The following is a 72,089-nucleotide window of genomic DNA, read 5'->3' on the forward strand; positions in this document are numbered from 1 at the left end:
GCGGCGCCGCACACAAGCCGGCACGCGATCCACCAAAGGATCCGCATCAAAAAGACGGCCCAGCCAGATCTATATACGGGCCAAGAAAGCAAGCTCTAGTAAGCAATGCAACATAACAAATATCCGAACATCACGGCACACCCAAATACAGGGGTGCCGCACACCCCCTATGTTTCACTGATGAGGTGCTGGACCATGAATTTCCAGTGGGATTCAAGCCCGTAAACATAGAGGCGTACGACGGAACAACAGACCCTGGGGTCTGGATCGAGGATTATATCCTCCACATACACATGGCCAGAGGAGATGACCTCCATGCCATAAAATACTTACCCCTCAAGCTTAAAGGGCCAGCCCGGCATTGGCTCAAAAGCCTTCCCGAAAACACCATTGGAAGTTGGGAAGAGCTTGAGGATGCTTTCCGGGCAAATTTTCAAGGGACCTATGTCCGCCCTCCGGATGCAGACGATCTCAGTCACATAACTCAACAGCCCGGAGAGTCAGCCCGGAAATTCTGGAACATATTTCTTACTAAAAAGAATCAGATAGTCGACTGTCCGGACGCCGAAGCCCTAGTAGCTTTTAAGCACAACGTTCGAGACGAATGGCTCGCCAGACACCTCGGCCAAGAAAAGCCAAGAACAATGGCCGTATTAACAAGCCTCATGACCCGCTTTTGCGCAGGAGAGGACAGCTGGTTGGCAAGATGTAGCACCAGCGACCCAAGTACATCCGAAGTTAGGGATGGAAACAGAAAACCTAGACGCAGCAAGGACCATCGCCGGAATAAGGGAAACAGCCCAAAGAGCACGACGGTCAACGCCGGATTCAAAAGCTCGCGGCAGAATCAGAGAAAGCCGCCCCTCAAGGATAACAGGGACGAGCTATCCAACTTAAACAAAATCTTGGACAAGATATGTCAAATACACAGTACTCCCGGGAAGCCTGCGAACCATACCCACAGATATTGTTGGGTTTTCAAGCAAGCCGGCAAACTCAACGCCGAACACAAGGGTCTCGACACACCAAGTGAGGACGACGACGAACCCCACAAGCAGAGCACCAGGAAACAAAAGGATTTCCCACAAGAAGTCAAAATAGTACACTTACTTCACGTGACGAACAGAACAGCGCCACCAGAGATACGCGCCATACGGCCTATCCCAAAGGAGTCTCGCCAATGGTTGTTAAAACCGATCACCTTCGACCATCAGGATTACTCTAGAAGTATCCGGAACGCAGGCTGGACTGCCTTGGTATTAGATCCAATAATCGACGGACTCCATTTTACAAATGTCCTGATGAACGGCGCCAGTGGTCTAAACATGTTATACCAGGACACAATCCGCAACATGGGGATAGACCCAACAAAAATTCGCCATAGCAAAATCTCCTTTCAAGGTGTAACGTCAGGCTCGGATGCCCGTTGCATGGGTTCTCTCTGGCTAGAAGTTATGTTCGGCTCCCCCGATAACTTCCGTCGCGAACAGCTAACTTTCCACATTGCCCCATTCTCAAGTAGCTATCAAGCACTGTTGGGACGCGAAGCTTTCGCCCGCTTTAACGCAATACCGCATTATGCATCTCTTACGCTTAAGATGCCCGGTCCATGAGGCATCATCTCATTAAAGGGAAAACATTGAGTGTTCCTCCCACGCGGAAAACAGTGCGGCTGCCTTGACAGCCCCACAATAAAGCGGCTTCACCAACTAAAGCATCTAAACAGGTCGTCAAGACCACGGACACGGCTAGACAAGTCCGGCATAAACATACAATTGATCAAGGCTTAATAGCTGTATACCCCTGTACTAGGGGCTCCGCGCATATAAAACAAGAGACAATAAAGCTCAATTTTACCCATTTCGATTTATACTTTGTTTATTTAGTATAACTCATGTTTGGCACGATCTTTCTTTAACTAAGTTCCTCTCTTTTACAGATGAACACCATGCTACGCCCGTCCAGGATACGGCACAACGGAGACACAGGCGCAGACATGCAGCAGGGACCCGTTCCAAGGATTCTTTTCAGATTAAGACCCTGCGTAAACCTTTTTTATTGTCTCTTGTTGATACACATCCCCTGGTTTCTTGGTATAACCAAGGAGGAGGCTGGCGTTTTGGCATGTGGCCACGTCAGAGTTTTGCGCGTACCTGGACACTAAGGGCTTATTACTAAGGGCGTTATCCTGCCCGCCCTCATAAAGACCGAATACCTTAGGGAGTGTTCGGCGTCGCAAGTTTGGCCTTATATGCATCCGCTCCGAATCATGTCTTTGGTCAAATGTTGGGTTTGACCGGCTCCTGTGTTTTGCTGCCTTACGTTCCGTTCTATCGGCTAAGGCGGCACCAGGAGAACTACTGCGATTGTTCCTCGGTTCGGCCAGGCGAGCACCTCAGTAGAGAAAGCCGAAAACTGACTGTCATGATATAGCGTGAGACTAGTCAACCACTCGATGACTTACCAGAATCTTTAGGATTCCTCCGCATTAATGAAGGGCCGTTTCCCGGCAAGGCACATACGCGCCCCGTGTTCGGGCGAGCGCAGGCGCCACTAGGGGCTATATAAGTAGCATCACTGTCAAACTCCTATGGCTAAGTGAAAGTGATAAAGCATCATAGTCCGATTGCCTGGTTCGCTGCGCTATCACCTCCTTTGTAGGACCAAGACGTTGGATCAAGTGTGAAAATGCGCCTTCTGCGAACACCCCCACATTATGTGCGTGGGGGCTGAAGCCGACGACTGCCATCTTTCAGATTATATATACGTATATGTTAAACAGCCGCACAAGAGGTATTATAACACTTGCAGGCACAAGTATAAAAAGCTTCTACAATTTATCAAAATATTGTTCTACAGTAATATATGCTTTTCGAATATAGTATCCTTCAAGCACTGCGTCTCTATTAAATGAGCGCCTTGCAGAACTTCCTGAAAATAGTGCTCGGCAGGTATTCGGCTTCCATCCGAGTCTGGGGATGCAACAGCGGTGGCTTCCATTTCCGCCCAGTATGTCTTGACACGGGCAAGAGCCATCCGCGCACCCTCTATGCACGCTGACCTCTTCATCGCATCGATATGCGGCGCCGCACCAAGGAACTGCTGCACCAAGTTGAAATAACTTTTCGGCTCTGGCCTCTCTGGCCATAGATGACTCATGACATACTTCATGGCGAGTCCGGACAACCTATTTAGCTCGGCCCATTCGGCCAAACGATCAGCTAATGACAGTGGACGCTCTGGATTGTGGAACTGCGACCAGAAGAGCCTTTCCACTTCGCAATCTTATTGATCTCGGAAGTGTTCAGCCGCATCCGCGGCACTCGCTGCTAAATCCAGATAGGTGTCCGCCGTACTCCACATCTGGTCCAAAGGAGCATGTTTAGGATCACAGAACTTCCTTCGCAGCATAAAGGGCTTTCCAGCCGCGATCTCTCCGGCTTGACGCAGCTCCTCCTTCATAGCTCTCATCGCAGAGCGAGCATCCTTGGCATCGGCAACGGCCTTCTTCAGGTTCGTCTGGTCCTCCCGATCTTCTTTTTCAAGAAGCTTGCAACGGTCAGCAGCGTTCTTCAGCCTCACGGCCATCTCGGCCATTTCCTTCTTGCTTCGGCAGTGAGCAGCCTATTCGGCTTTCAGCCCTTCAATTGCCATTCCGGCAGCCGCATCACTTTTCCTGGCTTGCTCCTTGGCTCGGGCAAGTTCCGCCCGAAGATTCGCCATGGCAGCAGCACCATCTGCATCAAGCGCACACATTGTAAGATACTGGCATAAAGCTCCTCTTACCAGGTGCCGCCGAAGGAATTACATACCTTGTGCCTCGTCAAGCCGCTTGTTGACAAGCGCGATGTCGGCATCTGCCACGTCAAGTTGCCGCTTTAGCTCGGCAAATCCATCAGTCCGGCTGGCCACCGGACACTTCGCCACCTACGTATGAAGGCGGCATATTAGACCTGGGATTATGATCCTCTGCGCACGGTCACTTTTGACAACACACAGAGTCTCAGGGACTACTATCTACGCAGCGCGCATCTTATTTATGCGCAACTGTCCAAAAAGGGTACATTATTTCGCGTACCTCAAAACCTGTCAGTAAACTCCTGACGGCCTCGTGCAATCTGCTCTCCGCGGATGAAATCCTCTCAATCACCGTACCCATCAATGCACGGTGCTCCTCTGAGATAGATGCTCGCCCTAGCAGATCCTTCAGCTCCTTCGACCGTGCACCAGACGGTGCCGGACTCGTCCGATGGCCCTTTTCGAAGGCTAGACGCGGAGGGCTTTGGGGGCCCATATGACTACCTTCCGGCCCTGCCGGATTCGGAGAAACCCTCCGCGACGATACCTCAGGGTCGCCAGCCTCGCAAGGTGGTTCAGCAGGCGTTCCGCTCTCCATCATTTCCGGAAGAAGATCCCCCGAAGACGAGCTCTGCTGAGAAGGGCTAAGGTCCGAGCTACAAGGTAAATTTTCGATTACTTTTCTCAGATATAAAGCAAGGATTTCTCTCATCTCTTAAAAAGAAAAACTCCTCTCTACTTACGGCTCGGTGGAGGGCTGATCCCCTTGAGGGCATAATTCAGCCGAAGCATCCCCCAGCATAGGACCCTCTGGCGAAGATTTCTTCCCCTGCTTTGAGGCCATGGTCTCCGGGTCTTCAGAGGCGGTCCTCTTCTTCCCCTGAGGAGAGGAATTTTCGATTCCTCCCTTCCAAACAGCCGCCTGCGAGGAGGCCGTAGCTTCCTTGTCCCCTCCCTCGCTTTCCTCCGAAGGCACAACCTCCAACATCCTGACTAGCACGGGACCCAGCGTGGTCTCAGGGAGGGGGGCCGGACACCTGATTAGCTTTGCTTTCGCTATCCACACCTGTTTAAAGGACGACTCTTTTAAGGGCAATTTTATGATAAATATGAGGATTGTGAGTCCGGACACGGGGCTACTTACTTGAGTATCCGGGTGGTTGCAGCTCAGACCTGCGTCCTTGGTCAAGTCCGGACACATTGCTTGTGATCCGAAGAACAATTTGTACATCTCCACGGGCGTCGCGCCCATAAAATGTTGGAGAGCTCGTGGTCCCTCCGGATTGAACTCCCACAGGTGGAGGGGGCGACGTTTGCAGGGCAGAGCTCGGCGAATCAGCATAACCTATGTCGCCGCGACCAGACTGATATCTCTTTCTAGGAGATCTCGAATGTGGCCCTGCAACAAGGGCACGTCCTTGGACGGCCCCCAGTCCAGTCCTTTATTAACCCATGACGCTAGCTGTGGTGGGGGACCCGGGCGAAAGGCAGGTGGCGCCACCCACTTGGGGGCCCTGGGAGCGGTAATATAAAACCACTCTCATTGCCATAAGCTGGACTCCTCTTGAAAAGAGCCCTCGGGCCATGGAGCACCAGCATTCTTGCTTATAAAAGCACCTCCGCACTCCGCGTGCCGTCCCTCGATCATCTTCGGCTCTACTTTGAAGGTCTTGAGCCATAGTCCGAAGTGAGGAGTGATACGGAGGAAGGCTTCACAAACGACGATGAATGAGGAAATATGGAGGATGGACTCCGGGGATAAGTCATGAAATTCCAGCCCATAATAATACATGAGCCCCCTCACGAAGGGATCCGTCAGGAAGCCTAGCCCCCGAAGGAAGTGAGACATGAACACCACACTCTCACCAGGCTTGGGAGTGGGAATGACCTGCCCTTGAGCAGGCAGCCTATGCCAGATTTCGCCGGTCAAGAACCTGGCCTCTCTTAACTTCAGCATGTCCTCCTCCATGACGGAAGAGGGCATCCATCAGCCTCGAAGGTCGGAACCGGACATTCTCGAAGGTCCGAAGCGCCTGAAATCTGGAGCCTTGGGTGTTGGAACTCGAGGCGAAGGGCGAACTCGTTTGAGATTGAAAGAAAGGAGTAAGGCCTTGGTCTCTTTATAAGAGGTTGAATACCAAGGGCCCTCCCCGTGGCCGTTTGGGACTCGCCTTTAATCGAGAAAACATACCAACGAGTACGACTGGGTTACCCACGGCCGTATTGATGAGAATCCCGAAATAAGGGGACACGATCTCTGCTTTAACAAGACGTGCCAAGGAAACCGCCTCGCTAAACGCGCTAAGGTGGGACAGTAAAACGATTCTAATAAAGACTTGGCCATAGTGTGATGTCACGCTACGGAATACGTCAGCAGATTAGATTTGTGTAAATATTATTCTCTCTATGGCAATATGTGGAAACTTATTTTGCAGAGCCGGACACTACCCTTGTGTTCAAAATCTTCTATGAAGTACTTGGAGGAGGAACCCGCCTTGCAATGCCGAAGACAATTTGCGCGCCGGACTCGTCGTCATTGAAGCCTGGTTCAGGGGCTACTGAGGGAGTCCTGGATTAGGGGGTGTCCGGATAGCCGGACTATACCTTCGGCCGGACTCCTGGACTATGAAGATACAAGATTGACGACTTTGTCCCGTGTCCGGAAGGGACTTTCCTTGGCGTGGAAGGCAAGCTTGGCGATACGGCTCCTACCATTGTAACCGACTCTGTGTAACCCTAGCCCTCTCCGGTGTCTATATAAACTGGAGGGTTTTAGTCCGTAGGACGAACAACAATCATACCATAGGCTAGCTTCTAGGGTTTAGCCTCTCTGATCTCTTGGTAGATCTACTCTTGTACTACCCATATCATCAGTATTAATCAAGCATGACGTAGGGTTTTACCTCCATCAAGAGGGCCCGAACCTGGGTAAAACATCATGTCCCCTGCCTCCTTTTACCATCTGGCCTAGACGCACAGTTCAGGACCCCCTACCCGAGATCCGCCGGTTTTGACACCGACACTAACCATAGCATGAAACATATGGGTCCAAATCAGCCCCTTACGAAGCAACACATAAACTAGGGTTTAAGCTTCTGTCACTCTAGCAACCCATCATCTACTTATTACTTCCCAATGCCTCCCTCTAGGCCCAAATAATGGTGAAGTGTCATGTAGTCGACGTTCACATGACACCACTAGAGGGATGACATCATACATCTCATCAAAATATTGAATGAATACCAAATTCACATGACTACTTATAGCAAGACTTCTCCCATGTCCTCAGGAACAAACACAACTACTCACAAAGCATATTCATGTTCATAATCAGAGGGGTATTAATATGCATAATGGATCCGAACATATGATCTTCCCCTAAGTAAACCAACTAGCATCAACTACAAGGAGCAATCAACACTACTAGCAACCCACAGGTACCAATTTGAGGTTTGGATACAAAGATTGGATACAAGAGATGAACTAGGGTTTGAGATGAGATGGTGCTGGTGAAGATGTTGATGGAGATTGACCCCCTCCCGATGAGAGGATTGTTGGTGATGACGATGGTGATGATTTCCCCCTCCCGGAGGGAAGTTTCTCTGGCAGAACAGCTCCGCCGGAGCCCTAGATTGGTTCCGCCAAGGTTCCGCCTCGTGGCGGCGGAGTTTCGTCCCGTAAGCTTGCTTAAGATTTTTTTTCCTCGACGAAAGACTCCATATAGCCAAAGATGGGCATCAGAGGGCAACCAGGGGGCCCACAAGGCAGGAGGGGCGCGCCCCCCACCCTCGTGGACGGTGGGTGGCCCCCCTCGGGTAGTTTCTTCGTCCAATATTTTTTTATATATTCTGAAAATAATTCCCGTGGAGTTTCAGGACTTTTGGAGGTGTGCAGAATAGGTCTCTAATATTTGCTCCTTTTCCAGCCCAGAATTCCAACTGCCGGCATTCCTGCTTCATGTAAACCTTGTAAAATAAGAGAGAAAAAGAATAAGTATTGTGACATAATGTGTAATAACAACCCATAATGCAATAAATATCGATATAAAAGCATGATGCAAAATGGACGTATCAACTTGCAACTAGGATAAAAAGGGTCATAACCAGTTGCATGACAAGAGGGTGCACTTTCAAGTAGGACAAAAAATGGATCAGACTTAGTTGTGTATTGAGGGGTGGGCATGCAACTAAGACACAAAAGGTGGCCCAGTTGCATATCGGAGGTGGAGTTGCAACCAGGACGGAAAAGATCACTAGATGAAAATCATATAAATCTTACAATCTCTAGATCAAAATAGGGAAAAAGGAATAAAGGTGGATTCGAGGTAACTCATTGCATAATCACCGACTATCATCTTCTTCATTGCGAGGACAAAGATCGAAAGCCCCAATCAACTCCCTCCTTCCTGCCCACGTCGGCTCTACTACAAGCTTCCAATGCAAAGGAGAATGGAAGATAGATAGTGATCAATGGAATCGAGGAGGCAACGACCAGCTCGTATCTTCAACTTATACAACACAGGCAAAAAATAAACATGCCCCTGAGATCGTTACACAAAAACGGCCCAACAAGGGACACCCATGAATGGGCTGACAAGTGGACACGAGACGTACGACGAGACATGGGATGCGTGTGGCAAAAAACTCATGATCAAGATTTTCAAAACATTTAATGCAGATGGGTGAACGGTTAGAAGCTTAGTTGAGATGTTATTAAATTTGTTTAAAACAACTTCATCAATTAAAAAAAGAATAAAAAAAGGAAAAGGAGGCCTATAGCCTTCTCCGGCAAGATGAAGCAGCCCATGAAAAGGAAAACTGTCAGACTTGTTGCTGAAAGTGCGTTATATCGACTAGAGGGGGGTGAATAGGCGATTTTTATGAAAGTCTTCAGAACATAGAAGTTTTGAAGACAAACGATAAAAATAAACCTATTACCATGCAGCGGAAGGTAGACTACACTAGGCAAACCATAGTCAAGTATTCAATGAAGTGAAAGCACAAAGACTAATAGCAGCTAGGTAGTAAGGATCAGGTAGGAAGATATTGTGAAGCCAAACAGAACACGCAATCACTCAGTGAAGACAAATGATAGTGCAAACATACAATGACTTCACAAGGAGTAACAGTAAGTAAAGGGAAGTGAAGATGAAACCAGTGACTCGTTGAAGACAATGATTTGTTGGACCAGTTCCAGTTGCTGTGACAACTGTACGTCTGGTTGGAGCGGCTAGGTATTTAAACCTTAGGACACACAGTCCCGGACACCCAGTCCTGAACACGCAGCTCAGGACACCCAGTCCTCACCGTATTCTCCTTGAGCTAAGGTCACATAGACCTCGCCCAATCACTCTGGTAAGTCTTCAAGGTAGACTCCCAAACCTTCACAGACTTCGTTCACCGGCAATCCACAATGTCTCTTGGATGCTCAGAACGCGACGCCTAACCGGCTGGAGGATGCACAGTCCTCAAGTGTAATAAGTCTTCAGATCACACAGACAAGAAGACTTAAGTGATGCCCAATTCTCTCTGGCTCTGGTGGTTAGGGCTTTATCCTCGCAAGGAATTCTCTCTCAAAGGCTTCGAGGTGGGTTGCTCTCAAATGACAAAAGCCGTACTCTCAATCTGAGCAGCCAACCATTTATGGTTGTAGGGGGTGGGCTATTTATAGCCACTTGGCAACCCGACCTGATTTGTCCGAAATGACCCTGGGTCACTAAGGAACTGACACGTGTTCCAATGGTCAGATTTCAAACTCACACGGAAACTTTACTTGGGTTACAAGCAAAGCTAACTTGTCGACTCTGGACAAGATTCGCTCTCATAGTCTTCACTCGAAGACATAGGTTTTTGGTTTAGGCATCACTTCAGTCATTCTGACTGGTTCTCTTGGACCCCACTTAACAGTACGGTGGTTCCTATGACTCAACACAAAAGAAAAACAACTACGAAAGATCTAAGTCTTCAAGCTCCATAGGCTTCATATAGTGTCTTCTCTTGTCATAGTCTTCAATGTGAATATCTTCATATACCACTTTTGACTTCAATGTCTTCATACATTTTTAGGGGTCATCTCTGGTAGTAAAACCGAATCAATGAGGGACTTCTACCTGTGTTATCCTGCAATTCTCACAAACACATTAGTCCCTCAACTAGGTTTGTCGTCAATACTCCAAAACCAACTAGGGGTGGCACTAGATGCACTTACAATCTCCCCCTTTTTGGTGATTGATGACAAACTAGTTGAAGTTTTCAACGGGGAATATAATCTGTGAAATTGTAAAGGATAAGGAATTGTCTTCATAAGTTGCAAGGGATCCCCCTGAAGATGTGCATATAAGTTAATTTGCTTTTTGGAATGCAAATGCACATGGAAGGTTGTACTTGTGGAGATCCACTTCAACTTATGATGACAATCCACTATGCATGTGAAAGTATATGAAGATAATGACATGCATAATGGAAAATGGACGTCTGCAGAATGAGATAAGTGCGGAGTTTTTCATCGCACATGCGGAATTTATCTTCGCAAAACAAGGTGGCAAATAAGTAGCAGACGAGCATCTAGTTTAGGTGTTACAACTCATAAGAACCAAATGTAGCAAAAACGAGAGTTGTAAGCATGAAGCAAAATATAAAGCACCCGCCCATATGGACCCGCTTGAAGACTATCAATCTCATATGCTTCTCCCCCTTTTGTCAGTAATGACCAAAAAGGTTTGAAGACATAGAGCCTCTACTCGTTCCCATGAGGAGTAGGTGAAGTAGCAGGGTTGTTGGTGTTGTTTGGCGGTGCAGAAGAGCTTGGAGGTGCTGAAGGAGGTGGCGGTGAAGTAGCATCATCTTCTTCCTCAATAATTCTGGCAGTCACTGTGGCAGCAGAGGAAGAGAACTCAGAGTCTTCAAGGGATGGAGTTCCTAGCAGCACAGCCCTTCGAGGAGGTGTGGAGTCAAAGTTGAATCTCTCAGTGAAGCCATCCTCTTGAAGATCAGCTTCAGAACACATCATCGTGAGCCCTTTCCATGTGCGGCGACAGGTTTCATGGGCAACGAAAGCATTCTTGGTGGCAAGATTGCGAACGCGATTAACTTCCACCAAGAGGCTTTTCATCCGACGCTTCAGCCAGTCATGATGCCTATCCTGTTTCTGATGTAGAGCCACAAGAAGCTCTTGGTCATTGAGAACACGAGTGCGCTTCTTGGGTCTTGGAGTAGTGGCACTGTCAGTGGCTTTAGTGGAAGCAGGGTGTGGTGCACGTGTAGTGCCAGCCAAAGGATACACTCGAGAAACTGCTTCAACGCCTTCAACATTCTGAGTAAAACTCTGATGTTCTGCATTCTGAAGACTTATAAGTTGCTTGGCGGGCTCAGAATATATGGCTTCAGTAGACATGTCCATGTCAGGAAAGAAGATCCGATGGTTGCGGGCTGAGGGCTGATACGAGATGGCGGAGTGTAGCTTGATCAGCCGCATGACCCAAGGGGCGTAGAACTTCAAACCAAACAGATCAATGCCTGATGCAGCAAGTTGGCGTATGAAGAAGTCCTGTGCATTGAAGCATTTTCCATGAAGTATATAGAAGACCAAAGTCTTCATTGCACCCTGAAGCTTGGCATTTGGAGAGTGCCCTTTGATAGGCCAGAGAGTTCGCCTGATGATGTGATAGATGGTTCTTGGCAGATAGTCAAGGTCTTCAAAGATGAACTCTGTGGGATAAGCAGCATCTTGGGGCAATGGCTTCATCATGCTGAGCATCTGACTCATATCAGGTTCTGGCCGCTGAAAGATGCTCTCAATAGCTTCAGTATGCAGCCGACAGCCTTCCTCGAAGAGATCGCCAGGAGTGGGCAAGCCAGTGAGCTCAATGATGTCAAATGCATTGGCTTCGTGATGAATGTTGCCAGTCATCCACTCCAGGACCCAAGTCTTCGGATCTCTGTTGTACCCTCAGATGTGAAGTGTGGCATAGAATTGAAGCAGCAGCTCTTCATTCCAATGCTCTTCGTCAGTAATGAACAGCAGCAGTCCAACTTCCTTGAAGCAATCTAAAGCTTCTTCCAGACAGGGCAGACCAGCTATAGCTTCAACGTCAAGGCGCTTGTGTGGGAAGATGCGACCTTGGTTGTAAAGAATGCAAGAGTAATAGCTTCGCTGAGGATAGCTCCACATCCGATCAGATGATATCCTTTCCCTTGAGTAGGGGTTCCTGGAGCTATTGAAGAACGTGTTGTCTACCCTGAAGCCATTGATGTTGAAGGAGCCAGGTGCTGATGTAGGACCTGGAAACCTTGGCAGTCTTGGGATTGGCTTCTGGACCTGATGCCTGTGCTCAACATGATAGTCGAATTGAGGACCGGCAGCAGACTCAGGAACAGAAGTGGCGGGATCAGTGGCTTTGCTGTCTTCTGATGCCTTTGTTGGGGAGGGCTCCACATTAGCTTCATTGGTGATTGTGGCAGCGTCACGATTTTCATCCTCCACTTGACTAGCTGGAGGGTCGGTCACAAGCACATTCTCCTGGAGAACTGCTTCTTGGTGGGACAGGGGAGTGGGATCTTGTGGGACTCCTTCTTCTGCGGCTGATGCAGCCGGAATGTCTTCAGCAGAGACTTGAGGCCTTGGACCTTTGTGAAGCCTACGGAACGCAGACGACGCCTGTGGAGTTGGATTGGGCTGGGCCTCATAGTCTTCTTCCTCTTGTGGGCGATCCGCCCATGAAGCATCCTGTGCAATTGGCGTCAGTGGATGACCAATGCTGATGAGTTCGCTGTTTTCAAACTGAGGAAGGACTGCACCATCTACTACATTGTCATGATGACCAATGTCTTCAGCAGCGATGGGATCAGCTGCTGGAATGTCTTCAGCTTCATGAGCCTCTGTGGAAGCAGGCTCATGAATTGTCAGTTGTCGTTCAGCTTCAAGATAGACCATAGAAATGGGTTCAACTATCAAGGGCTCTGTGGAAGCAGCCCGAGATTTCTTGGTCTTCCTCTTCTTCTTGGAGGGGGCAGTAGGAGAGGCTTCAGAGTGTTTCCTCTTCCTGGCTTCAGCCTCAGCAGTCCTTGTCTTCTTGAGCTCTGAAGCTGTTGACCGGCTTTTTGGCTTCGAGCCAGTCAGTCTAGTTGGGAAGACAATCAGAACTGCTTCTTGCCTTGGTGCATCAGGTTCAGCCGTAGCAGGCTTCTTCTTCTTCTTTGCGGCCATCCTGGGGTCGATGCCAGAACGCCCAAGTGCCTTGCGCTTCTCAGCCTCATTATAGGCTTGCACACATCTATCAGCCAGAGTCTTCATGCGCTCACGCAAACCCTGAGCTTCTGCACGCTTCTTCACAAAGGCTTCCTTGAGCTCGTGCATCATTGTCTTGAAGTTCTTCACTTCTTGCAGGCTGAGCTTGGCCATATGCTTATTGAACTGAGCCTTTTCATAGTCAATCTTCTGCTTCAGTTCAACAATGCGCTGGGCAATAGCAAGTTCTGAAGCAATTGCGCCTTGGAAGGCGACACTGAGGCTAATGGGTAGCTGCAGATCTTCAAAGCTGATGTTTGGCGTGTCAAACCACTCGTCAATGAAGTTGTGGATGATGGTGACATCAAAGAGAGGCAGATCATTGAAGATTTCTGCTTCTTCTTTGCTCTTGATGAGTGGCTCAAGAGCGTCATCTGCAAGATCTTCATCACTTCACAGATCAATGTCGTCATTGCGCAGAATGGCAACAGCTGTTAGCTCTTGTCCAGTGTGAGGCAGAGGCATCTTGGCCTTCTGGGGCTTGGAGACGCGTGATAAGTCTTCAGACTGCACACTGTCTTCAGGAGGTGCAGTTGCTAGTGCCTTCGCCCTTGAGATTTTTGGTGAAGGGGCAGGTTTTGAAGCTTTAGGCTTCTTCAGCTTCTTTGTCTTCAGAGCTGCAGGAGCTTCTTCTGATTCAATGTCAGTTGCAGGCTCATTCACTGTAGTCCCTTGAACTAAGATGTAGGTGATGAGGCCTTCAAGGTTGGCGAAAGGACCGATGACATTGGGTTCAGCATCTCGTGTGCCATCTGCCCTTGGTGCTGAGGGACCAGGGTTGAAGTCTAACCCAAAAGTCTTCTTGTTCTGCTTCGCTGAGTTCTGAGCAAACTGGAAGTTGCGCTTGAACAGATTGTCGTCACGACACCATAGCAGTGACGACGAGTGTGCATCAGCAGGCTGTGGTCCACGGACCATGCATGTATAGAAGCCTTGAGCAATGGCTTCATCTCTGGACCTGGGTAGAAGATTCTTGAATAGGATGTCTCCCCACGATCTCTTGATGGCGTTTTTCTCAGCATACTCCTGGGTCACAAATCTATATTTGAACCATTGTTCCGCCCAATATCTTCGAATCCATTGGATTCGGGTCTTGCGCTGACTGTAATCCTCTTCAGGATCTGTCTTGTACATTTCTGAGAGTTCATCTGGCAGATCTCTGGAGGTCTCACCACGACGCTTTCTGCCACCCTTCCTTGCTGCTTTCTCTGAAGCCATAAACTTTAACTTGAAAGGCTTCAAGACGTTCAAAGGCTTCAAAGGGTTCCGCTTGCTGGGCCAACAGGAACTGGCTTCGGGAGAATTTATGTGATGCTGTAAGAATTCTGCAAATGAATGCAGACTATGAGAACCAAAGGATTCTCCCACGGACATGTACCTATGACAGCATTAAGGTGCGAGGGAAGGGGAATAGGTCATATGCATTCTCAGAAGATTTTGAAGATAAATCAGTTTAGAAGACATTGACCTCATCGTGCGTAGACATTCACTCATAGATAAGAAGTTGGTTCCAGATTTGTACGAATCCACAGATCAGTACAAGTGAGGAATCTAACTACTTTGTGAAGCACAAGTGAATATACTAGGCATGTTATGAGATGCAGTATGAGAGAGATCTAGCTTGTGTGAACAGAAACTGCTTGTGGTAGAAAGTGACAAATCCATAGGATCAATGGTGCTATAAAAAGAGGAAGTTTTATTTACCACACTAAGAACTGCTAGACGGAGTGTAAGATGAGGCCGAGCAGTTCGATCTTCCGCTCCCTAACTTGGCGACGCAAGAAACCTACGGTGACGGCAGAGAGGACGATGTCCACGGTCGGCGTGAAGACGACATCAGAGAGGTTGCGGAAGCGAAGTGCTTCGTCGCCGGCGTCGTCGAGGGCTAGCAGTGGCACTAGGGTTCGTGCGAGGGTGGAAGAAGAGATAATGACCGTTGTGAGTGTGTATTTATAGGTACAGGGGCGGCACTGTGCTATTACACAGGTGCCCCTGGCGATTCGCATTTGAGGAACACGTGGCCATTATGCGGAATTTTGGGGTTTGTTCGACGTCCCACGCACGCCTGGATTGTCGGGTGGTCGTTCCTACTTCTCCGGATTTCATGTGGAGGAATGAGCATTGAAAACGGACTTAATGGTTGTCTCTGTATCTTCTGCTGACAAGGACGCAGAGAAGACATTCGACAGTTTCAATAGAATGCATATGACTTGGAGAGATAGAGTTTGAGATAGAAAGCATAGAGAGGTTAGGGTCCGATCACATTCACTTAGTTCAAAAGATTCAACACGAAGACATAGCTATAAGTGAATGCTGTAGAGGACAGAACACTAGTATATATATATATATATAAATAATCAACATAGTGAAGATAATCATGAAAATATGTTGAGATCGAAGCCAAACCAAATGTGAAGACATTGCAAGGTAACGCCATGAGTGAAACACTTCAAAATAGAACGTTTGGTGGTGGCGTTACCCACCGTATAGGAAGTATTAGACCCAGACATGGTGCACAATTATCGTGGCGCTCCGAAGTCAAATTCCACATTAATGTATTCACACTTAGAATGTATGTCTTCATTGATTGAATATATACTTTACTTCATGTGTTGCACATCTAAGTCATCAATATGCATAAGGGTTAGGATGTGTGCCTGATCACAGGACATTTGAGGATTCCAGGATATTTAGCTCACACCGTAACTTGCAAAACCTTTTCTCATCCAAGGGCTTGGTGAAGATATCTGCCAATTGCTCTTCAGTGTTGACGTGTATGATATCAATGTCTTCCTTCACAACATGATCTCTGAGAAAGTGATGACGAATTTCAATGTGCTTTGTCTTTGAGTGCTGAACTGGGTTGTTGGCAATCTTGATGGCGCTTTCGTTGTCGTAGTAAAGTGGCACTTGATTCAGATGAATGCCATAGTCCTTGAGTGTTTGCTTCATCCACAGAAGCTGAGCGCAGCAAGATCCAGCAGCAATGTATTCAGATTCAGTAGTGGAGAGAGATACACAGTTCTGCTTCTTCGAAGACCAACATACAAGTGATCGTCCCAAAAAGTGACATGTGCCTGATGTAGACTTGCGATCGACTTTGTCACCAGCATAATCAGCATCCGAAAATCCAACCAGATCAAACTCTGAGCCCTTTGGATACCATAATCCTAGAGTTGGGGTGTGAGCCAAATATCGAAGAATTCACTTCACAGCTAAGTGATGCGACTCCTTTAGTGCCGCTTGAAATCGAGCACACATGCAAACACTAAGCATAATATCTGGCCTAGATGCACATAGATAAAGTAAAGAACCAATCATGGAGCGGTATACCTTTTGATTGAACTCTTTACCATTGTCGTCAGGACCCAGATGATGTTTGGCTGGCATTGATGTTGTGAAGCCTTTGCAGTCTTGCATACCGAACTTCTTCAGGCAATCTTTGAGATACTTCTCTTGAGATATGAAGATTCCATTGCGTTGTTGTCGTATTTGAAGACCGAGGAAGAACTTTAGCTCTCCCATCATAGACATCTGATATTGATCTTGCATCATATATCCAAACTCTTCACTGTACTTCTGATTGGTGCAGCCGAAGATAATGTCATCCACATATATTTGGCACACAAACAGTTCACCATCATATGTCTTCATGAAAAAGAGTGGGGTCTAGGGAACCAGGTATGAAGCCTTTGCTCTTCAGGAAGTATTTGAGTGTGTCATACGAGGCCCAAGGGGCTTGTTTGAGGCCATACAGTGCCTTGTTGAGCTTGTATACCATGTCAGGATGTTTTGGATCTTCAAAGCTAGGCGGTTGTGCAACATACACTTCTTCTTCAATCTTGCCATTGCGAAAGGCACTCTTCACATCCATTTGATATAGAAGTATGTTATGATGATTTGCATAGGCCAGCAGTATGCGTATGGCTTCAAGTCTAGCCACAGAAGCAAATGTTGAGTATATCCTTCACGGGAGTATATCCTTGAGCAACGAGACGAGCTTTGTTTCTGACAACTTGACCATGCTCATCTTGCTTGTTGCGGTATATCCATTTGGTGCCTATTATATTGTGCTTCCGTGGATCAGGACGCTTAACCAGTTCCCATACATTATTCAGCTCAAACTGTTGAAGCTCTTCTTGCATAGCTTGAATCCATTCAGGTTCCATGAAGGCTTCTTCAACTTTCTTGGGTTCTGTTATTGAGACGAATGCGAAGTGCCCACAGAAATTTGCTAGCTGAGTTGCCCTTGAACGAGTGAGTGGACCAGGTGCATTGATGCTATCAATTATTCTTTCAATCTGCACTTCATTGGCAACACGAGGATGTACAGGGCGAAGACTTTGCTCTTCCTGTTCATTGTCGTTGTTAGAAGTAATGTCTTCAGGCTGAGCAGTGTCTTCATGTTGATCAGGTGCTGAGATGATAAGTTCTTCTTCAGGATGAGCTTTAGAAGGTATAATTTCTCCAGTTCCCATTAGCTTGATTGATTCACTGGATGGAACTTCATCTAGCACATTTGGCAGTTGCTCTCTTTGTGAACCGTTGGTCTCATCGAACCGTACATTCACTGTTTCAACCACTTTGTAATGAAAGAGATTGAAGACTCTGTAGGAGTGCGAATCCTTTCCATATCCAAGCATAAAACCCTCATGTGCTTTTGGTGCAAACTTTGAGGTGTGATGTGGGTCCTTGATCCAGCACCTTGCGCCAAATACTCTGAAGTAACTGACATTTGGCTTCTTTCCAGTAAGGAGCTCATAAGATGTCTTGTTCAATATCTTGTGAAGATAAACACGATTGATTGTATGGAATGCAGTATCAATGGCTTCGGGCCAGAATTTTCTTGGGGTCTTGTATTCATCTAGCATCATTCTGGCCATCTCAATTAGTGGTCTGTTCTTGCGTTCGACGATGCCATTCTGCTGTGGCGTGTACGGGGCTGAGAATTCATGTGTGATGCCCAAGGTATCAAGATATGTATCAAAGGCCAGTGTTCTTGAATTCAGTGCCATTGTCACTTCTGATGTGCTTTATCTTGGCGCCATAATTGTTCATAGCTCGATTGGCAAAGCGTCTGAAGACATCCTGCACTTCAGTCTTGTAAAGGATTATGTGTACCCAAGTATATCTAGAATAATCATCAACAATGACGAAGCCATAGAGGCAAGCAGTAGTAGTAAGAGTTGAGTAATGAGTGGGACCGAAAAGATCCATGTGAAGCAGTTCAAAGGGTCGAGTAGTGGTCATGATTGTCTTTGAGGGATGTTTGGCCCTTGTCATCTTCCCTGCTTCACAGGCACCGCATAAGTGGTCTTTCTTGAACTTGACGCCCTCGATGCCTATGACATGCTTCTTCTTCGCAAGGGTGTGGAGGTTCCTCATGCTAGCATGCCCAAGCCTCCGATGCCAGAGCCAACATTCTCAAGCCTTTGCTAGAAGACATACTGCAAGCTGTGGTCCTGCTGAGAAATCTACCACGTACAAATCATCTTTTCGATACCCTTCAAACACTAGAGACTTGTCAGATTCCATTAGTAGAAGGCAACGATATTTTCCAAATATTACGATCATGTTCAAATCGCAAAGCATTGAGACAGACATTAAGTTGAAGCCAAGGGATTCAACAAGCATGACTTTATCTAGACCCAATACCTTAATTTTACCAGTGTCAGCAAATGTGATGTGGCTCTTATCGGATGGACGTAAGGTTGAGTCCATAAGAAGACTTCTTTTGCCAGTCATGTGATTTGTACTCCCACTGTCAATAATCCATTCTGAAGACGCTGATGTCGTACCCTACAGTGCAGTTAGGGGGATAGGCTTCACCAAGAGCATTGTGAAGCAAAAACATTTGACGAACCAGTGGGTTATGAAAGCTTAGATCCAGGTTAGGACTAATAGGGAGAGTAGCAAGCGATTCAGGAACGAAGTACATAGTAAGACCATTCGGGCATTTGATCTTGCGCCCTACAAGATGTTTAAGGTCCCCAGCAATAGCGTCAGACGATTTTGGTTTTCTGCTGGAGACCTTTCCCTGCAAAAGAGAGTTAAGCTTTCTTAGCCACCCACATCTTCAAGGGTGGCTTAGAAGAAATAAGTCTAAGTGCAGCATCTGAGAATTTTAGCTTTGAAGCCCTAGAAAACAGTCTTGCAGGCTGACAATAGTACTCATTAGAATAAGCAGAATAGTTCTTGGTCTTATGAACATGGCGGTTTGATGAACCGCTCTCATATTCATATGCCTGAGTATGGTTTCCCAGCAAAACATTTGCGTTAGTGCGACTCAGGTGAGTCCTCTATCTGTATGAAGCCTTTGGACCGTATGAAGCCTTTGGTCTGAGGTTTGTCTTCTTCACGTGAGGTGTCATGATGACATTCACAGAAAGACTCTCCAGACACCTTTTCGGAACTCAGATCTTCTTCATAGGCGGTCCATTCCTGCAGTTAGTACCAATGTACCTGGCAAACACTTCACCATTCCGATTCTTAAACAGTATATAGTTTGCATCAAAGGATTCATCAATGATAATGGGGTTAGCACAAGTGAAGCCAGATATATTGGATGGATCTGCTGAAGGTTCCTTTGCAGCAACCCACATGGTTTTGGGGTACTGCTCAGGTTTCCAGTAAGAGCCATCTGCATTCATTTTCCTTACGAACCCAACACCCTCTTTCCTAGGGTTTCGGTTCAGAATCTGCTTTTTGAGGACATCACATAGTGTCTGATGCCCTTGAAGACTTTTGTACATCCCTGTTTCAAGCAATGTCTCCAACCTAGCATTCTCATCAGCAATAGCGGTGGTATCCTCAGCAGAGGGGTTAGTTACCACATCAATAGTTGAAGATATTGCAACAGCATTAGCAGTAGAACATTCAGCAACAGAAGTAGCATTATCACGCTCAATGCATTTAAGACATGGTGGTTCAAATCCTTCCTGAGCGGGACTGATCTGTTTGGCACGAAGTGACTCGTTTTCCGTTTGAAGATCTTCATGAACCGCTCTCAATTTCTCAAGATCTTGCTTCCTTTGAAGATAATCATAGGAAAGCTTTTCATGAGTTGTTGAGAGAGTTTCATGATGACTTTCAAGTTCCTGATACTTAACGTGAAGATTTTTTATGTCTTTAATTAAGGATTCCGATCGAGTCATTTCAGCACCTAACAGATCATCGCTTCTGTCTAACAGTTTTTGAATATTTTCCATAGCTTTCTGTTGTTCAGTTGCAATTTTAGCAAGTGTTTTGTAGCTAGGTTTTGAACCACAATCAGAGTCATCGTCACTAGATGTTTGATAGTGAGTAGTGCGTGTGTTTACCTTGGCACCGCGTGCCATGAAGCAGTAGGTAGAAGCGGAGTAGTCCTTGTCATTTGCATCGGTGTCGGTGATGAAGTCATTGTCTTCAGTGTTGAAGATGGACTTGGCAACGTATGCTGTAGCCAGACTTGCGACGCCTGAGTCGGATTCCTCCTCAGACTCCACCTCCGCCTCCTCAGAAGCAGACTCCTCCTCTGAATCCATTTCCTTGCCAACAAACGCACGTGCCTTGCCAGATGAGCTCTTCTTGTGTGATGAAGACTTTGAGGAAGACTTGGAAGAAGACTTTGAGTATTTCTTCTTGTTCTTCTTGTCGTCAGAGTCATATTCCTTGCTCTTTTTCTTCTTTTTGTTCTCATTGTCCCACTGTGGATACTCAGAGATGAAGTGGCCAAGTTTCTTGCACTTGTGACATGTTTTCTTCTTGTAGTCATGAGCAGGAGCTTCATCATTCCTTGAACTTGATCGGGAAGACTTTCTGAAGCCTTTCTTCTTGGTGAATTTTGGAACTTCTTGACAAGCATAGCAAGTTCCCTTCCAATGTCTTCAGGATCATCAGAACTGCTGTGAGATTCTTCTTCAGATGAGGAGACAGCTTGTGCCTTCAAGGCACGAGTTCGCCCATAGTTTGGACCGTAGATATCTCTTTTCTCCGAAAGCTGAAACTCATGTGTGTTGAGCCTCTCAAGTATGTCAAACGGATCGAGTGTCTTGAAATCAGGACGTTCTTGAATCATTAGGGCCAGGATGTCAAACGAACTATCAAGTGATCTCAGCAGCGTCTTGACGACTTCGTGTTTGGTAATCTGAGTGGCGCCGAGGGCTTGAAGCTCATTTGTGATGTCAGTGAGTCGGTCAAATGTGTGCTGGACATTCTCATTGTCATTTCGCTTGAAGCGGTTGAAGAGGTTGCGAAGGACACTGATTCTCTGATCTCTCTGGGTTGAGATGCCTTCATTGACCTTGGAGAGCCAGTCCCAGACCAGCTTGGATGTCTTCAAAGCACTCACACGGCCATACTATCCTTTGGTCAGATGACCACAGATGATATTCTTGGCAGTAGAGTCCAGTTGAACGAATTTCTTGACATCAGCAGTAGTGACACCTTCTCCAGCCTTGGGAACGCCGTTCTCGACGACATACCATAGGTCGACGTCAATGGCTTCAAGATGCATGCGCATCTTATTCTTCCAGTAGGGATATTCAGTTCCATCGAAGACGGGGCACGCAGCGGAGACTTTAATTATCCCTGCAGTCGACATAGCTAAAACTCCAGGTGGTTAAACCGAATCACACAGAACAAGGGAGCACCTTGCTCTGATACCAATTGAAAGTGCATTATATCGACTAGAGGGGGGGGTGAATAGGCGATTTTTATGAAAGTCTTCAGAACATAGAAGTTTTGAAGACAAACGATAAAAATAAACCTATTACCATGCAGCGGAAGGTAGACTACAGTAGGCAAACCATAGTCAAGTATTCAATGAAGTGAAAGCACAAAGATTAATAGCAGCTAGGTAGTAAGGATCAGGTAGGAAGATATTGTGAAGCCAAACAGAACACGTAGTCACTCAGTGAAGACAAATGATAGTGCAAACATACAATGACTTCACAAGGAGTAACAGTAAGTAAAGGGAAGTGAAGATGAAACCAGTGACTCGTTGAAGACAATGATTTGTTGGACCAGTTCCAGTTGCTGTGACAACTGTACGTCTGGTTGGAGCGGCTAGGTATTTAAACCTTAGGACACACAGTCCCGGACACCCAGTCCTGAACACGCAGCTCAGGACACCCAGTCCTCACCGTATTCTCCTTGAGCTAAGGTCACATAGACCTCGCCCAATCACTCTGGTAAGTCTTCAAGGTAGACTCCCAAACCTTCACAGACTTCGTTCACCGGCAATCCACAATGTCTCTTGGATGCTCAGAACGCGACGCCTAACCGGCTGGAGGATGCACAGTCCTCAAGTGTAATAAGTCTTCAGATCACACAGACAAGAAGACTTAAGTGATGCCCAATTCTCTCTGGCTCTGGTGGTTAGGGCTTTATCCTCGCAAGGAATTCTCTCTCAAAGGCTTCGAGGTGGGTTGCTCTCAAATGACAAAAGCCGTACTCTCAATCTGAGCAGCCAACCATTTATGGTTGTAGGGGGTGGGCTATTTATAGCCACTTGGCAACCCGACCTAATTTGTCCGAAATGACCCTGGGTCACTAAGGAACTGACACGTGTTCCAACGGTCAGATTTCAAACTCACACGGCAACTTTACTTGGGCTACAAGCAAAGCTAACTTGTCGACTCTGGACAAGATTCGCTCTCATAGTCTTCACTCGAAGACATAGGTTTTTGGTTTAGGCATCACTTCAGTCATTCTGACTGGTTCTCTTGGACCCCACTTAACAGTACGGTGGTTCCTATGACTCAACACAAAAGAAAAAGAACTACGAAAGATCTAAGTCTTCGAGCTCCATAGGCTTCATATAGTGTCTTCTCTTGTCATAGTCTTCAATGTGAATATCTTCATATACCACTTTTGACTTCAATGTCTTCATACATTTTTAGGGGTCATCTCTGGTAGTAAAACCGAATCAATGAGGGACTTCTACCTGTGTTATCCTGCAATTCTCACAAACACATTAGTCCCTCAACTAGGTTTGTCGTCAATACTCCAAAACCAACTAGGGGTGGCACTAGATGCACTTACAGTTGCATTCCCACAACAAACAAGAAACACTGAGTTGCATTTCAATGATGAACTTGTCAATGGAGCAAAAAACAATGAATCCTAGTTGCGATTCAATGGTGGACTTGCAACCAGGGGAAAAAAATCAAGCGTCGAGTTGCATGTCAATGAACCAATATCTGGGATGAAAAAGGGCCGGTCCTAGTTGGGAGTTGATTCTTGACTTGCAACTGCAGTGAAAAGTGATCAATATCCTAGTTGTGCGTCGGTGGTTTTCTTGCAACTGGGATAAAAAGGGGTGGACCCAGCTGCAAGTTGATGGTTGACTTGCAACTAGGACAAAAAAGTAAGCCACAGTTGCGAGTGGATGATGAACTTGCACTGACACAAAAATCGAGCCATTGTAAGTTGAGGGTGGACTTGCAATTAATGCAAAAAAAGCTTTGGGCCTAGTTACGATGCAGAAGAAACATCGAGGACAATTACAAAATCGAGAGTGAACTAGCAACTAGAGACAAAAAAAAGGTTTGAGCACAGTTGCAAGTTAATGATGGAGTAGCTACTGAGGCGGAAAAAACTGATTGATCCTAGTTGCTGGTCGAGGGTGAACTTGAAAATAGACAAACAAAAATATTCTCCATTTAAAAATTAAATGTAAATAAATTCTCATTTCATAAATATTTAAAATTATTCACAATTTTAAACAACTGTTGGCAAATTTGAACAATGTTCGCCAAACATACCAAACACAAAATTATTTAAAAAAATTACAAAAAATATATATAGCAACGCTCTCTCCTCTAGGTACACAATGATACCAAACTCTTTACAACATGGCATGCATAGACTTGAACAAAAAACAGAAATGGCAGTCCACTTATACAAAAACAACAGCCCGTATAAGTACAACCCATGCAAACACAGGGTCAAACAGGCCCCAGACCTTGAAACACAGTAAAAAAAAAACGACGCTAAACACGGTAACAGCAAGAATTCCTAACAAACGCTCACTGCATCGAACTGTCGTGACATCGCACAGGGATATCGAGCGATCGATCGGCTTGGGCCGGCCCGTTTAATCGTTTCAGAGATCCTGGTTTTGGGAATCTCCTAGAGGTTTCTGGCCGTTTTTTCTAGTTTTGGGAACCTTCTAGAAGGTTCCTAAACTGGATTTTTCTTTATGTTTCTTTCTATTTTTCTTTTCATTTTTTGTTAATTTTGTTCAAAAATTTCAATATTGTTTAGAATTTCAAAAAATATTCTTGTTTTTAAAAGAGGTTCACAATTTCAAAAAACTTTTGTATTTCAAATAAGATTCTTCAAGTTTTGTTCAACTTTTTAAAGAAAAATATTCATGCTTCAAAAAACGTTCACGGTTACAACCTTTCAATTTTAAAAAAAATTCCCATGTTTCAAATTTTGTTCGCATTTCCAAAAAAGCATAAAAATATGTGTTTGTTCAATTTTTTGAAAAACAATGTTCATGTTTTAAATTTTTGTTCTGCATTTAAAAAAATATTGTTGCCATTTTTTGTTCCAAAACTAAAAATTGTTCGCAATATCAGATAATATTCAGGAATTCCAAAAAATGTTCACATTTTCCATAATTTATTCATTTATTCAATTTTTTTCATTTTTAAGAAATGTTTGCATTTAGAAAACTGTGTGGGATTTGCTAAAATTGTTTCTGTTTTGTTTAGAATCGGAATTACAAAAATGGTTCATTCTTAAAAAAAATGGAATATCAAAAAATAATTGCGGCGTTTGAAAACTCTTCGCAATTTCCAAGAAATGTTTTAAAATTATTTTCCAAATATCAACCCTGTTGTGCCTTTATGTCCAGCAGCTGATGTCTGGTGTATTGGCTAACCGGTCATGGATAGGAGCCTGCACCATGCAGGAAGCCCCTAGCCAAGGTAGCATCGAGGATGTGATGAATGGGATCGTCACTAGGATGAATAAGGGCGAGAAGGAGTTGCCGTGGCGCAAGCCCCTACAATGGGAGATGTGATTCAGCAGGAAGGAAGAGGAAGACGTAGCGAGGAGGAGTGTGATCCAGCCTCGCCATTGATCACTGAAATCCGTATGCTGCAGCAGCTCCAGCAGGTATTAAGACTTGAGATATTTCCCTCTTTACTACTCCCTCCGTAAACTAATATAAAAGCGTTTAGAACACTATTTTAGTGATCTAAACGCTCTTATATTAGTTTACAGAGGGAGTAGAAGATATGGTCTTAATTTAGGATTGATGAGTAGGTCATGCATTGACCGAACGTACCTTCGTTTAAATATGGCCCTTCATTATAAAGAAAGCAATATTACCTTTGCAGTCTTCTACCTAATGCCTTATACGTGTGCTAACTCTTCATGATCGAACGGGGTTGAGCATGCAAAGAAAACGATGGTAACCAGCAGTGTTCATACGGTACAACATGCATATTGGGAATGAGAGGGATCAAGAAACACCTCCCCTGAACTTGTCAATGGCTCAATGCTCCGCTGGATCTTGTAGCTGCATTGGTTGCAGAAGAGAAGCGACACAACTACCTTTGTCGGGAGTGATTGAGAGGCAGTCAAGCTGCTGATGGTGGAATATCTTCTATGATGAGGCCTATAAGTACATCATGGGTTCTTAGGATTGTGTTTATCTCTTCATTGTAATTAATCTCCCTGTTTGTAATCTTTCGCGAGTAGCACGTCATGTAACAATCCATGTACGCGCATGATTGGATAAGCCCCATAGAATCAATATAAACCAATGTACGCACAGAAGTAACTTGTATATCACACAAATACCAATTGCATCCAGCCTCTGCAACAACGAAATATTCTAATGACATTACGGACGCACACAACCTAAAAACACAAAGAAAAAGAAAATGAAAGATCCTGCTACAGTGATCAATTCATTGTAATTGCAGCTAACGACACTAGACAAGGCCGCAACGGCGCTAGTCAAGGATGCAACGGCGCTCCCAAGGGCTATCATGATCCTACTTGCAACAAGAGTAGTGGTTGGCTACTTGGCTTGAGGAGGCGGTGATGGCAGCTCTGTCGGCGAATACAATGGCAAAGGCTATGGTAGCTTCGGCGACGGATATAATGGAGGCTATGGTGGTGGTGGTCATGTGGCGCCCACGGTAGCTACGACAACCCGAATCACGCTAACGCTGCCTGCCTGACCTACTCTAATAACGAGTTCAAACATGTCAGCTCACCCATAGAAGCCACAGTTAGCCGATTACAAAGCCTAAATTCGACACCCTCCTACAATACGTTTACGACTGGAGCATTTAGTTTAGTGTAGTAAGAAAACAGAGCTGGGAAAACTAAGGGGCTCAGGTATGAGCCATCTATATTGCCAAAAGAATGTAGGTTCCCAATCCCAGCAGAGCATTGGGAGATATTGATCAGCCAGAAGTCATTGTTAATTGTCTTCCTCCGATCGGGTAAATTGGTCGTGATTACTGACGATTGACAGTTCGACACTAACAACACGATGGCACTCCAAATATACAAGTTACCTCTCTAACTTTGGCTTGGTATCCAATCAAGATTGTTGGGAATAAACGTAACGGGCCAAGTTGCTAGTACCACTATCTTTTTACTTTTTTTTTTGCTGAGAAGAAAAGGGTCGACGAGGTTGTTATCATCATCATTGTTACCACTCCTCCATTTGTGGTCATCAATGATAGAAGTCAGAGTCACCGGCTCGATGAAGACCGATGACGACGACGCTGAATCTGATAGGAACTGCTTTTGTTCTCAGCAGTGTGTGTGTCTTTGGATGGTTAGCCAAGTCGGTGTTGCTATATGATGACGTAGGCTGTTGTGATGGTTTTCAACCTTTTTTTAGTTTAAAATAAGGGCAACGATAGGCGCCGGTGCGCCGCCCGAAATTACGGCCGGTCGCTCGGTAGCCGTATGATGTGCGTGCCCGTAACCGTTCGATTCTTCCCCAAACTAGTCTCCTTCCTCGCGCTGGGACGCGCGCCCCCTGGTGACCCGCGAGGTGAATGATTCCCCTTCGCTCGAGGGATGCCGCCATGGCTGTTAGGGCACGACATGGCCATGGGCGTCGAGCTCCGTGAGGGGTGTTGTCGGGGATATACCCCGCGGTGTAACCCGGCTGGATGTATGATCCGGATGGATCTTGGCGACTCACTGGTGACCCGCCCGGAGCTTGGCCACTCACGGGTAACCCGCCCGATCTTGGCGGCTCATTAGTAACCCGGCGGGCGGGTCAGACGGACGACAAGGCCCAAGGCCCAGTATGCCGGCTCGTAATATGGTGGGCCGGCTTAAGATGAAAGGCATAAGGAATATTCTCCTACAAAGGAAGCAAGACTAGGACTTCACTTGTAATATAGTAATCCTAATCCTAATAGGACTAGTCATGTAAGCCGCCCCTTCAACATATATAAGGAGGGGAAGGGCACCCCAAGAGGGACATGTTTTCATAAGGTTTCACAAGTTAGGTTTAGACAGACAAGTCAATAGCTCTCGAGATGAGCACTTGTAATCGTGATCATCATCATCAATATCAATGAAGCAGGATGTAGGCTTTTACCTCCACCATGAGGGGCCGAACCTGGGTAAAACCTCGCGTCTCTAATCCCGCTCAACCCCTCTCAAGTTACTACATAGATGCGTTGGCCTCAAGACTAAGTCCTAACACGAAGGACATCTGCCGTGACAATTCCAAAATAGTTGGCGCCCACCGTGGGGCCTGCGCACGGTGGTGTTGAGTTTTTGGAGGCCACTTTCTCAGGGATCCAGAAGTTTGCAATCTTCTGGATGAGCTGGTTTTTAAGGATTTACATCAACTTTCAGAGACCACTAGCCCAGATTCGGATTTATAATCTGTGAGGTTAAAGGGTTCAAGAAAATTAGGGTTGGTTGGGAAAACAGTTCATAGATGCAAAACAAACACACAGGAGGTAGACTCGCTCCCGAGTCGCTCCCGGGGGCGCCTCAGGGAGCCAACCCTAGCACCGCCGCTCCGCAAGCCCCCTCTCCGGCCTCCCTTCCCTTGCCGCCGCCGGTCACGTCGCGGCCAAAGTCCGTGCGGCGTAGGCGGCGGCGGGGTGTCTTCTTCCTCCGCGCCGGAGGCTTGCGTCGCTGGGCGCGGTCTTCTGCGTCGTCGGCGGCGGTCATCGCCCGTCCTCGAGCTCTGCTCCCTTCCGCCCGGGGTGCTGGCGTCCCGGTGGTCCTGCCGCCCCCTCCCCCTCCTGGCAGCAGCTCTTGGGGTTCCGGGGCGGGGACCTTGCTGGCGGCGGATCTGGGTGCCCCTATCCAGATCCGAGTGGTGGCGGCGGCAGTCGTGTGGGTGGCGGTGGTGACCTGGCTAAGGTGGTGGCGGGGCAGCCGGTGGTCTGGTTGCTCCTTGCAGGGTGGCGGGGCGCCGGGCATCCATGGCCGAGGGGTGGGCTGCGTCTTCGGCGGCGTGTCACAGATGTTCCAAAGTGGCTCGGGGCCGCTCCTCGGGGTCTCGGCGTGGATGTGGGCTGCCGCGGCGTGGTGGTAGCTCATGGTGGTGGTCTGGATCGTTTCACGGCAGCGGCTGGTCTCCTCCGGCGTCGGCCGTCAGTGAGCGGCCTTTTTCGACCTTCAATTCCTCCCCTCGTCGTCCGGGCTCGACCATCGTCATAGGGCCGGACCGCTCCCAGTTGCGGTCCATTGCTCGTCTCGTGCCCGAGGCTGCAAGAGAGAGCTCGTCTCGCGCCCGGCAGCAGGACCGAGCTCGTCTCGCACCCGGCAACAGGACCGAGCTTGTCTTGCACCCGGTGCAGTAGGACGGGTGATGGAGGCCATTTTTGGGCCGGCCCTTTGGGTCCCGGCGCTGGGGGCCGTCCAGTAGTGTGTAAAGGAGCGACCTTTCCACTCGTCTGTTTGCTTGGGGTAGAGACGGGTCTCGGGTATGGTGGTGTCAAGGTCTTGGATGCTGGGGCGGCGACCCTGGTGGTGGTAGCGCGGTGCTCATGGGTAGAGCCCGTGGCTTGGTGCTGCCCGGTGAGCATGGCCGTGTGGGCGGCATGGTGGCAGGGGTGTGGCGTTCGGTGGCGGTGAGTGTTTACTGGGGTGAAAATCTGTTCTATCCTCGGACGGACCGGCGGCGGCGTAGCGCGTTACCTTCTTGAAGGCATCGTCGCGGCTCTCACCAGTCATCATGTCGCTCCAGGGGAAATTCTGACCCCCGGGTCAGGCGGTGGCGGCGCGCTAGCGTCGTAACCTTCTTGGAGGCACCGCCTTGGAGCTCACGGTTTGTCATATGCGGCTTCATCTCTTCCCGGTGGCCTGTTCACGGTGGAGGTCCCCGATTGCTCTTGTAATGTTAGGGGTGGTGTTGCTGCGCTCAGCGCCTATGTATCCCACCTTGGGTGTGTGCTTGTGTTGTCGTGGGGTGTGTTTGTACTTGGGTCGTGGTTGACCTGTGCTTTATATATAAAGCGGGGCCAAAGCCTTTTTCGATAAAATTAGAGCATCTCCAGCCGCGCCCCCAACAGGCCCCCCAGGCCACTTTTTCAGCGCCGGCGCCAAAAAACGCCCCAGTCGCGCCCCCAGGACGACGAAAAGCGCCGGTTCGGCCCTTTTTCCCCTCGGCGTGCGCAGGTCAAACCCGGCACACTGGGGAGCGATCGAGGGCTCTGGCACAAGGGAAAAGCGCGGCTTGCCCACACCGTCAGGTGACAAGTCAAGATTTTCTTCCCCGACTCGCCTTCCACCCCCCGCGCCCTCGGCCGGCACTAGCTATATCCCGGCGCCGCCGCCGCCCTTCACCGCTAGATAGCCATTCCCCGCCAGAAAATTAGCAGAGGTTCGCGCGGCAGCCCCTCCAACAGCAGCTGGGAGTTTTCGGCCGCGGAGGGGCAGTTTAGCGGCGGGTGCACGCCCACCGGGCGCAAGGTGTTCAGCGATTTTCCTGCCTCGGCGATGGACTCGGATGACGAGGAAGCACTCGCCGCGCTAATGGAGGAGGAAGCCGAGGCTGACGTCCAGGAAGAAGAGCATCTGATGGTGCTCGCCGCCCTCGCCCAGCTGCTGGCGAGCAATGAAAAGCCGCGGAGAGCTGGCTCGGCGCCGAGGCGGGTGAAAGCGAAAAACCGGCATCGTCTCGATGGCTACTGCATGCTCTACTCCGACTACTTCGCCGATGCTCCACTTCACGGCGACAAAACATTTCGGCGTCGTTATCGAATGAGCCGAAATCTCTTCCTCAGAATTGTCAATTCCATCCGGGAGTTCGACAACTAGTTCAAGTGCAAGATGGATTGCACCGGCAAACTTCGATTCACCTCGATCCCGAAGTGCACGGCAGCGATGAGGATGCTTGCATACGGAGCTCCCGGTGATTCACTCGACGACTATGGGCGCATGGCCGAGTCCACCAGCATAGAGTGCTTCTACAAGTTCTGTCGGGTAGTGGTGGCAGTGTTTGGACCGCAATACTTGTGAACACCCAATGCGGAAGACACTGCTCGGATCCTAACACAAAATGCAGCAAGAGGATTTCCTGGGATGCTTGGAAGCATCGACTGCATGCATTGGAAATGGAAGAATTGCCCATTTGCTTGGCAGGGGATGTACAAAGGCGTCAAAGGTGGTTGCAGTGTGGTACTTGAGGCGGTGGCCACACAGGACCTCTGGATTTGGCACTCCTTTGGTATGCCAGGACTCACAATGACATCGATGTGCTGCAGTGCTCTCCTGTCTTTGCCAAGCTTGTTGAAGGTCATTCTCCTCCGGTGAACTTCAAGATCAATGGGAGGCACTACAACAAGGGGTACTATCTAGCTGATGGCATCTATCCGAGATGGTCGACATTTGTGAAGACGATCTCAAACCCTGTGCCAGGAGGCAAGAACGCCTGGTTTGCGAAGATTCAGGAGGCTTGCAGGAAGGATGTCGAGTGGGCATTTGGTGTGCTCCAATCTCGATTTGCTGTTGTCCTGTACCCCGCTCAGACCTGGTCGAAAGATCAAATGTGGGAGATTATGACTTGCTGTGTCATCTTACACAACATGATCATCGAGAGCGAGCAAGAAGACCCAATGTTTGACACTGAACCATACTACAGGCAGGGTCCTCTAGCCGAAGTTGATCACCAGCTACCGGCAACCTGGAGTGCCTATCTCAGTATGCGTCAAGAGATCCGAGACCCACAGGTGCATCATCAGCTGCAGCAAGATCTGATCGAGCACCTATGGAGGCTCAAGGGGGACACCGGGCGCGACGTGTGATGAAATATGAGTTTTTATTTGTTGAACTATATAATTTGTATTGAACTATTTGTTGTTGTACTATTTTGTTGAAGTATTTGATTTTACTGTGATGAAATATGTTATAAGAAAATATTTACATTGATAATTGAACGCCGAGCTACGGCGATCCACGCCGAATATGGGCCTATTCTCGCCCATATGGGTCTATTATTCGCCAAAATTGGGCTAAAAAGTGGGCCAAATTCGGTGCCTGGGGGCGACGACTGTGCGCAAAACCGCCCCAGCACCGATTGTGTGGCTGGCTCGCCCCCAGGGGATGATTTTTATGCGTCCTTGGGGGGGGGGGGACAACGGCTGGAGATGCTCTTAGGGTTGCGGTTTTGTTTTGTTGACACAAGTCGCCGAGATCCTGTGCGCCGCCACACGACTGAGGGGATCCACCATTTCAAAGCCAGATAGGTTTTGAGCGCCGGCTGCAAGTTGCCGGTTCGAGGCCTGCCAGAATTTCCCTATGGTATCAATGTGCAATATAGCCGTGTCCGACTGTTACCGACGTGAAGACCAAGTCACGAAACCACGGTCAAACCTTCAGGATCAGAAGGAGTCAGATCATTAAAACTGCCACAGCTAATAATATTTTGGGAACAACTTTACGTGAACATGCGTGTTCGTGTTGGAAACGAATATTTTGGCAATGCAACTCAATGTATTGATCGGTGCATAGCGCACGTATATATGGAGTACAAGGTGGGCCACAACCTCAACTATACAATGACTAGGAGGTGGGCCGGACTATACAATATACATGCATAAACCATATATTCAACACCCCCCCCCCCCCGTAGTCGAAGCGTCGCCGGAGACGCAAAGACTGGACCTGAACTCCTCGAAAACAGAAGTAGGCAGTCCTTTTGTCATAACATCAGCAAACTGTTGCGCCGTCGGGACATGGAGGACCCGGATGCGCCCAAGGGCCACCTGCTCACGAACAAAGTGTATGTCGAGCTCAATGTGCTTCGTTCGTCGATGATGGACCGGGTTGATGGAGAGGTACACGGCGGAGACGTTGTCGCAGTAGATGAGTGTGGCCTTGTGAACATCACAAAGCAACTCCTGGAGCAGCTGACGAAGCCAAGAGCATTCGGCAACGGCGTTAGCCACTGCCCGATACTCTGCCTCGGCACTCGAGCGAGAGACTGTGGGCTGTCGCTTGGAAGACCAAGAGATGAGAGACGGCCCAAGGTAGACACAGTACCCCGAAGTGGAGCGCCGTGTGTCCGGGCAGCCAACCCAGTCCGCATCAGAGTAGGCGACGAGGTCGGTAGAGGCGGAGGCCGTCAGTGTAAGTCCCATGGACGTAGTGTCGCGTATGTAACGGAGGATACGCTTCACCAAGGTCCAGTGAGAGTCACGCGAAGCATGCATGTGAAGACAGACCTGCTGAACGACATACTGCAAGTCGGGGCGCGTCAAAGTGAGGTACTGCAAGGCACCCACAATGGAGCGATAGAAGGCCGTGTCGAATGCGGGAGAGCCCTCCAGAGCTGAAACCTTGGCCTTGGTGTCAACAGGCGTGGGAGCAGGCTTGCAGTTAAGCATGCCGGCACGATCGAGAAGCTCATGGGCGTAACACTGCTGGTGCAGAAAGAACCCATGTGGCCATCGAACCACCTCAATGCCGAGGAAGTAGTGGAGGGGCCCCAAGTCCTTCAGGGCAAACTCATCACGAAGACGAGCAGTAAGCCGCTGGAGAAGCGCGACAGTGGAAGCCGTCAGGATGATGTCGTCGACGTAGAGCAACAAGTAAGCCGTGTCAACCCCGTGATGGTACATGAAGAGGGACGCGTCGGAGTGGGTCGATGTAAATCCGAGCATCTGCAGGAAGGCAGCGATGCGCTGGTACCAGGCCCGAGGCGCCTGCTTCAACCTGTAAAGAGAACGGGAGAGCAAGCACACGTGGTCCGGATGTGTGGCGTCGACGAAGCCAGTGGGCTGCTCACAGAACACGTGCTCGGCGAGGTGGCCGTGCAAGAAGGCATTGGAGACGTCCAACTGATGCACGGGCCAAGCTCGGGAGACGGCCAGCTGAAGCACGGTGCAGATCGTGCCCGGTTTAGCAACCGGAGCAAAAGTGTCGGTGAAGTCCACGCCCGCACGTTGTCGAAAGCCTCGAACCACCCATCGAGCTTTGTAGCGCTCGAGAGTCCCGTCGGGACGAGTCTTATGCCAAAAGACCCACTTGCCCGTGATGATGTTGGCACGAGGTGGCCGAGGGACAAGCTGCCAGGTGCGGTTCCGTTGGAGTGCATCAAACTCTTCCTGCATCGCAGCGAGCCAATGAGGGTCCCGAAGGGCGGCTCGAGCTGGCGATGGGAGAGGGGACGGCTCGGAGACGGAAGCGGCGAGAAGATACTCATAGCTGGTTACCGCGTACTCGGGCGGAAGGTACCGTCCCGAGAGCGAGTCATCGGGCGGGGCAGCGAGTCCGGGGCGACGGGCGAAGACGAAGAAGAGCCCCCCGCCACTGATGCCGCGGGTGATGTAACACCCCGAGACCGATGTGCCAGGTGTCCTCCGTTTATTCACTGTTGTTGTGTTGTCATTGCTTGCGTGTCATGCATTGCATATCATGTCATCATGTGTATTGCATTTGCATACGTGTTCGTCTCATGCATCCGAGCATTTTCCCCGTTGTCCGTTTTGCATTCCGGCGCTCCTATCTCCTCCGGTGGTCCTTTCTACCTTTCTTTCATGTGTGGGGTTAAACATTTCCGGATTGGACCGAGACTCGTCATGCGGCCTTGGTTTACTACCGGTAGACCGCCTGTCAAGTTTCGTGCCATTTGGACTTCGTTTGATACTCCAACGGTTAACCGAGGGACCGAAAAGGCCTCGTGTGTGTTGCAGCCCAACACCCCTCCAAAGTGGCCCAAAACCCACCTAAACCTCCTCCATCATCTCGGTCGTTCGATCACGATCGCGTGGCTGAAAACCGCACCTCATTTGGAGCTCCCTAGCTCCCTCTACCTCTATAAATAGACCTCCTCCCGAAATTTTTGGATCTGTCCACCTCTAACCCTAGAAAACTCGCTCTTCCGCCGGCCGGACATTTCCGTTTCCGGCCGGACAACGTCCGCCGCCTCCGCTGCCCAACCAGGAGCTGCCAAGTGGCATCCCGGCGCCCACCGCCGCCGCGGCCCGCGAGGCCCGCCACAGGCCCTCTCGGGCCCGAGGCGACCGTCGCCCGCCTCCTCGCGTCCCTGCTCAATGCCGCGCGCCTGGGAGCCGCCGCCGCCCGAGCTCGCGCGCCCCGACGCCGTCCTCCACGCCGCGCCGCCGCGACGGCTCGCCGTTCCCCGCCGCCGCGTGCTTCTCCCGCCGGCGTTCCGATCCTCCTCCGCCGAGCCGGCGCGCTTCGGATCCCGCACCGCCCGCCGGCGCCTCGGTTTCGCCGCTGCCCGGCCTGCGCCTCCACGCATCTCGCCGGCGCCGCCCCGCCGTCACCTCGCCGAAGACGCCCCTCGCCAGATTTGGGCAAGGTGGACCAGATCCACCCATTCATCCATCCAAACGTGCATCTCCCGATCCGGATCTCGCCATCCCGCTCCGTCCGATCCCGTTGACTTTCTCGGACTGGTAATTTCGCAAAGTCCCCAGTATTTTTGGCATATTTCCTCGCATCGTAACTCTGCATCCATAGCTCCGTTTTGGGCGTGTAGCGTATCAAAATGTTCGTCTCAGAGAGTGCATCATTTCATCTCATTGCATCATTTTAATTTGAGCTCATCTTGATGCCCGAAATGCTGTTGGAAGAGAGCTATTTGAGATATTTGTCAGATCTGCTGCTCCAAATAGCTATTTGTCATTTTTGCCATGATTATGGTGTGCATGCTATGCTCATGAGCTCTACATGTGTTTTGTTAGATGCCATGCTATCTTGTGATATGTGTGGAGACTAGCACAAGCTTGCAAAGTAGTGTATTCGTTAATGCTGATTTCAGGGACTTAGCAATTCCACCAAGTCCTTGATCTGTTTTTATCAATATGCCATATGTTCATGTTGTTTCCTAGTGATCTGTGCCTCTTTTGAGGATGATCAGTAAGGATGATTTATTAATCTTGTGGTGCTATATCCATCCATGTCTTTGTTTGCATTTATGGAGCAACCTAGCTTGAGTCTGTCGAGCTCTACTTTTGCTATTTCGTGAATCTGGGCAGATTGTCTACTTGTTAGCGATTTTGCCGAGGACGTTGTTTTTGATCCGTGCATGCTATGTTGTTTTTCTTGCCATGTCTAACTTGTATTATGTGTATTCTTGATGGATGTATCCTTAGTTTGTCATGCCTTGCTCTGTAGTGAGGGCATCGAGCTCGTAAACATGCCTACTTGATATCTGATTTGCATGTTCCAGTTTTTCTCTAAGTCTGAGATCTGATTATGTTTTTGCCATGTTCACATGCTTGCAATTGTATTTTTTGATCCCTTTTGGCTCAAGGTCACTAAGGGACTTTTGTTAAGCTCTTTGAGTAGCTTCATTCCATGCCTTGCTTTGCCATGTCAAGTTCCTGTAGCATATAGTTTTATTGCTCCAAAGTGTGCTACCTGATCTAAAATTCCAGACTTGTGTTAATTTCACTAAGTCTGAAATATGTTTACCAATTGCACTTTTGCCATGCTTGTTTGAACCTGTTAATGGATGAATTGGCCATAGCTCAGTGTTCATCTTTTGTTAAGAATCTTGAGTGGATCCCTGCCATGTATTTTGTTGCCATGTTTGAGTGTTGTAGCTTAATTATCTTGATGCATTTAGATGGCTACTTACTGTTTATCGCAGACTGGTGTCATATTTGTTTTGCTTGCCATTTCCAAACCATGCATCCGATTCCGGTGTTATTTATATCGATTTCAACCGAAATCACATCACCTTTCCAGTGGCACTCTTAGATTTCCATGTTGAGGCCAGGTTCAATAATTCCTTATCAAATCATGCATATGCATCACATACCGCATCCCGCATATCATACCATGTTCATGTGTTGGTTGTTTACTGTGTTGTTTGCTTATTTCCGGTCTTTGCTCCTTCGGGTTGGATTCGATAACGTCGTGTTTGTGAGGACCCGTTCGTCTACGTCCGTTTGTCTTCATCATGGACTCGTTCGTCTTCCTTGCGGGATTTCAGGCAAGATGATCATACCCTCGAAATCACTTCTATCTTTGCTTGCTAGTTGCTCGCTCTTTTGCTATGCCTATGCTGCGATACCTACCACTTTCTTATCATGCCTCCCATATTGTTGAACTAAGCCTCTAACCTACCTTGTCCTAGCAAATCGTTGTTTGGCTATGTTACCGCTTTGCTCAGCCCCTCTTATAGTGTTGTTAGTTGCAGGTGAAGATTGAAGTTTGTTCCTTGTTGGGACAGGGAGATGTTGTTCCTTGTTGGAACATGTTTACTTGTTGGGATATCACAATATATCTTATTTAATTAATGCATCTATATACTTGGTAAAGGGTGGAAGGCTCGGCCTTATGCCTGGTGTTTTGTTCCACTCTTGCCGCCCTAGTTTCCGTCATATCGGTGTTATGTTCCCGGATTTTGCGTTCCTTACGCGGTTGGGTTATAATGGGAACCCCTTGACAGTTCGCCTTGAGTAAAACTCCTCCAGCAATGCCCAACATTGGTTTTACCATTCGCCACCTAGCCTTTTCTTTCCCTTGGGTTCTGCAGACTCAAGGGTCATCTTTATTTTAACCCCCCGGGCCCAGTTGGGGTCGATCGGGGACCTTGTCGCTTTTGGGGTTCTTCTTTTATTTTGGTTCCGTAGTCGGACCTTGAATGTATTTGGATGTTGTAATGCTTTATTCATGTAATTGCGTGAAGTGGCGATTGTAAGCCAACTATGTATCTTTTCCCCTATTGTATTACATGGATTGTTTGTGAAGATTACCTCACTTGCAACATTGCTTTCAATGCGGTTATGCCTCTAAGTCGTGCTTCAAGACGTGGGAGATATAGCCGCATCGAGGGCGTTACAAGTTGGTAATCAGAGCCTTCCCCGACCTTAGGAGACCCATTGCTTGATCGAATTAGCTGTCAAGTTGAGTCTAGAAAAAATGTTTTGAGTCATTTAGGAATTATATATCGAAGAGTTTAGGAATTCTTTTTACTCCCCAGTCCCTTCATCGCTCTGGTAAGGCATCCTGATGTAGAGTTTTGTCTCTTCTCTTCTCAAATTTCACTAATTTTTTTTAGGATCACGCGGGTATCTTGGAATCGTTCCGATGGTTTTGTGACGATAACATTGTTCTTGGTGCCTCCTGTCATTTAGGGGTTGTGGCAGTGTCCCGGGGAGTTGAGCTCCGAGGTGTTGTCGTCACAATTTTATCATTGCAGTTCTGGAATACCTGAGATTAGTTTCGCGGACATCGAAAATCTCTTTTATGCAGTTGTTGGTGAGATAACCTCGACGCCACCCAGTACTGGGGCGGGAGTTCGGGAGTATTGCCATAACTCGTATAACGGATGCTTTTCGAAGGTTGAGGTAGACGATTTCCGAAGGTTTCTTGGTTATGTGTTGAAGGATGGATACAGCTGGATGTAGGATTGCTAGTTTTGGGTGAGATATTATGCTTCCCCTGTATCCCCAACACCCGATTGCATAACCGGAAAGTTTCGGGAGTTTATAAGTGGGAATTCAAGTAGCTCTTAGGATATCTTTCCGATGGATATATGATATGAAATTGGGGTTCGACGTCTAGTGGTCCGCCTATCCACGGTTGGTTTCAAAGTGGTCTCGTTGTGTCTTAAAGAGTCCTTGGCTATGCCGACTCGGGGACGCTTCGTATGTCATGTGCACTGCCTTGTACATGATGGTGCTGTACGATCGAGCCCGTGTAGGCCCCACCACGAAAACTTCGGACAAAATCTCTATCATATGTTTGTTCCGGCTTATTCTGCAAGACAATCCTTTGTTTTGTTTTGAGTTGTGGTATTCGAGTTGCTTCGAAGTCAAATGTTGATTCCATACCTTTCTTAAGTGGTGTTCTCATACTCCGATGTGGATACCAATCCTTCATGATCATCGATATTGTTATGTCAATCCTTTTCAACCGGCGTGTTTTCTTTTCAAGTGGATCCGATCATTTCAACATCCGCAAGATCTATTACTAGTCCTTCTCAACGGTGTTTGTTTTCATCCGTCTTCAAGTTGTCTTTGTTTTCCCGCCCACCCACCCTTTTCTTCGACGACTCAGATTTCATAATCAAGTATCTTTTATTCTTGTGAAGTCTCTCCATCCTTTTCCAGTCAATATTCTTATCCGGTGATTCTCATGAAGATCCTAACGAAGCTTCTAGTTTATCATTCTTCGTTCTTTTCTTCTCCGGTGGATTCAAGTCAAGCCTTGTCGATCATATCTTTTCCTCGTTCCAAATTTTTTCTCTAGCCGGTGCTCAAGATATCTCGAAGATTCGTGTTTCCACTCTGCTTTCATTCCAGCTCTTTCGAGGATGTTATTTCATTCAAGTCATCTAATTCAACTGGTGCCTTCTCTCTTTTAAATCGTTCTATGGTGTTTCTTTTGAGTGGGCCCTAACTCACAGGTTTTTTTCCCAGGATCTTACCTGACTCTTCTAATTCTCCCGGAGCTATCCTCAAAAATTCTTTTCAAAGTTTGGCGTAAGAATGAATTGTCATCAGTCAAATGTTTTTCTCCAAGATCTTTCAAATTCTTTTCATCATTGGCTCAACCTCGTCATTTTGATTCTTCCAGAGTGCCTAAATAAATCATGATGGTATTTCTCGTTGTCATTCGCAGTTTGGAAGACCAAAGAAGATTTTTCTCCCAATCTTGCTCCATTCTCTTAAAGATTCGTGGTTCTAGCGTTATGCCATCCTCTCATAATTGTTTTCGTTTGTGAGAATTCTTTTGACCCATCCGGAGCAATTCAAGATTCTTTTCAATTTGATTCTCTGGAGGCTATCAATTCAGAATTATTTATTCGCAGCTTTTAGCTCTTTTTCTCTAAATCTTACCGGTGCATCGTTCAAATATCCTCAAATCAGCTCGTGATCTCTTCGTTATCATGGATCTAATTTCTCTCAAGCATCTTCATTTATTTGCTAATTCTTCTCGGTGTTTCTTTATCTTCTCTTCGTTCTTAACCAATTCTTACGGTGGTTCGTTCAAGATTTCTCTTCCGTATCAATTCATTCGTGGTTTTCCAAATTCTACCGGTGGATCTTTGACGACCTTCTCAAGTCGGCGCTATATCTCTCTTAATCTTTTCTACGAGAATAAGTAGTATGCCAAATCCGTTGCTTGTCATCAATCTAAATTGGTGAAGGATACGCATAACATAATTCTTATTCTTGTTGCATCCAAGTGATTAATTCCTTTTTTCCGGAGTGGTTCATCATATCATATTCTCAGTTCGAGATGCTTTATCTTTTCTTTCCCGGAGTTCCAAGCTCTAATTATCACGGAGATCCATCTAAATCATTTCAAGGATTCACCTTGTGTTTTCAATTTCTCTTTCTTTTTATTCTTTTGTTACCGGTGTTCTTCATGAAGATTCTACATGATGGTTGATCAAGGATTTAATTCTTTCTCGAAGTGCTCATCAACATTCTTTTCTAAGGAGCTCAAGTATTCTTCTTCTTGCAATCCGGAGTGCAAATTCTTTCTACCATATTATCGGAGGTGGTATTGTGTCATTCTTGATAATTTGAGTTCATGTTTCATGATTCACATATTATTAAGAATGAGGTATTTTAAATCTATCAATCTCGTCATTGGAGTTACCTTGGGTTATATTTCACCTAAAGATTTCCCTAAGGATTGTTGCTATTTATGGTGCTTATAAATGACGCAAGTTCTTCAGCTATCCTCCTGATGAAATAAGTTTCTTGTCTCCTTGCTCATACCAATCCAATTCTTTTTCCCATGAGTGGCAGGTTGTCACCTCATAATTTGAGATGTATTCCATAAGACCATATCAAGCTTATTCTTTTCGTTGTTGGTTTTTTTCCAACAACTCCGTTCGACCCTTCTCCTAAGGATACCTTTTCAAGCTCTTGTGTAGCAGAAGTTGGCATTTTTTCTTCTACATTTTTTTGTCTCAATTATCTTTATTCTATTCTTTCTCCCGGAGGTCTAGTGATGTTGCTATTTTCACTCCTCATCTCGGTTTGTCAAGATCATATTCAATTTCTTCCATTTATAGTCGAAGTGCTGTCCAAATTATATCAGTCTTATTCCTTCTCTATCTGGCGTAATCGGAGTGTCATGTCTTCTGCTCAAGTTCTTTTCACCGTATCAAGTCTTGCATAACTTCTCAACCGGAGTGCTGCTCGAAGTTGTTCTTCCTTATCCCTCTTTTCTAACAGAGTGTTTTCAACTTCGTTCATATCCGTTGTATCCTTTTCTCGAAATGGCTTAACCTTTTTTTCAAGGTTCCTTGGTTTCACTCATTGGTCAAAGAAGCAACTTAGTTTTTACCACTAATCTTCCTTTTTCCGTTGTCCCTCCGGTGCCATTCTAGATCTCGGGACGAGATCCTCTCGTAGTGGTGGAGTGTTGTAACGCCCCGAGACCGATGTGCCAGGTGTCCTCCGTTTATTCGCTGTTGTTGTGTTATCATTGCTTGCGTGTCATGCATTGCATATCATGTCATCATGTGCATTGCATTTGCATACGTGTTCGTCTCATGCATCCGAGCATTTTCCCCGTTGTCCGTTTTGCATTCCGGCGCTCCTATCTCCTCCGGTGGTCCTTTCTACCCTTCTTTCGTGTGTGGGGTTAAACATTTCCGGATTGGACCGAGACTTGTCATGCGGCCTTGGTTTACTACCGGTAGACCGCCTGTCAAGTTTCGTGCCATTTGGAATTCATGTGATACTCCAACGGTTAACCGAGGGACCGAAAAGGCCTCATGTGTGTTGCAGCCCAACACCCCTCCAAAGTGGCCCAAAACCCACCTAAACCTCCTCCATCATCTCGATCGTTCGATCACGATCGCGTGGCTGAAAACCGCACCTCATTTGGAGCTCCCTAGCTCCCTCTACCTCTATAAATAGACCTCCTCCCGAAATTTTCGGATCTCTCCACCTCTAACCCTAGAAAACTCGCTCTTCCGCCGGCCGGACAACGTCCGCCGCCTTCGCTGCCCAACCAGGAGCCGCCAAGTGGCATCCCGGCGCCCATCGCCGCCGCGGCCCGCGAGGCCCGCCGCAGGCCCTCTCGGGCCCGAGGCGACCGTCGCCCACCTCCTCGCGTCCCTGCTCGATGCCGCGCGCCTGGGAGCCGCCGCCGCCCGAGCTCGCACGCCCCGGCGCCGTCCTCCACACCGCGCCGCCGCGACGGCTCGCCGTTCCCCGCCGCCGCGTGCTTCTCCCGCCGGCGTTCCGCTCCTCCTCCGCCGAGCCGGCGCGCTTCGAATCCCGCACCGCTCGCCGGCGCCTCGGTTTCGCCGCCGCCCGGCCTGCGCCTCCACGCCTCTCGCCGGCGTCGCCCCGCCGTCACCTCGCCGGAGACGCCCCTCGCCGGATCTGGGCAAGGTTGACCAGATCCACCCATTCATCCATCCAAACGTGCATCTCCCGATCCGGATCTCGCCATCCCGCTCCGTCCGGCCCCGTTGACTTTCTCGGAGTGGTAATTTCGCCAAGTCCCCAGTATTTTTGGCATTTTTCCTCGCATCGTAACTCCGCATCCGTAGCTCCGTTTTGGGCGTGTAGCATATCAAAATGTTAGTCTCAGAGAGTACATCAATTCATCTCATTGGACCGTTTTCATTTGAGCTCACCTTGATGCCCGAAATGCTGTTGGAAAAGAGCTATTTGAGATATTTGTCAGATCTGCTGCTCCAAATAGCTATTTGTCATTTTTGCCATGATTATTGTGTGCATGCTATGCTCATGAGTTCTACATGTGTTTTGTTAGATGCCATGCTATCTTTCGAGAGGTGCTATCCATGTATTTTTGTGATATGTGTGGTGACTAGCACAAGCTTGCAAAGTAGTGCATTCGTTAATGCTGATTTCAGGGACTTAGCAATTCCACTAAGTCCTTGATCTGTTTTTATCAATATGCCATATGTTCATGTCGTTTCCTAGCGATCCGTGCCTCTTTTGAGTATGACCAGTAAGGATAATTTATTAATCTTGTGGTTCTCTATCTATCCATGTCTTTGTTTGAATTTATGGAGCAACCTAGCTTGAGTCAATCGAGCTCTACGTTTGCTATTTCGTGAATCTGGGCAGATTGTCTACTTGTTAACGATTTTGCCGAGGATGTTGTTGTTGATCCGTGCATGCTATGTTGTTGTTGTTGCCATGTCTAGCTTGTATTATGTGTATTCTTGATGGATGTATGCTTAGTTTGTCATGCCTTGCTCTGTAGTGAGTGCATCGAACTCGTAAACATGCCTACTTGATATCTGATTTGCATGTTCCCGTTTTTCTCCAAGTCTGAGATCTGATTATGTTTTTGCCATGTTCATATGCTTGCAATTGTATTTTCTGATCCCTTTTGGCTCAAGGTCACTAAGGGACTTTTGTTAAGCTCTTTGAGTAGCTTCATGACATGCCTTGATTTGCCATGTCAAGTTCCTATAGAGTATAGTTTTGTTGCTCGAAAGTGTGCTACCTGATCTGAAATTCCAGACTTGTGTTAATTTCACTAAGTCTGAAATCTGTTTACCAATTGCACTTTTGCCATGCTTGTTTGAACCTATTAATGGATGAATTGGCCGTAGCTCAGTGTTCATCTTTTGTTAAGCATCTTGAGTGGATACCTGCCATGTATTTTGTTGCCATGTTTGAGTGTTGTAGCTTAATTATCTTGATGCATTTAGATGGCTACTTGCTGTTTATCGTAGACCGGTTCCATATTTGTCTTGCCTGCCATTTCCAAACCGTGCATCCGATTCCGGTGTTCTTTGTATCGATTCCTACCGAAATTACCTCACCTTTCCAGTGGCACTCTTGGATTTCCAAGTTGAGGCCAGGTTCAATCATTCCTTGTCAAATGATGCATATGCATCACATACCGCATCCCGCATATCATACCATGTTCATGTGTTAGTTGTTTACTATGTTGTGTGCTTCTTTTAGGTGTTTGCTTCTTTGGGTTGGATTCGATAACATCGCGTTTGTGAGGACCCGTTCGTCTACGTCCGTCTGTCTTCATCATGGACTCGTTCTTCTTCCTTGCGGGATTTCAGGCAAGATTATCATACCCTCGAAATCACTTCTATCTTTGCTTGCTAGTTGCTCGCTCTTTTGCTATGGCTATGATGCGATACCTACCACTTGCTTATCATGCCTCCCATATTGTTGAACCAAGCCTCTAACCCACCTTGTCCTAGCAAACCGTTGTTTGGCTATGTTACCGCTTTGCTCAGCCCCTCTTATAGCGTTGTTAGTTGCAGGTGAAGATTGAAGTTTGTTCCTTGTTGGGACAGGGAGGTGTTGTTCCTTGTTGGAACATGTTTACTTGTTGGCATATCACAATATATCTTATTTAATTAATGCATCTATATACTTGGTAAAGGGTGGAAGGCTCGGCCTTATGCCTAGTGTTTTGTTCCACTCTTGCCGCCCTAGTTTCCATCATATCGGTGTTATGTTCCCGGATTTTGCGTTCCTTACGCGGTTGAGTTATAATGGGAACCCCTTGACAGTTCGCCTTGAGTAAAACTCCTCCAGCAATGCCCAACATTGGTTTTACCATTCGCCACCTAGCCTTTTCTTTCCCTTGGGTTCTGCAGACTCAAGGGTCATCTTTATTTTAACCCCCCCGGGCCAGTGCTCCTCTGAGTGTTGGTCCAACCTGTCAGCTGCCGGTGGCCACCAGGGTTAACTCTGGGCTGGCCTACCTGTACCTAAGACAATCTGAGTGTGCCCTGAGAAAGAGATATGTGCAGCTACTATCGGGATTTGTCGGCACATTCGGGCGGTGTTGCTGGCTTAGGTTTACCTTGTCGAAATGTCTTGTAACCGGGATTCCGAGTCTGATCGGGTCTTCCCGCTAGAAGGAATATCCTTCGTTGACCGTGAGAGCTTGTTATGGGCTAAGTTGGGACACCCCTGCAGGGATTTGAACTTTCGAAAGCCGTGCCCGCGGTTATGGGCAGATGGGAATTTGTTAATGTCCGGTTGTAGAAAACCTGAAGTTGACCTTAATTAAAATGCATCAACCGCGTGTGTTACCGTGATGGTCTCTTTCCGGCAGAGTCCGGGAAGTGAACACGGTGCTCGAGTAATGTTTGACGTAGGTTGTTCTAGGATCACTTCTTGATCATCGTTTCACGATCGTGCTTTGCCTTCTCTTCTCGCTCTCATTTGCGTATGTTTAGCCACCATATATGCTAGTCGCTTGCTGCAGCTCCACCTCATACCTTTACCTTACCTATAAGCTTAAATAGTCTTGATCGCGAGGGTGCGAGATTGCTGGGTCCCCGTGACTCACAGATACTTCCAAAACCAGCTTGCAGGTGCCGATGAGTCCGTGCAGATGACGCAACCAAGCTCAAGAGGAGCTCGATGAAGATTTTGTCCTTTGTGTTGTTTCGTTCTAGTTGATCAGTAGTGGAGCCCAGTTGGGGTCGATCGGGGACCTTGTCGCTTTTGGGGTTCTTCTTTTATTTTGGTTCCGTAGTCGGACCTTGAATGTATTTGGATGTTGTAATGCTTTATTCATGTAATTGCGTGAAGTGGCGATTGTAAGCCAACTATGTATCTTTTCCCCTATTGTATTACATGGATTGTTTGTGAAGATTACCTCACTTGCAACATTGCTTTCAATGCGGTTATGCCTCTAAGTCGTGCTTCAAGACGTGGGAGATATAGCCGCATCGAGGGCGTTACAAGTTGGTAATCAGAGCCTTCCCCGACCTTAGGAGACCCATTGCTTGATCGAATTAGCTGTCAAGTTGAGTCTAGAAAAAATGTTTTGAGTCATTTAGGAATTATATATCGAAGAGTTTAGGAATTCTTTTTACTCCCCAGTCCCTTCATCGCTCTGGTAAGGCATCCTGATGTAGAGTTTTGTCTCTTCTCTTCTCAAATTTCACTAATTTTTTTTAGGATCACGCGGGTATCTTGGAATCGTTCCGATGGTTTTGTGACGATAACATTGTTCTTGGTGCCTCCTGTCATTTAGGGGTTGTGGCAGTGTCCCGGGGAGTTGAGCTCCGAGGTGTTGTCGTCACAATTTTATCATTGCAGTTCTGGAATACCTGAGATTAGTTTCGCGGACATCGAAAATCTCTTTTATGCAGTTGTTGGTGAGATAACCTCGACGCCACCCAGTACTGGGGCGGGAGTTCGGGAGTATTGCCATAACTCGTATAACGGATGCTTTTCGAAGGTTGAGGTAGACGATTTCCGAAGGTTTCTTGGTTATGTGTTGAAGGATGGATACAGCTGGATGTAGGATTGCTAGTTTTGGGTGAGATATTATGCTTCCCCTGTATCCCCAACACCCGATTGCATAACCGGAAAGTTTCGGGAGTTTATAAGTGGGAATTCAAGTAGCTCTTAGGATATCTTTCCGATGGATATATGATATGAAATTGGGGTTCGACGTCTAGTGGTCCGCCTATCCACGGTTGGTTTCAAAGTGGTCTCGTTGTGTCTTAAAGAGTCCTTGGCTATGCCGACTCGGGGACGCTTCGTATGTCATGTGCACTGCCTTGTACATGATGGTGCTGTACGATCGAGCCCGTGTAGGCCCCACCACGAAAACTTCGGACAAAATCTCTATCATATGTTTGTTCCGGCTTATTCTGCAAGACAATCCTTTGTTTTGTTTTGAGTTGTGGTATTCGAGTTGCTTCGAAGTCAAATGTTGATTCCATACCTTTCTTAAGTGGTGTTCTCATACTCCGATGTGGATACCAATCCTTCATGATCATCGATATTGTTATGTCAATCCTTTTCAACCGGCGTGTTTTCTTTTCAAGTGGATCCGATCATTTCAACATCCGCAAGATCTATTACTAGTCCTTCTCAACGGTGTTTGTTTTCATCCGTCTTCAAGTTGTCTTTGTTTTCCCGCCCACCCACCCTTTTCTTCGACGACTCAGATTTCATAATCAAGTATCTTTTATTCTTGTGAAGTCTCTCCATCCTTTTCCAGTCAATATTCTTATCCGGTGATTCTCATGAAGATCCTAACGGAGCTTCTAGTTTATCATTCTTCGTTCTTTTCTTCTCCGGTGGATTCAAGTCAAGCCTTGTCGATCATATCTTTTCCTCGTTCCAAATTTTTTCTCTAGCCGGTGCTCAAGATATCTCGAAGATTCGTGTTTCCACTCTGCTTTCATTCCAGCTCTTTCGAGGATGTTATTTCATTCAAGTCATCTAATTCAACTGGTGCCTTCTCTCTTTTAAATCGTTCTATGGTGTTTCTTTTGAGTGGGCCCTAACTCACAGGTTTTTTTCCCAGGATCTTACCTGACTCTTCTAATTCTCCCGGAGCTATCCTCAAAAATTCTTTTCAAAGTTTGGCGTAAGAATGAATTGTCATCAGTCAAATGTTTTTCTCCAAGATCTTTCAAATTCTTTTCATCATTGGCTCAACCTCGTCATTTTGATTCTTCCAGAGTGCCTAAATAAATCATGATGGTATTTCTCGTTGTCATTCGCAGTTTGGAAGACCAAAGAAGATTTTTCTCCCAATCTTGCTCCATTCTCTTAAAGATTCGTGGTTCTAGCGTTATGCCATCCTCTCATAATTGTTTTCGTTTGTGAGAATTCTTTTGACCCATCCGGAGCAATTCAAGATTCTTTTCAATTTGATTCTCTGGAGGCTATCAATTCAGAATTATTCATTCGCAGCTTTTAGCTCTTTTTCTCTAAATCTTACCGGTGCATCGTTCAAATATCCTCAAATCAGCTCGTGATCTCTTTGTTATCATGGATCTAATTTCTCTCAAGCATCTTCATTTATTTGCTAATTCTTCTCGGTGTTTCTTTATCTTCTCTTCGTTCTTAACCAATTCTTACGGTGGTTCGTTCAAGATTTCTCTTCCGTATCAATTCATTCGTGGTTTTCCAAATTCTACCGGTGGATCTTTGACGACCTTCTCAAGTCGGCGCTATATCTCTCTTAATCTTTTCTACGAGAATAAGTAGTATGCCAAATCCGTTGCTTGTCATCAATCTAAATTGGTGAAGGATACGCATAACATAATTCTTATTCTTGTTGCATCCAAGTGATTAATTCCTTTTTTCCGGAGTGGTTCATCATATCATATTCTCAGTTCGAGATGCTTTATCTTTTCTTTCCCGGAGTTCCAAGCTCTAATTATCACGGAGATCCATCTAAATCATTTCAAGGATTCACCTTGTGTTTTCAATTTCTCTTTCTTTTTATTCTTTTGTTACCGGTGTTCTTCATGAAGATTCTACATGATGGTTGATCAAGGATTTAATTCTTTCTCGAAGTGCTCATCAACATTCTTTTCTAAGGAGCTCAAGTATTCTTCTTCTTGCAATCCGGAGTGCAAATTCTTTCTACCATATTATCGGAGGTGGTATTGTGTCATTCTTGATAATTTGAGTTCATGTTTCATGATTCACATATTATTAAGAATGAGGTATTTTAAATCTATCAATCTCGTCATTGGAGTTACCTTGGGTTATATTTCACCTAAAGATTTCCCTAAGGATTGTTGCTATTTATGGTGCTTATAAATGACGCAAGTTCTTCAGCTATCCTCCTGATGAAATAAGTTTCTTGTCTCCTTGCTCATACCAATCCAATTCTTTTTCCCATGAGTGGCAGGTTGTCACCTCATAATTTGAGATGTATTCCATAAGACCATATCAAGCTTATTCTTTTCGTTGTTGGTTTTTTTTCCAACAACTCCGTTCGACCCTTCTCCTAAGGATACCTTTTCAAGCTCTTGTGTAGCAGAAGTTGGCATTTTTTCTTCTACATTTTTTTGTCTCAATTATCTTTATTCTATTCTTTCTCCCGGAGGTCTAGTGATGTTGCTATTTTCACTCCTCATCTCGGTTTGTCAAGATCATGTTCAATTTCTTCCATTTATAGTCGAAGTGCTGTCCAAATTATATCAGTCTTATTCCTTCTCTATCTGGCGTAACCGGAGTGTCATGTCTTCTGCTCAAGTTCTTTTCACCGTATCAAGTCTTGCATAACTTCTCAACCGGAGTGCTGCTCGAAGTTGTTCTTCCTTATCCCTCTTTTCTAACAGAGTGTTTTCAACTTCGTTCATATCCGTTGTATCCTTTTCTCGAAATGGCTTAACCTTTTTTTCAAGGTTCCTTGGTTTCACTCATTGGTCAAAGAAGCAACTTAGTTTTTACCACTAATCTTCCTTTTTCCGTTGTCCCTCCGGTGCCATTCTAGATCTCGGGACGAGATCCTCTCGTAGTGGTGGAGTGTTGTAACGCCCCGAGACCGATGTGCCAGGTGTCCTCCGTTTATTCGCTGTTGTTGTGTTATCATTGCTTGCATGTCATGCATTGCATATCATGTCATCATGTGCATTGCATTTGCATACGTGTTCGTCTCATGCATCCGAGCATTTTCCCCGTTGTCCGTTTTGCATTCCAGCGCTCCTATCTCCTCCGGTGGTCCTTTCTACCCTTCTTTCGTGTGTGGGGTTAAACATTTCCGGATTGGACCGAGACTTGTCATGCGGCCTTGGTTTACTACCGGTAGACCGCCTGTCAAGTTTCGTGCCATTTGGAATTCATGTGATACTCCAACGGTTAACCGAGGGACCGAAAAGGCCTCATGTGTGTTGCAGCCCAACACCCCTCCAAAGTGGCCCAAAACCCACCTAAACCTCCTCCATCATCTCGGTCGTTCGATCACGATCGCGTGGCTGAAAACCGCACCTCATTTGGAGCTCCCTAGCTCCCTCTACCTCTATAAATAGACCTCCTCCCGAAATTTTCGGATCTCTCCACCTCTAACCCTAGAAAACTCGCTCTTCCGCCGGCCGGACAACGTCCGCCGCCTCCGCTGCCCAACCAGGAGCCGCCAAGTGGCATCCCGGCGCCCATCGCCGCCGCGGCCTGCGAGGCCCGCCGCAGGCCCTCTCGGGCCCGAGGCGACCGCCGCCCACCTCCTCGCGTCCCTGCTTGATGCCGCGCGCCTGGGAGCCGCCGCCGCCCGAGCTCGCACGCCCCGACGCCGTCCTCCACACCGCGCCGCCGCGACGGCTCGCCGTTCCCCGCCGCCGCGTGCTTCTCCCGCCGGCGTTCCGCTCCTCCTCCGCCGAGCCGGCGCGCTTCGGATCCCGCACCGCCCGCCGGCGCCTCGGTTTCGCCGCCGCCCGGCCTGCGCCTCCACGCCTCTCGCCGGCGTCGCCCCGCCGTCACCTCGCCGAAGACGCCCCTCGCCGGATCTGGGCAAGGTTGACCAGATCCACCCATTCATCCATCCAAACGTGCATCTCCCGATCCGGATCTCGCCATCCCGCTCCGTCCGGCCCCGTTGACTTTCTCGGAGTGGTAATTTCGCCAAGTCCCCAGTGTTTTTGGCATTTTTCCTCGCATCGTAACTCCGCATCCGTAGCTCCGTTTTGGGCGTGTAGCATATCAAAATGTTAGTCTCAGAGAGTACATCAATTCATCTCATTGGACCGTTTTCATTTGAGCTCACCTTGATGCCCGAAATGCTGTTGGAAAAGAGCTATTTGAGATATTTGTCAGATCTGCTGCTCCAAATAGCTATTTGTCATTTTTGCCATGATTATTGTGTGCATGCTATGCTCATGAGTTCTACATGTGTTTTGTTAGATGCCATGCTATCTTTCGAGAGGTGCTATCCATGTATTTTTGTGATATGTGTGGTGACTAGCACAAGCTTGCAAAGTAGTGCATCTGTTTTTATCAATATGCCATATGTTCATGTCGTTTCCTAGCGATCCGTGCCTCTTTTGAGTATGACCAGTAAGGATAATTTATTAATCTTGTGGTTCTCTATCTATCCATGTCTTTGTTTGAATTTATGGAGCAACCTAGCTTGAGTCAATCGAGCTCTACGTTTGCTATTTCGTGAATCTGGGCAGATTGTCTACTTGTTAACGATTTTGCCGAGGATGTTGTTGTTGATCCGTGCATGCTATGTTGTTGTTGTTGCCATGTCTAGCTTGTATTATGTGTATTCTTGATGGATGTATGCTTAGTTTGTCATGCCTTGCTCTGTAGTGAGTGCATCGAACTCGTAAACATGCCTACTTGATATCTGATTTGCATGTTCCCGTTTTTCTCCAAGTCTGAGATCTGATTATGTTTTTGCCATGTTCATATGCTTGCAATTGTATTTTCTGATCCCTTTTGGCTCAAGGTCACTAAGGGACTTTTGTTAAGCTCTTTGAGTAGCTTCATGACATGCCTTGATTTGCCATGTCAAGTTCCTATAGAGTATAGTTTTGTTGCTCGAAAGTGTGCTACCTGATCTGAAATTCCAGACTTGTGTTAATTTCACTAAGTCTGAAATCTGTTTACCAATTGCACTTTTGCCATGCTTGTTTGAACCTATTAATGGATGAATTGGCCGTAGCTCAGTGTTCATCTTTTGTTAAGCATCTTGAGTGGATACCTGCCATGTATTTTGTTGCCATGTTTGAGTGTTGTAGCTTAATTATCTTGATGCATTTAGATGGCTACTTGCTGTTTATCGTAGACCGGTTCCATATTTGTCTTGCCTGCCATTTCCAAACCGTGCATCCGATTCCGGTGTTCTTTGTATCGATTCCTACCGAAATTACCTCACCTTTCCAGTGGCACTCTTGGATTTCCAAGTTGAGGCCAGGTTCAATCATTCCTTGTCAAATGATGCATATGCATCACATACCGCATCCCGCATATCATACCATGTTCATGTGTTAGTTGTTTACTATGTTGTGTGCTTCTTTTAGGTGTTTGCTTCTTTGGGTTGGATTCGATAACATCGCGTTTGTGAGGACCCGTTCGTCTACGTCCGTCTGTCTTCATCATGGACTCGTTCTTCTTCCTTGCGGGATTTCAGGCAAGATTATCATACCCTCGAAATCACTTCTATCTTTGCTTGCTAGTTGCTCGCTCTTTTGCTATGGCTATGATGCGATACCTACCACTTGCTTATCATGCCTCCCATATTGTTGAACCAAGCCTCTAACCCACCTTGTCCTAGCAAACCGTTGTTTGGCTATGTTACCGCTTTGCTCAGCCCCTCTTATAGCGTTGTTAGTTGCAGGTGAAGATTGAAGTTTGTTCCTTGTTGGGACAGGGAGGTGTTGTTCCTTGTTGGAACATGTTTACTTGTTGGCATATCACAATATATCTTATTTAATTAATGCATCTATATACTTGGTAAAGGGTGGAAGGCTCGGCCTTATGCCTAGTGTTTTGTTCCACTCTTGCCGCCCTAGTTTCCATCATATCGGTGTTATGTTCCCGGATTTTGCGTTCCTTACGCGGTTGAGTTATAATGGGAACCCCTTGACAGTTCGCCTTGAGTAAAACTCCTCCAGCAATGCCCAACATTGGTTTTACCATTCGCCACCTAGCCTTTTCTTTCCCTTGGGTTCTGCAGACTCAAGGGTCATCTTTATTTTAACCCCCCCGGGCCAGTGCTCCTCTGAGTGTTGGTCCAACCTGTCAGCTGCCGGTGGCCACCAGGGTTAACTCTGGGCTGGCCTACCTGTACCTAAGACAATCTGAGTGTGCCCTGAGAAAGAGATATGTGCAGCTACTATCGGGATTTGTCGGCACATTCGGGCGGTGTTGCTGGCTTAGGTTTACCTTGTCGAAATGTCTTGTAACCGGGATTCCGAGTCTGATCGGGTCTTCCCGCTAGAAGGAATATCCTTCGTTGACCGTGAGAGCTTGTTATGGGCTAAGTTGGGACACCCCTGCAGGGATTTGAACTTTCGAAAGCCGTGCCCGCGGTTATGGGCAGATGGGAATTTGTTAATGTCCGGTTGTAGAAAACCTGAAGTTGACCTTAATTAAAATGCATCAACCGCGTGTGTTACCGTGATGGTCTCTTTCCGGCAGAGTCCGGGAAGTGAACACGGTGCTCGAGTAATGTTTGACGTAGGTTGTTCTAGGATCACTTCTTGATCATCGTTTCACGATCGTGCTTTGCCTTCTCTTCTCGCTCTCATTTGCGTATGTTTAGCCACCATATATGCTAGTCGCTTGCTGCAGCTCCACCTCATACCTTTACCTTACCTATAAGCTTAAATAGTCTTGATCGCGAGGGTGCGAGATTGCTGGGTCCCCGTGACTCACAGATACTTCCAAAACCAGCTTGCAGGTGCCGATGAGTCCGTGCAGATGACGCAACCAAGCTCAAGAGGAGCTCGATGAAGATTTTGTCCTTTGTGTTGTTTCGTTCTAGTTGATCAGTAGTGGAGCCCAGTTGGGGTCGATCGGGGACCTTGTCGCTTTTGGGGTTCTTCTTTTATTTTGGTTCCGTAGTCGGACCTTGAATGTATTTGGATGTTGTAATGCTTTATTCATGTAATTGCGTGAAGTGGCGATTGTAAGCCAACTATGTATCTTTTCCCCTATTGTATTACATGGGTTGTTTGCGAAGATTACCTCACTTGCGACATTACTTTCATTGCGGTTATGCCTTTAAGTCGTGCTTCGACACGTGGGAGATATAGCCGCATCGAGGGCGTTACAGGTGAGACCGCGGGTGAGGCCGCCGCGGGCGAGGCCGCCGGCGATGGCACGGGGGCGCCGAGGAGGCCTGCGCCGATGGTGGCGCAGGGGGCGTCACAGGAGCCGGGAGGGGTGCAACCCCTAAGGAAGCCGACCGGGGAGGAACTCGACCCGAGGCACGGGGGGCACACTCAAAGCGAGGAGGCGGCCCGAGAGAAGCGCTCGAGTGGCCGTCACCAGGAGCGGGCAAGGCCGCAACATCCGAAGGTACCTGCTGAAATGGAAAAACCATCTCATCAAAGTAAACGTGTCGGGAAGTGATGACCCGATGTGAGATAGGATCATAGCAGCGGTAGCCTTTGGTGTTGGGGGGATAGCCAAGAAAAATACAGGCCACGGACCGTGGTGCGAGCTTATGAGGAGTAGTGGAAGCGATGCTAGGGTAGCACAAGCAACCGAAAATGCGAAGCTTGGTGTAGGAAGGTGGCGTGCCGAACAAAACATGATGAGGAGCAAAATTCACGCGAGTGCGACAGGGACGGATGTTGAGGAGTAGTGATGCGGTGGCGAGCGCGTCAGGCCAGAAACGTGGTGGCACGTTGGCATGAAAGAGGAGGGTGCGAACGCAGTCATTAAGAGTGCGAAGCACGCGCTCAGCGCGGCCATTTTGTTGTGAAGTGTACGGGCAAGTGAGACAAAAAATCGTGCCGTGTGTGGCGAGAAGGTTGCGGATTGCAAGATTATCGAACTCCTTCCCGTTGTCTGTCTGCAACGCATGAATGGGGGGACCAAACTGCGTGGAGACATAGGAGTAGAATGCGGTGAGAGTGGCAACAGAATCCGACTTTCGCCGCAATGGGAAGGTCCACACATAGTGCGAGAAATCATCAAGAATAACTAGATAATAGAGATAGCCCGTGTTACTTGCAACAGGAGAGGTCCAAACATCACTATGAATTAACTCAAATGGGTATGAAGCAACATGCGAGGAAGTGCTAAAGGGTAAACGAGTATGTTTGCCGAGACGACAAGCATGACAAGTGTGATCGTCGATCTTATTACACGTGAATGAAAAAATGCGAAGAATATGACGAAGGGTGGCAGTGTTGGGATGACCAAGACGAGCATGCCAAAGGTCCACTCCAGCGGAAAGCGCCATGGGTGCAGCGACGAAGGATGTGGAGGAGTGGACCAGGTAGAGATCGTCGGTGTTGTCACATCGGTGGAGCACCATCCGGGTACGGGCATCCTTAACAGAAAAGCCAAACATGTCAAATTCAGCGGTGACAGGATTTTCACGTGTAAGAGAACGAACAGAAACATGATTTTTAATGATGTCAGGTGAAACGAGTACGTTAGAAAGATGTAATGGAACGGAGTTAGAAGGAAAAGCAGCATGGCCGACATGAGTGATGGGCATGGAAGAGCCGTCGCCCACGGTAATGCGAGCAGCAGTGTGAACAGGGTCAGCGGTAAGAAGGTTACCGGGGTTGGCGGCCATGTGAGCCGTGGCTCCGGTGTCCATGTACCAGTCGCCACCACCGGTGTACTGCTGTGGCATGGGGGCGGTGTGGAGGGCCGCTAGCAGCGCGGGGTCCCATGACGCCGGCGGGAGGACCGGGGCCGACGGCAGAGGCTGTGGCGGCGGCGCCACGAGCCCACCGGCCGGAGGCAGCCCATAGGCCGCCGAGGGGCCGTAGAGCGGCGCCGGCGGATACGCCTGAGGGGCCACGTACAGAGCCTGATGAGGGGCCGGGCGGGCGCCAAAAACACCGGGGACGGGGGCGCGCGGTATGGGCATGGAGCATGCGTGAACAACCCCTGTCCAGGGGTTCTGGCCGGCCTGCCAGGGCGCCAGCTGGAGCGGGTGCTGCGGCTGGCGTGGCGCCCCGCCATGGGCAGCTGGGGGCTGCTGCTGCTTGTGGCCACCTTGGCCGCGACGCCTGCCCCGGCGCTGCTGCTGCTCGGCAGGGGCCGGCGGAGGGGCCTGCGGCGGCGCGGGATATGGGAACCCGGGTGGCGGCTACACGTGGAGGGCCCCCTGGGCAGGCCGCGACGGGAGGGATGGCGGCGCGGCGCGGGTGGCGGCGCTGCGGGTTGCGGGCGGAAGCGCGAAGCGCGAAGCGGCGGCGGCACACAGGGGGGCGGCGGCGCGGCGGCGAGGAGACGCGCCGGCGGCGGCAGCACGAAGTGGCGGCGGCGGCGGCGGCGATGGGATCGCGGCGGCGGCGGCAGGAGTTAGGCTTAGGATCGTAGGTATGATACCATGTTGAAAACGAATATTTTGGCAATGCAACTCAATGTATTGATCGGTGTATAGCGCACGTATATATGGAGTACAAGATAGACCACATCTTCAACTATACAATGACTAGAAGGTGGATGGGAATAGTTTAAGTTTAAAGTTTAAGAAAGAATTATTAGATTTTTATAACAAAAAGACAAAATCAAAGTTTAGTAATCAGTAATCGTTCTTGAATTCGAAGATTTTTCTTTGTTTATTTTACTTTCAGACGAATTCTTAATTGTTTGAATTGTGTAATCTAATATACATGTACAAACCATATATTCAACAGTTCGGACCACAACCCGGAGGAACTCACGGATGACAATTGGTAAAAAGCAACCACAGCCACGACTCGGATTCACGTCGCCGAGCTGCAACAGGTTTGACTCCGAGTCGTCGCCAAGACCCGCTTCTGAGCCCGTCTGATGAGCCGCCCGTCGCGCCATCCCCGTCTCCTGTTGGGCTGCTGCTGCCCTGAGTCGCTCCGAGCCGGCCATGTTGCAAGCCGCCTCCACTACTGCAGCCTATTTCCGCGTGTGCGTCAAGTTGCATCTACCACCATGAGTCGCCGCGGCCGTGGCCTCCACGGGCCTCCGCCAAGCTGCCTCCGTGCGCTACTGTTCCATTCATTGCCGCCGGTCCTCCGCTGCCGGCTTACTGCTTCACTTTCCGCTACAAGGCGACCTCGCCTCGCTGCAGGCCGCCCTCGCCTTTAGCCTCCATAAGCCGCGGTGTCGAGCCGCCGTCGATCTCGCCAGGCCAACCTCGCCACTGCTCCGGGCCGTCCTGTTGAGCCGCGCGGCTCCTCGCGTCTCTGCCGCGTTTTTATCCATAGGGAGAGCCGCTCGTTTTCAAGTCGCCTCCTGTGCTTGGCTTCGCCCATGCCGCTGTGTTTTTGCCAAGGCTGTCCCGCGTCAAGCATCCACTGGAGAGCCGCCCCGTGCCACAGTCGCGTTCGCCTCCACCAGTGCACCGCTATCACGCCTGAGTCTGCGCCACTCGTCTCCATGGAGTAGAGCCGGCTTTGAGCCGCTAGTTTTGAGTCGTCGCGGCGGTTTTTTTTCTTCCACTGCTGAGGTTCTGCTTCATGCTGCCTTCACCGTGACCCGCCGCGTCGCTCCTCTCCCGCGGCGCCACCGTGGTCGGCTGCTGCCGCTATCCCTCATGCTGGTTACTGCCTGCGAGCCACCTTCACCTCGCCGAGCGGCCTCTGCTCGGAGCCGTTTCCAAGCCGCCGGTGCAGCTTCGAGCCGTTGCCTGCACCTACGGGCTGGCGGGACCAGAGTCCCGATGACTTCCTGATACGGGTGTGTTTAGGACTCATCTAGATGTGACATAACTATATTACATCTAAGTATGACATCATCATTGTTTGTGGCCCATTTTATTAGTTTGTTTATTTTTGTTTGCTTTGGGTCTGTTTATTTGTTTCGGATAATCACTCCAGCCCGACGGGACCTAGCCAGGACAACAAAACAAGCGCACATATTTCTCGCTTGAAGCGAGTTGTAAGAACAGGTTGCCCGCTACGCAGCAACACGATACAGTGCACGTTCTTACCCCAGCCAGCTAAGCTACGCACTATTCTATCTCAGAAAAAAAGAAGCTAATACGTAACGTATTACCTCTTCTAGAACTGAAAAGGCTAGCTACGCATCTGGTAAAAAAAGCGATGGAAGCAAGCTTTCCATTCCTTTACATTTAATTTTTAGTTTTCTCTGTTCTTTTGGGTGAATTACACATGTTAGAGAATATAAAGTGTCTGTATGGTAAAAATTATTTCCAGATAAAAAAAATGTTAATACATGCTGCTTGGTTATGTACATGTTGAATCGCCCGGTTATTGTTTTTCATACTTTTGTTTATAGTTTCAGAAAAATATAAATACATATTTTCCAAAAAATATAGTAGTTAAAAAATATAAAACATTCACCGCGCATTAAAACAATGTATGTGCAACTTAAAAATGTTGATAGCACCTAAAAAAATGTTCGTCGTGGTATTTGAAAGATGTTTAACACGTACTAGAAAAGATGTACAAAAAATATGTGTCTGAAAAAATGTACAATCGGGGCCCTACAAACATACGCCCCTAGTTGCAAGTCGGCGGTTGACTTACAACTAGGGCAACTACAAAAAAATTACAACACATCCCAATTGTGAGTCTATGGCTGACTTGCAATTAGGGCTGCTACAAACATACGTCCCCCTAGTTGCGAGTAAATAATTGACTTGCAACTGGAGCAACAACAAAGAAGTACGATTCGCCCCAGTCGCGAGTCGATGGTTGACGTGCAACTGAGGACCCATGACAAAAAGATACACACACACACACCTTAGTTGCAAGTCGGTCATCGACATGCAGCTGGGGACCCTCGACAAAAACACGCACACACACGCACACTCTAGTTGTGAGTCGGTTATCGACATGCAACAGGGGACCCTCGACAAAAACACACACATACACTCCCCCTAGTTGCGAGTCGATGATGGGCTTGTATCTTGGGACCCTCGATAAAACACACACCCTCCCCTAGTTGCGAGTCGATGGCCAAATTGCAACTAGCGGTCATCAACAAACACAGACACCCTAGTTGCGAGTCGATGGTTGAGATGCAACCAGGGGCCACACAAAACACATACGCACACCCCCTAGTTGTGAGTTGATGGTTGATGTGCAACTGGGGACCCTTGAAAAGAATACACACACACACACCTAGTTGCGAGTTGATGGTAAACTTGTAATTGTGGGCCACGAATAAACACACACACACCCCTAATTGCGAGTCGATGGGCAACTTGCAATTGGGTGTCCTCAACAAAACACACACACCCCTAGTTGCGAGTCGATGCTTAACATGCAATTAAGGACCCCTTGATAAAGACACACACACACATACCTTAGTTGCGAGTTGATGGTCAACTTGCAACTGGGGACCCCTTGACAAAAAGACACACATACATCTCTAGTTGCAAGTTGATGGTCAACTTGCAACTGGGGGTTCTCAAACAAACACACACTTTCTAGTTGTGAGTTGATGGTCGACATGCAACCGGGACCCTTGATAAAAAGACACACACACCCTTAGTTGTGAGTTAGTTATCGGCATGCAACTAGTGACCCTCTACACACACACATCCTAAGTTGCGAGTCGATGAGCAACTTGCAACTGGGGGTCCTCAATAAACACACACCACTCTAGTTGTGAGTCGATGCTTGACATGCAACTAGGGAGCCCTTAACAAAAATACACACACACGCACACACCCCTAGTTGCAAGTCCGTTATTGACATGCAAATTGGGGACCCTAGGTACACACACACAAAAACACCCTACTAGCGAGTCGATGGTCAACTTGCAACTAGGGGTCCTCATCAAATACACGCACCCCTAGTTGTGAGTCGATGCTTGACATGCAACTGGAGACCCCGTGACAAAAAGACACACACACACCCTAGTTGCGAGTTGATGGTCAACTTGCAACTGGGGACCCCTTGACAAAAAGACACACAAACACCCCCTAGTTGCGAGTTGGTTATCGACATGTAGTTGCGAACCCTTGACACACACACTCACCCTAGTTGCGAGTTGATGGTAAACTTGCAATTGTGGGCCACGAATAAACACACACACACACACACACATCCCCTAGTTGCGAGTTGATGGTCAACTTGCAACTGGGGGCCAGGAATAAACACACATACACACCCCTAGTTGCGAGTCGATGGGCAAGCTGCAACTAGGTGTCCTCAACAAAACACACACCCCCTAGTTGCGAGTCGATGATTGACATGCAACTGGGGACCCCTTGACAAAAAGAGACACACACACCCTAGTTGCGAGTTGATGGTCAACTTGCAACTGGGGACCCCTTGACAAAAAGACACGCACACACACCTTTAGTTGTGAGTTGATGGTCAACTTGCAACTGGGGGTTCTCAAACAAACACACACCTTCTAGTTGCGAGTTGATGGTCGACATGCAACCGGGGACCCTTGACAAAAGGACACACACACACCCTTAGTTGTGAGTCGATTATTGACATGCAACTAGTGACCCTCTACAAACACACACACACACACACACATCCTTAGTTGCGAGTCGATGAGCGGGTTGCAACTGGGGGCCACAACAAAACACACACACGCACCCCCTAGTTGCGAGTTGGTTATAAACATGCAGTTGTGGATCCTTGAGACGCACACACACACACTAGTTGCGATTTGATGGTAAACTTGCAATTGTGGGCCACGAATAAACACACACACACACACACACACATCCACACATCCCTTAGTTGTGAGTGGATGGTCAACTTGCAACTGGGGGCCATGAATAAACACACACACACACACCTAGTTGCGAGTCGATGGGAAACTTGCAACTGGGTGCCCTCAACAAAAGACACAACCCTAGTTGCGAGCTGATGCTTGACATGCAATTGGGGACCCCTTGACAAAAAGAGACACAGACACATCCTAGTTGCGAGTTGATTGTCGACATGCATCTGGGACCCTTGACAAAAAGACACACACACACACACCCTTGCGAGTTGGTTATCGACATGTAGTTGCGGATCCTTGAGACACACACACCCTAGTTGCGAGTTGATGGTAAACTTGCATTGGTGGGCCACGAATACACGCACACACACATCCCCTAGTTGCGAGTGGATGGTCAACTTACAACTGAGGGCCACGAATAAACACACACACACACACACCCCTAGTTGCGAGTCGATGGACAACCTGCAACTAGGTGTACTCAACAAAACACACACCCCCTAGTTGCCAGTCGATGCTTGATATGCAATTGGGGACCCCTTGATAAAAAGAGGCACACACACACCCTAGTTGCGAGTTGATGGTCAACTTGCAGCTGGGACCCCTTGACAAAAAGACGCGCACACACACCCCTAGTTGCGAGCTGATGGTCAACTTGCAACTGGGTGTTCTCAAACACACACACACCTCCTAGTTGTGAGTTGATGATCAACATGCAACCGGGGACCCTTGACAAAAAGACACACACACACCCCTAGTTGTGAGTCGGTTATTGACATGCAACTAGTGACCCTCTACAAACACACACACACACACATCCTTAGTTGCGAGTCGATGAGTGGGTTGCAACTGGGGGCCACAACAAAACACACACACACACGCACCCCCTAGTTGCGAGTTAGTTATCGACATGCAGTTGCGGATCCTTGAGACACACACACAAACACACAAAGACACACACACACACCCTAGTTGCGAGTCGATGGTAAACTTCAATTGTGGGCCACGAATAAAAAAACACACACACACACACACACATCCCCTAGTTGCGAGTGGATGGTCAACTTGCAACTGGGGGCCACGAATAAACACACACACACCCCTAGTTGCGAGTCGATGGGCGACTTGCAACTGGGTGCCCTCAACAAAAAATGTTAATACGTGTTGCTTGGTTATGTATATGTCGAATCGTCCGGTTATTGTTTTTCATACTTTTGTTTGTAGTTTCAGAAAAATATAAATGCATATTTTTCAAAAAAATATAGTTTCGTTAAAAAATAAAAAACATTCACCGCGCATTAAAATAATGTATGTGCAACTTAAAAATGTTGATAGCACTTAAAAAAATGTTCGTCGTGGTATTTGAAAGATGTTTAACACGTACCAGAACAAATGTACAAAAAATATATGTCTGAAAAAATGTACAACTGGGGCCCTACAAACATACGCCCCTAGTTGCAAGTCGGCGATTGACTTACAACTAGGTCAACTACAAAAAAATTACAACGCGTCCCAATTGTGAGTCTATGGCTGACTTGGGCCGCTACAAACATACGTCCCCTAGTTGCAAGTAAATGGTTGACTTGCAACTGGAGCAACAACAAACAAGTACGATTCGCCCCAGTCGCGAGTCGATGGTTGATGTGCAACTGAGGACCCATGACAAAAAAATACACACACACCTTAGTTGCGAGTCGGTCATCGACATGCAACTGGGAACCCTCGAAAAAACACACACACATGCACACTCTAGTTGTGAGTCGGTTATTGACATGCAACAGGGGACCCTCGACAAAAACACACACATACACTCCCCCTAGTTGCGAGTCGATGGTGGGCTTGTATCTTGGGACCCTCGATAAAACACACACCCTCCCCTAGTTGCGAGTCGCTGGCCAAATTGCAACTAGCGGTCATCAACAAACACAGACACCCTAATCGCGATTCGATGGTTGAGATGCAACCAGGGGCCACACAAAACACATACGCACACCCCCTAGTTGTGAGTTGATGGTTGACGTGCAACTGGGGACCCTTGACAAGAAGACACACACACACACCTAGTTGCGAGTTGATGGTAAACTTACAATTGTGGGTCACGAATAAACACACACACACACACCCCTAATTGCGAGTCGATGCTTGACATGCAATTGAGGACCCCTTGACAAAGAGACACACACACACCTTAGTTGCGAGTTGATGGTCAACTTGCAACTGACCCCTTGACAAAAAGACACACATACACCTCTAGTTGCGAGTTGATCAACTCGCAACTAGGGGTTCTCAAACAAACACACACTTCCTAGTTGTGAGTAGATGGTCGACATGCAACCAGGGACCCTTGATAAAAAGACACACACACCCCTAATTGTGAGTCGGTTACCGACATGCAACTAGTGACCCTCTACACACACACATCCTAAGTTGTGAGTCGATGAGCAACTTGCAACTGGGGGTCCTCAATAAACACACACCCCTCTAGTTGCGAGTCGATGCTTGACATGCAACTTGGGAGCCCTTGACAAAAAGACACACACACGCACACACACCCTAGTTGCAAGTCGGTTATCGACATGAAAATTGGGGACCCTAGGTACACACACACAAACACACTCTACTTGCGAGTAGATGGTCAACTTGCAACTAGGGGTCCTCAACAAACACATGCACCCCTAGTTGTTAGTCGATGCTTGACATGCAACTGGAGACCACGTGACAAAAAGACACACACACACCCTAGTTGCGAGTTGATGGTCAACTTGCAACTGGGGACCCCTTGACAAAAAGACACACAAACACCCCCTAGTTGCGAGTTGGTTATCGACATGTAGTTGTGGACCCTTGACACACACACACCCTAGTTGCGAGTTGATGGTAAACTTGCAATTGTGGGCCACGAATAAACACACACACACACACACACATCCCCTAGTTGCGAGTTGATGGTCAACTTGCAACTGGGGGCCAGGAATAAACACACATACACACCCCTAGTTGCGAGTCGATGGGCAAGTTGCAACTAGGTGTCCTCAACAAAACACACACCCCCTAGTTACGAGTCGATGCTTGACATGCAACTGGGGACCCCTTGACAGAAAGAGACACACACACACCCTAGTTGCGAGTTGATGGTCAACTTGCAACTGAGGACCCCTTAACAAAAAGACACACAAACATCCCTAGTTGCGAGTTGCTGGTCAACTTGCAACTGGGGTCTCTCAACAAACACACACATCCTAGTTGCGAGTTGATGGTCGACATGCAACTAGGAACCCTTGACAAAAAGACACACACACACCCCTTGCGAGTTGGTTATCGACATGCCGTTGCGGATCCTTGAGACACACACACACACCCTAGTTGCGAGTTGATGGTAAACTTGCAATGGTGGGCCACGAATAAAGACACACAAACACACCCATTCCCTAGTTGCGAGTGGATGGTCAACTTGCAACTGGGGGCAACGAATAAACACACACACACACACCCCTAGTTGCGAGTCGACGGGCAACTTGCAACTGGGTGTCCTCAACAAAACACACACACCCTAGTTGCGAGTCGATACTTGACATGCAATTGGGGACCCCTTGACAAAAAGAGTCACACACACCCTAGTTGCGAGTTGATGGTCAACTTGCAACTGGGGACCCCTTGACAAAAAGACACGCACACATAACTTTAGTTGGGAGTTGATGGTCAACTTGCAACTGGGGGTTCTCAAACAAACACGCACCTTCTAGTTGCGAGTTGATGGCCGACATGCAACCGGGGACCCTTGACAAAAGGACACACACACACCCCTAGTTGTGAGTCGATTATTGACATGCAACTAGTGACCCTCTACAAACACACGCACACATCCTCAGTTGCGAGTCGATGAGCGGGTGGCAACTGGGGACCACAACAAAACGCACACACACGCACCCCCCTAGTTGCGAGTTGGTTATCGACATGAAGTTGCGCATCCTTGAGACACACACGCAAACACAAAATACACACACACACAGACACACACACCCTAGTTGCGAGTTGATGGTAAACCTGTAATTGTAGGCCATGAATAAAACACACACACACATCCCCTAGTTGCGAGTGGATGGTTAACTTGCAACTAGGGGCCACGAATAAACACACACACACACACACACACACCCCGAATTGCGAGTCGATGGAAAACTTGCAACTGGGTGCCCTCAACAAAAGACACACCCCCTAGTTGCGAGCCGATGCTTGGCATGCAATTGGGGACCCCTAGACAAAAAGAGACACACACACATCCTAGTTGCGAGTTGATGGTCGACATGCATCTGCGGACCCTTGACAAAAAGACACACACACACACCCCCCTTGCGAGTTGGTTATCGACATGCAGTTGCAGATCCTTGAGACACACACACACACACACCCTAGTTGCGAGTTGATGGTAAACTTTCAATGGTGGGCCACGGATAAACACACACACACACACACACACATCCCCTAGTTGCGAGTGGATGGTCAACATGCAACTCGGGGCCACGAATAAACACACACACACACACACACACCCTAGTTGTGAGTCGATGGGCAACTTGCAACTAGGTGTCCTCAACAAAACACACACACCCTAGTTGCGAGTCGATGCTTGACATGCAATTGTGGACCCTTGACAAAAAGAGATACACACACACGCATATACCCTAGTTGCGAGTTGATGGTCAACTTGCAACTGGGGACCCCTTGACAAAAAGACGCACACACACACCCCTAGTTGCGAGTTGATGGTCAAGTTGCAACTGGGTGTTCTCAAACAAACACACACCTCCTAGTTGCGAGTTAATGGTCGACATGCAACCGGGAACCCTTGACAAAAAGACACACACACACACCCCTAGTATAGAAAAAAGAATAAAAGAACACAGTGACATAACAAAAATATCCAAAGCACACAGACACGTCAGGTCGTCTTCTTCTTCAGATTTCAAAACAAATAGTGGCGAAACTCTTACAAAAAACTAGTGGCGAAACACTCACAAAAAATTTATACTATATAGAAAAAGAAAAGAAAAAAGAACACAGAGCCATAACAAAAATATCCAAAGCACACAGACAGGTCAGGTCGTCTTCTTCTTCAGATTTTGAAACAAAAAACAAACAGAAAAATGGAAGAACAATGGAGGGAACGAGAGAACTGGGGGAGCGGAACAGGCGAAAGGAGAGGGACGACTCGAGTGGTGGCTAACGTATCGATCTAATGTACTCTTGTACTCTTGGGCTAGACTTCGTATATAGCCCATATCCAACAAAGGAGACGCCAGCCCAACAAAAAAACAAAAAAAAAACAATTCCTCTCCGCTGTAGGCCTCCCGGCCCGACAAGAGGATACAAGGATCGATAGTGATGCGGGCAAACACTCGATCAAAACAAAGCAAACAGATCGGACGGCTGGACATTTAGATGTGAGATCATTAAAAAACATCTAGATGTAAATTAGTTATTCTGTAAAAGAAACTAGTCTACGCAGAGGCTGGACCTTACATGTCATACAAAGCTACACGGTCTGGGACCGGCTACCGCTGACACTTCTCCGCCACCAGAGGGAGAACGCAACGGGCTGACTTAACCGATCTGCTGTTTAACTGTTCGGATCGGTCTCCCCCTGTGGCCGCTGGACCGATAGGTGTGTCATATCGCTGCTGTCTCAAAAGTCCAGGAACAAGCAGCTCGAACGGTGTCTACTGGGATCAGCCAAGGCTAACATGATTACACAAGGCCAAAGCAATCACGTATTGATATGCAAGAAGTACTATTTGGAAAGCAAAAATTTCCCTTAAAATTCAAATTTTTCTTTGGCAACTGTTTCAGGACGCTATCCTAACTAGAGATGTGATGAGTAGACGAAAGTGGCTGGGAAATCCTGCCTGCTCCTTCTGTGCGGAGAGAGAAACATCCCAGCATCTCTTCTTCACTTGCCCTGTGGCCAGAGTCCCCTGGAGGACTGTAGGCTGTGTACTGGGCACGGATCTGTGTCCAAATAACATTTGGCAGTACTATTCATGGGCTTACATGTTTTTACCTGATGGGGAGAAATTTTATACCTTTGGTCTAGCAGGTTTCTGTTGGGCGATGTGGATTAATCGTACCAGTGTTACCTTTGAGTCTAAACAGATAAGGTCGCCTTTTAATGTGGTTTACTCTGCATGTGGTTTTCTTACCTACTGGGCAGGTTTGATGACAGGAGATGATCGAGAGATGATGGAGCGCGGAGCCAAGATGCTGAGGACCAATGCGTCGAACATGATGCGGATCTGTGCAGCGCCGAGGGAAACCTCAAACTGAGAGCTGAAGCGTTTGCTGTTGAAAGATAGTTCGTTTGCTCATGCGTGAGTGCTTAACTATATCTGGAAAAATAGTCCTTTCGCCCCTGCGTGGGCTCATGCTTTATGTCTGGAGTAACCCTCCTAAAAGTTGTTGGAATTCTCCTGGTTAGAGTTAGTCGGCTGGTTTTAGGGTGTCGTTGGGTTTTCGCCCCATGGTGAGCTGCTCGATGACGAGTGCTCATTGTGGGTTTCCCAGCGGTGCTTTGAGCTTGCTTCCCCTTTCTAGGTCTTCTTTTGAACTCTTAAAACTATTTGTATTTCCGTTATGCTAAGTAATGGAAAGGAGTTATGCCCGGCTCGAAAAAAAAGAAAAAAAAAGTACTATTTAGGCACGTCCTCCAAAGCTTGATGGATGAGTAGGTGGATATGAAGGCCCACTAAACCTGCATGATGAATTTTGCTTCGATTGCTACGTCCGATGAAAAACCAGGTGTTCTCGACACTGATCTTTTGTGTCTATACATGTTAATTCTTTTAGAAAATATTTTGTTTTTCCTGCCATGTACTGTTCTATACAGGATGATCAGGGATGCACGTCAATGCACCAGAAGCACCTGCGTTCGTCCGTAATGTTGTGCGTGACTGCGTGAGGGACAAATGCGCAGACTGCCGCCTCTGTGATCCGGCTTACGATGCCGCGGCCAACTCATCCGTCCGCACCGGCTTACAACACCGCGGTTAACTCGCCCGTCCGCACCGGCTTACAATGCCGTGGCCGGTTTATCTGTCTATTCCCGCGGTCGGCTTGGCCGTGATTGATTTCAACTTCACCATGGTCATTATCAACTCCGCGACGGATAATTTCTGATCTGACATATCAGGTGAGATCCATCCATTATATCTTTATGTCATATATTGCTTTCTTTAAAAGAGCAATTACTCTGGCTTGCAAATTTCTCCAATGCAGGACAAGTTGTCTACTGCAAAAGGGATTATTATATCATTGAGCTGTTGAATGACTCATGCCGGTTTATATCACGGTCAATTATGGAGAATCTCAAGCCAATTCCTCGAGTCACTTTGAGACTCGGGAGCTATGATGACATGATTCAGTAAATGATTGCCAATTTAAAGCAGGCTCAAGAACTTCGGGTCATTGAAAGGAAAAATAACCCGGCCCCGGAGGTTACTGCCCTATTGGTGAAAATTTAAAGGCCGTTAGAAAATTTCCAGCTCAAAAAGAAGAATTCCGGTTTAAAATCCGGTTCAAGGGAAATCTGTCTTTCACAAAGCATTGAAGCTCAATATCCGGTTTAAAATTTCGGTTCAAAAAAGAATTGATCTCTCGCAAGTTCAAGTTTCTCAGAAAGATTAAAGGTTGCCAAAGAGAACTTGTTGCCATAATGCGCGGTTCAAACATGGATATCCTTCCTTATGGGCTTATCTTATTATGGTCACTTGGGGGCTTCCTACTGATTGAGCGAAACTATGATTACCCTTTGATCCGGCTTATACGCCATTCTTACAAAACACTTGGGGGCTTGCTACCCAGGTTAAAGGGACCAAAGAGAGTCTGTTGCAAAGCACAACTCAAACATAGATACCCGCTGAGCACAGCTCAGAAATATTATTTGAGGGCTCTTTGTTCTAAAGGACAAGAGTTTTTATGACCCTTGTAATAGGCTTAAAAGCCAGGCTTGAAAGCCAGGTGTATTCACCTAAAACGCCGGGTTATCCTGCCTTTTTAACTCTGCCATTCCGCCCAGGTAATTCTGGAACGACCCGCCGTACTTTTGACAAGTCAATCTTATACAGACCCCGAACTTATCAAAATTAAAACGACGATTGGTTGTGTGAGGTCCGGCTTATAAGGTTTAAAAGGTTTAACCCAGCGGCTGTGCGGCCCATGAAAGCACTTGAGATTTAAGCTTGGCGGCCTATGAAAGCCTTTTTCAGATTTATTATTTCTATTTGAACATTTTTGAGTTCATCCTTGTTTAAAATAATTCAGGCCATGTAGCCTTAATCTTTATGACTCATATTTGAGCATATTTGGGGTTTTGATAACCCGTCCTGATAAAGGGCGTTGAGTTGCTAGGATATATTTGCCTTGAGCAATCAAAATCATGCCATTGCATGCCTACGAGTTAATACCCTCGATGGATTATATTATTCAAATCTTGAATAGCCAACATGGCTGGATTTTTATTATGGTTATCAATAATCAGTATTATGATTGAGGTTTTCAAAGTCGCTTTAGCGTAAAGACTATTATTTTATCAATGGATATGATTTATTTTACAATGGAAGGAATAGTCTTGAGTCGCTGCAATCTTACGACCCGGCATTTGGGGGCTACATTATTCAAGTTGAGATTACATCAAATATGCAAGTCTCATGTTGCTGCAAGCATGCACCATGACACTTGGGGGCTAATGCAAAGTCATTTTTACTGGCCTTATTGAAGAACCGACTCATCACATTATAATGAGCCGGCCCTTGGGAGCTACCAATTGCTCCTGACCAAAATTTAAGTCCCTGCTCATTATTGCATAATGACCCGGCCCTTGAGGACTACACTGGTTGAAGTTTGTATGAGAATAAGACAATTACAAGTTCCAGGCTGTTGCAAGCATGACAACCCGACTCTTGGGGGCTACACATATGGAATACTAGATAATTCCCCCGCGCGTTGCTGCGGGACATCCGTGTACAATTTTCTGTAAATATTTGTTTTGCCATGGAAAATCATATCATCAATGTCTGAAATTTACTTATTTCAAGTCAGTTTTCATGTGGACTTATATCCTAAGTACCTCTTTAATAGATGAACTCAACTAACATCAACAGAGATAGACTATGTATAAATGAAAATGACCGAATGATGGGTACCAAACAAAAAGGCGTTGACCAGCAATGGAATATGTGTTCATATTTGACATTTTCAAGTGTATTAAGTATGTTCATTCACCGTCAATTTTACATTTGGATAATGGAAGACATTACACTCGTACATTCTTGATAGATGAACATGATGTTAGCTGATCAGTTTATATTTCAAGAGGACGGCCATAGAAAGTAAGGAACAATGAGAGGCATGACAAATAGTTAAACTCTAAATGGGTAGATCTAAATCCCAATGCAATTTGTATCTAGGATATCGTCAGAGTTGGGTTTTAGTTGAAGCTTTAAGTCCTTTGTTACAACACTGACCATAAAAATTGACCAATGCAACCAAAGGAAGCAATGCTCAAATAGTATGATGTGTAACATCGTAGGAGAAGGATGATAATCTACCAACAAAAGTAGTAGAGGCCAGAGTTGTATAGAAGAACTACTTATAAAGAAAATCCCAATTAGTTCCTGATAAGAAAACTGTAGTAGAGTATGACATTTTAGGAAAATTGTACATGCAACAAAATATAGGGAGCTGATGCCCCAATGGCATTGCTAAGACAATTGTGGTCCAAAATTCCAAAGCTTGTATCGATAAGCATATCAAAGAAATGTGACCGTATTCACTTATATCTATTCAATGTCAGAAATCAAGAGGACATTATCCAAAATATTTTGCTACCAGTTCAAGATTCCAAAAAAACACCTAGAATAAGCTAATGCAAAGAAACCTTCCACCGGACATCTTTTTAGTGTTAATTAGTAGGCAGCGTTGCCCACACTACATGGGCATTACACCATTCTATACTACATAGGAAGTAGAGTAACTCATATATGTTTTGCCGTGATATAGTTGCGAGTACGCGGTATAGCTCCTAGCACTTATCTGGCTAGATGTAAAACTGGCATAACCATACAGGGATCTTACTGAGAGATAGAAACTATAGAAGATAAACATCCACTGAACAAACTCTTCATCATAGAGAATAATTCCACAAGTTGGTACATCGGATCCAAACTGCTAGGTCTATCTAAGAAAAAAGGTTATAGCAATTGAGAAATTGATCTGGCTTCCACTATACATAACTGATATTGATTTTATTAAATCAGTTGTGAGCCCTTACTCCAATATTTTGTTTACCTGTAAATGCAGAGAGAAGTACCTACTGACAAATAGAATATTTTAGAAGCACCATTAATCTATAAAGCTACGCTTACCCTTAAAAAACAAATTGTTTGGATTACACTGAACAATTAACTCTTGATTAATAGAGAGAAATAACATTCACGGGTGCCACTTTGGCAAGATACATGAAAGCAAGCTCCTCAAAATGACAACTATCCAAGTTTCAAAAAGCTGATGGATTGATTAGTAAGCAAGCAGGGAGCCACGGCAAGACATACACAAATATTCAGAGCCGTCGACAAAAGGCAGAGCATTACAGACGCTGGGCAAACACTACTCCAAGATCTGAAAGTAGGAACTTTTCGCCATCTAGCGCTTGCAATCAAAATCATTCGGATGGGAGATATGAGAACTATCCATCATATGTGGACACATTCTTGCCGACAGTGCTGAGTGCTTAAGTTACAGAGGATTTTTTATGTGAGTGACCAGGCTGACCAGCCATGCTGCCAGCGGGAGGTGGATGGAGACCGAACATATAGCTTTCATCAAAAATTGCTTCCTACAAGACACAAATCAAAGTTTCCAATCGAAAGTAATCAAAGAAATTGCTCACTTCTAAGGAGATAGGAGGCAGCGCACCGTCCTTTGGTGTGGGTGATGTTGGGACATGACGCAAACCACAAATCAGATTTTCTAGTCCAAGCTATATCTATGTTTATACACGCTCAAGGTCGATCCAACGCTGCTGCAAGCCGTGGCTGTTAATGGAGGCCCTACCATGCGTTACCATCAGCCCACCCATACCTTCGAGGCCGAAAAGAAAGTTGTCCACCGGCTTGGCACTTGGCCGACGCGACGTTCACTCCATGATTCAGTCGCTGGGCAGAGCATCCTTCGAGGAGAGACTCCAGTGGTCGGTCTGATTCCGCCCACAAACATAAGCGACGACCGCATGCTGCAGCCTCCTATCCATGCCTTCCATCTGTGGGAGTGGCGAAAGAAGCAGGTTTTGACATAGGCCACCAAGGACAGCGGCAGGGGCGGAGGAAGAGGGGAGGCAGCGGGCAGAGGCTGAGGAGGAGGGGAGGTGTTGCGGAACGGCGACCATGCCAAAGGGGTTGACCACACACATAGATCGAGGGGAGGCAGCGGGCAGCGCCGGCAAAGGCGGACGTGCCGCAGACCAGCGACCATGCCAGAGGGGCGGACTACATGCAGAGATCGAGTGGACGTAGCGAGGAGCCCCGGCTGAGCCTGGAAGGGGAGGGGAGGTGCCACGGACAGGCGACCTGCCACGAAGAGATTGCTTCCTAGCCTCCGCACTCTATACCATTGCTAGTGGAGTAGATTGGTCCTTTATTTATGGATAGAGAGAGCGAAAATGGATGGATGGTGGGAGCAGGACGATTGGGCTTCTCTTTCCTAATTGACACCATTGAGCTTCGGTGGTAATTTAAGACTGGAAAACAGAGAGACCAGATGCAATTCTAGATGCTAATAGAAATTAGTTACATGGAAAAATAATTGATGATGTGGCAAGTTGCTGAGGTGGATAGACTGCATGTCAAGAGAAATATGGTAGTGGGGATGAACTATTTAGGTATTATAGATTCAGTTTTTACTAGTAACTGAGATGAACAACATGGATTTCTTCAAAGTGGTTATTTATATTGAAGTAAGTCTTAAGTCATCACTTTGCTCTGCTCAAGACTTGGGGGCTACAGGTAACACAGATATAAGGGAGAAATATTTTCAAATTCTCAGTTTTGAGCAAACCAGATTGACCGGCGTAACTAATCATTATGACCCGGTGTCTGCAACAATCATAACCTGGCGTCATCAATAATCATGAACCGGCATTGACAACAATTATGATTCGGCATCATTTGTTTATAACCCGGCGATTTTGGTAATCATAAATTGACAAGATCTACACCTTCATACCGGCTGAAAATCAGATGAGTATTTCAAGACCAATATTTCTTAAGCATTGGGAGCTGAATCAAATATTCTTCACAATATATTTCTGTGAGAAGCCAATATCAGCAAATTGATTATGAAGCTGGTCTATTGACCCGGACTGTCCAGAAGAAGGGAATGACAAGGAGTTAAGGATGATCAGGTGCCGGCTTACAAAATATTTAACCCGGAGCACAACCTGTCAAATTTGTTCTTGTGTTTATATTATTGAAGATTAGTTTAATATGGATAAATCCAAATTAAATTGGGGGCTAATGCCGGAGA

Source organism: Triticum urartu, chromosome 3A (genome assembly GCF_056163025.1).
Source record: "Triticum urartu cultivar PI428250 chromosome 3A, HENAU_Tu73, whole genome shotgun sequence".
In the NCBI taxonomy this organism is placed as follows: domain Eukaryota; kingdom Viridiplantae; phylum Streptophyta; class Magnoliopsida; order Poales; family Poaceae; genus Triticum; species Triticum urartu.